Raw genomic sequence first — 72,089 nt, 5'->3', positions numbered from 1 at the left:
TACTTATTAGGAGTGATCAATGTGGCATATCATATTCAATTGTTAAAGATCAAGTCATATATTCGATATTTTGAATTATGAAAAATTTTTCTTGTTCTAGTCCCGTTTAATCAGATATTAGTTTTCACCGTATCGCGTCAGATTATCCGGTTCAAAATTAATTATATTTTATTAGTTTAATTTGTAAATGATTAATTTAATTGTAGTTTGGATCATTTTATTTAACTGGTATGTTATATATTGATTGATGGCATATTAAAAATTATAGTTTTAAGACTTTAATATATATATATATATATATAACTTATTCCTCTGTGTTATTTTATTTAACCAAATAAAATTAATAACTCAAATCTTTTTAGTAGTTCTAGTAAACGCGTTTTATTATTATATGGTTGACTTTTGATTAACAATATAGAATTTCCTTAAATTCACCTTCATATCACAAGTTATAGTATTTCAAATACATATATCATCAAAATTACATCATTTAGATTATTTTCTGACACCAAATTTGATGTATGTCACTATTCTTATATCAATAATTTTTTTAAAAAAAGATTTAGTTACACATCAAATTCTGAATTCATAAGTTTAAAATATTCTAAATAGGAATATTCTTTCAGTCACCTTATTTCGTGTTCTCCAAAATATTGTAATTTTTTTATAAATCGCCTTTTATAATAAAAGAAATTAATATGACATGGTCCATGTTCAAAGCCCATCAATTTTTCTTTTCAAAGCTGCTCGCTTAAACCTCAGTTTTTGTGCTTATTTCTCACATTCATAACTTAAAATTTCTATAAAATTGTATGGGTGCTCGTTTAAACTATTAAGTTAGATTTAAATTCGTTCATTCTTATTCGAATATGAATTAAATCTGAATCATGGCTCAAACCCGATTATTCATATTCTTTTTCTATTTTAAATTTATTTACGTAAATAATTAATATATAGATATTAATCTATCATGTAAACAATATATGAGACTTAACTGAAATAATAACTTATCTCAAATAAATAAGATATTGAAACGAATATAAATACAAAAATTTTAAAGTATGTGGTTAATGCTTTTGAATAACAAACTAATTGTTTGTGTAGTTCAAGTTGTTTGAGTGATGTATTTGTATTGGAGAGGTCCTGAGTTCGAATCTTATGATTAACATTTTTTATATATATATGAGATGAGGTTAGGTTCGGAGTTAGGCTCAGGTTTGGAGCTAGGTAATTTATTTGCTCAGGAGGGAGGCTTGACACGAACGTGTTGGGCTATTAAATCTTATGATTAACACTTATGATTAACATTTTTTATATATATATAAGATGAAGTTAGGTTCGGAGTTAGGCTCAGGTTTGAAGCTAGGTAATTTATTTGCTCAGGAGGGAGGCTTGACACGAACGTGTTGGGCTATTATATATATAAGTAGATTACATGTAGAAATTTATATTCGATTTTTCACTCATGAATTATGTCTAATTTTTCAATTTTATATATTAATATTGGTATTGCATCGAGATGTATATAATATAAAATTTATTTTATTTTAATCATTAATATAATTTTTATAGGCCGTCTCAATTTTATTTTATCCTATAAATATTAATATCGAATCATTAATATAATTTTTATAAGCGTTAAGTGAAAAGTAGTCAGATTTGACGAAATTACCAGCTCCTTGAATTTCCCGGATTTAGACATTTAGTGCTCAATTAATTTATTTCCAAGAGAAAAGTATGTAAACAGGACCCAAAATTTTTCAAGACACCCCCAACTAATTTAGACTCGGATATATATGTTATATATTTTGGACACGTGATGTAATTGGTTGGTGTAAAGGAATGATATAAGAATGACCAGATTAGAGTCGTATGAGATTAAAGTATTATTTCTAATATCATAAATTTGGGTGTTAAAATGAATTTGTTTAATATTATTATTATATTTTAGTTCAACTACATGCAGACTATCGGGACATTTGGATGAATTTAAAATAATGAAAGAATGACTTATAATTTTTGATCAAAAATTTGTCAATTTGACCAACTAAAATAAAAATATGACAACTAAAAAAGAGACGGAGAGAGTATATAATAATTACTTATTCTTAATTAAGTTCTCATATTTCCGATAACAAACATTGCTACAGTTCGGGTCAAACCTTCTGGACGTTGGCAAAAATTTTAAAAATGATGATAGACTTGCCAAGAAAAAGAAGATGCCAATAGCTGCCTGTGGCCAAATGTAAACAGTTCTGTGCAGAAGCAATAACAACCTTCAGTTTTGTAATATGTAGAACGTGATGTTGTAATATTTTGACTAATACATGGCTAATGTGTGAAGCTTGTTTTGATTATTCAGTAAAAGACATGAGACTGGTTGTTGTGGAGAATTAACAATTGAAACTTGATAAGAAAAGTCTAATCTCCAACATTATCACAGAATAATTTTTGAGAAATCCAGCTCGATCTGATTATTTCAAAAGACAATGAATTAAATATACGAACCACTTGCTTATGCGTTTTGTTATATATGTAGCTAAGCCTGGCTGAGCATCCAAATTATCAAAGCCTTCTAATTGTTAGCCTCAAAGTTACATTATAATCATAAATCCCCGTTTGTTTTTTTACTCAACAAAAAAGAATGGTTGATGCAGTAGTATCATCTGCAATTACAATGTTGGGTGAGTTTATTGTCCAAGAAGTTAATATTAGGTTAGCAGTGAAAGATAATGTAAGGTGGCTCAGAGACGAACTAGGCTTCCTCCAATCTTCGGTAAGACAAGCAGAATCAAGGCAAGAAGAAGACTTAGTCCGAGACTGGGTGAACAATGTTAGAGATGTCGCTAATGATGCAATAGCTATACTGCGAAAGTTCAGCGATCTCCAACAAGAACATGCAGCTCCAAAACGAGGTGTTTTGGATTGTTTTCGGGGCATGTGCAAGAAAGAAGCTACACTTTATGATATTGGAAATGACATCGAGTCACTTAAGGAAAGGATTGTCGAGATAAAAAACAGGCGAACTGATTATCGTATTGACAACATCTTGGCCACTCCAAGCAAGCAGCAAAAAGAGAGAAGTCTACTAAGAACAACCGCCATCGATATCGAGGTTGAAGTGGTGGGATTCGAGGAAGATATCAACATTTTGACAGCTGAAATTGATAGCACCGATCCATTCCTAAAAGTAATTTACATTCATGGAATGGGAGGGCTGGGAAAGACTTCACTTGCCACAAAGCTGCACAACTCTCACGAGTTGAGACATTTTGATACTCGTGCTAAGGTTTGCATCTCCAGCGAGTATGACATTAAAGATGTTCTTAAGAGGATAATAAAGTCTTTCATGGGTCCTGAGCATGAACAACATTTGTCAAACCTGACTGAGCATGACCTGTTGCAGTACCTGTCAAAGCTACTACAAGATCGAGGCCGCTATTTTGCGCTGATTGATGATATATGGGACATGAAGGTCTGGGAACAGATTAAAATTGCATTTCCAGACGTCAAGAATGGCAGCAGGATTATCATAACCACCCGGAATAAAGACGTTACAAGGATGGCAGATGACAAATGTTTTGTCCATCCACTCCGTTTTCTGATGGAAGAGGAAAGCTGGCAACTCTTTTGTAAGAAAGCAGAACCAACAACCAAGAGCATGGACAAGTTGGGAAGAGAGATGGTTGGTAAATGTGGAGGTTTGCCCCTTGCAATTGTGGTACTAAGCGGCCTATTATCTGAGAAGCCGAAGTATGAGTATTGGTCTAATGTGAAAGAACATATTTGGAGACACTTGAAAGACGGTGGTTCTTTTAGGATTGAAGATATACTATCTTTGAGTTACAATGGCTTGACTTCTAAGAAGAAAAGAGATTGTTTTCTTTACCTTGCAAGGTTCGCGGAAGACCAAATCATTAACGTTGACAGGTTAAAGCTTCTATGGATTGCAGAGAAATTCATATCAGAAGCTGACGAACTAGATGGAGTGGCTATGGAGGATCTGGCCGAGGATTATCTGAATGAGCTAATTAATCGCAATTTAATTCAGATAGCAACATTGCTTTGGAATGGAAAAGTATCCCATTGCCGGGTTCATGATCTTGTACATGAGCTTGCCATAAATAAAGCAAAGGAGCTAAAATTATTGGGAACTTTCGACTCAAGTCAACATCCAAAAACCATCGCTTTGTTGGAAGGACAACCGCGTCATGCCATTTATAATGGAATTGGTGAGTACTTCAATTTACTTGAGGGTAGATCTGATATTTCTTTGAATTTGTGTTCATTAGCACTGCTAAATAATTTAAGTGTTAGGGTCGAAATTGAAGAAATGAAGTTGGACACCAAATTCAAAAACCTTAAAGTGCTCGATCTCACCAGTCTAGATTTAGATAGGATACCAGAAGAAATAGGGCACTTAGTTCTCCTAGAGTTTTTAGGTTTAACGAGTTGTTCAGGACTAGAGTTAACAATACCTACGAGTATAGGCAAGCTAAAAAAGCTACAAACTATTTGTGGTGGTTCATCTGATTGCTACTACAAAATGCCTAGAGATATATGGGAGCTAAAAGAGTTGAGACACCTAACTCAGGGACGCTACAAGACATTACCAAAATTTGATAGTAGGAATATGAAGATAGTCAGCCACCATACGAATCTTCGGACTCTAGATACTGTACTTTATGGGGAATGGATGCAGATTCATACCATCATGAACATCACCAACCTACATACACTATCCGTGTTGACAATTAAAGCACCTACAGGAAATGATTACACATTGCAGTCTGTAGGTGATCTAAAAAATCTCCAAACGTTCACCCTATCCTCTATTTTAACTGAGATCCCAACACTTGAACCACTTCTGTCTTGCAATCGTCTTAAGCTCGTTGACTTATGGGGTACTATAAAAGGTCCATCAGAGTTAAGTTTTCTGCCCGATTCAGTCACGGATTTAAGACTAAGAAACAGCGAGTTTACAGAGGATCCAATGCCAAGTTTGGGGAGTTTACCTAATCTCACTGCTCTTGAGTTAAAAAAGGTGTACGACGGACGTCAGATATTTTCCGGTCATAATGCATTTCCAAGTCTTCAAATTTTGAAATTAACAGATTTTCCCAATCTGGAAGAATGGGAAATCGAGGACGGAGCTCTGCCTTGTCTCAGAAGTTATGATCAATTGGGCTGTGTAGGATTGAAAACTCCCTCGCAACTACAACGTTTATGGAAGGAGCAACTACAACAAATGTTTATGCCAATGTACGGAGGTGATGTTGAGTTAACAAATTATGTTGTAGATGGACTGATGGGAATTCATAACTAGGGAATGTGGTAATATCTAGAACGGTTTATAGATTCTTTTCCTTGTAAAGAATTTTACAACTGTATTGTTCTAAAATAGTTAGTTGAGAAGTGTTGTTAGTTTTATCATCAGAAGGAAAAATAATCATAACATTCTACTCCAAGTTATCCAACAAACATCTGACAGAAAAAAAGTTATCCTACTAGCTGAAATAATTAACAATTTTGATAATTTGAGAACAATTCCAGTGAGTCTGTGACACTAGTACAGGGCTTAAGGTCCACCACAGCTGATTTTTGCCAACATAAATGAAGGGATCATTGAGGTATTCTCCACGAAAAATCATTGTAAGAGAGGTTTAAACAGCTTAAAAAGTTCAAATGCGACAGATTATGTGGAATAGGACCATAAAATTCATTTATAATACGTCAAACGACTATGATATTATTTTAGAATATTAATATTTTAAAATAAATATTATATATATATATATATATATATATATATATATATATATATATATATATACATATATTCGAGTTTCGAATCGGGTCCAGGTTCGATTCGGGCAAAACCCAAACCCGGTCCGGAATTAATTAGGGTCTAAAAATAGAACCCAAACCCGAACTCGGATCCAAAATTCTTGGTTTAATTAGACTCAATCAAATAGGAACAGGTCGGGTACACGTCGGATTATTAGCAATAGAATTTTTATAATTTACATGAGAAATAAGTTTACGAAATTATTTGAAATAAATATAAAATAATTTAAAGAAAGTAGATACAAAGTCTGGAGATGGGAAGGCACAAGTTTCAGCTGTTCATCAATCTCATTACCATCATCATAGCCACCTCTCGCTATCTACTTCTATACTAAACCTAATCCTATCTTCAACTTCCAGCAAGACCTCATTTTCCAGATTCCCATCAGGATTAAAGGGAAAATCCATACTGTCACTAAGAACAGGGTCTGTTGAACGTCTGACAACCGATCCGTCACGATCAAATGCAAGAAGTCCATGACACTTACCACGAAACTTACCACGAAGTATAAGATCTATAAACTTACCTGCATATGAGTCCTCATCAAAAGGATGATGCATCAACCATAGGTAATCTGTTGCGGCCTGCTTTGACGTCTGATCTGATCATAATTCATGTGGATCACTTCAAACTCATCATATGTACCATTCATCATTAGATACCTTGCTTTAAGCTCCCTTAACGTAGAGTCCAAGTCAGACTCGTAATTCTCAAAGAATACTATGATTTTCTTGCCAACAAGTTGGGAAAATCGAACCTGTACCAATATTGTAATAGAAAAGTTAGAAAGCTTAAAAGAGTTTGAAATAAAGCAACAGAATCACCATCTCAATAGAAAAAAGTGCTGGAGCTTAAATAAGTATAGAAAATAGAAAAAAGAACTAAACTTGTCTCTGCAACAGTTTGAAATTTAATTATTTTTTTGTTTCACTTCTTCAGCGGAGTAAAGAAAAATTGGAGGACTTTCAAAGACAATAGGATAGAGAATAACACACACAAAGGAACTCACCTGGGACCCATTTTTTTGTTTGAAGATGGCATCTAGATCCCACAGCATCTCTAGCTTCAAATCCTTTATCCTTTCAAGCTCTAAATTGGCAGCACTACATGTATTAAAGGGATATGCTGGAACACCGTACAGCAGCGATATGTTCCCGCCCCACGGTTCCATGAAATTTCCATGAGGTCCAATAATCATCAGCCTATAATCTGGCTTGGACCCTAGTTCTTGAGGATATTGGAACAGCCTCTGCAACCCCTTAATAAAGTTTGTGTCATCAAATGGAACTGCCAACCAAGGCATGGTCCGAAATGCATGCAAAAATGAAGCTTCACCTGTGCGGCCATAATAATCCTCAAACCAACCATGCACATAAATGAGCACAATCTCAAAATTTTCCATATTACCAGATAACTCTTCATAAATCATCTTAAGTTTCCTTGTGAAGTTTTGAAGTTTCAGACATGGAGAAAAATATAAGCCTACCACCTTTTTGTCAAGATCATGAAGAGGTACCTACAAAAGAAAAAGGTAGCATTAACAATGGAACACTAGGATGATAATCAAAAATATTACAATGAGCAAATGAAAAGAAACATGATGGGAGAGGAGACAAAATGTAATGATGAAAATGTTGTTAAAACAGCCACAATTGCAATAGAATGTATACCTGCTCTCCTTTGTTGTTGATGAGAAAATCACGTTCTGAAGAAGCCAAGAGTTCTTTCACGGAAGGAGGCTGCTTTTTTATTACATCATCTTCAGAATCAAGAAATTGTATTCTATCGCTGGTAAAAGGAAAAGCAGCAGCTCCATACCTAAGAAACAAAGGGGTGGCATCACAATGCAAAACCACGCCTGTTGGGTCAATGATGATTGAGCGAGGGCTTGTGCGCACATCCCCGGAGATAGCAAAAAAAGTTTCCAGGCGTTTACGGGTTTTTCGATCTGACAAGGGTATGGCAGGCCATGGCATGGAGGGAAATGTTTGTAGAAAATGTTTATGTGCAGTAGTGGGAATTTGTTTGAAATATTGAGAAAAATCAGCATCTCTAACGATAACAAAGACGATCTCAAAAGCACCTGTGAGGTGTAACTTAGTGTATATATCCAACAAGTTTGTTATAACTATTTTCCCAGAGCCAAAACCGTTGATTAGTGACATAAACAATAAAACAACAACCTTGCCTTGTAGATCTTTGGCCTTGACCTACAACAACCAATTAAAATTATCAATAAGCACGATGCTAATTCAAAACGGAAAAGCTATAAACAAAATTGAAACTTTAAAATAGCAGATACCATACATGTTGATTATTGTTTTGGCTGTAATTGACAAGAAAGTCTCTTTGTCTAGTGAACAAGAGGTCCGATAATTTAATTGCATCCCCAATTTGAATGATATTTGAACAACTCTTCTTTTTCTTCTCTCATAACTTAAACAGCGTCTGATTCCTATTGCTACTTAGCATCCCTCGCGTTTCCACCATCCTCTCTCTTCCAAAACTGATTTCTTGAACTGAATATTACATCAAGAAACCAAACCCTAAGCCACATATGTACACAAACCAAAACCCTCACATTACTGAATAATGCAACCATCATATATAACTAATACACGCAATATTACATACATATGTAATGAACTTACCTCCGAGAAGGAAACTAATGATATTTCGCCAGAGAGAACGCGGTGTGGAGAGGGAGATCGCGGAGATTGGGGGAAAATTAGTTGTACGTGTGTGAGCGGGAAAGACTACTTCGTATTTGTTCAATTTGTTTTATAGTTGTATCTCCGTTTTTTCCCCTTTTAATAATAATAATACTATTTTTGATTATTTAGACTTCAATTTTGTAAATTATTTATTATATTAATGTAGGGCTGTCAAAAAATCCGAAAAATTCAATATCCGACCAAAAAATCCGCTACCGTATCCGGAAAAAAGCGGATATAATCCGTATCCGAAATAAAACGAATATTATTCGCATTCGAATCCGGAGATTGCGGATACGGATATGGATATAGGCGTATCCGTATATGAAAATATCCGTATCCGAAATAGTTTATTTATATATATAATAATAATATATAAATTTATTATATACTATATATTTTTTGTTTTATCATATTAATTTTAAACAAAAATATAATTTAAAATAAAAAGAAACATTAACTTAACACAAGTATGACAAGTATGACAATGATAATTATGTTTCTTTGTAAAACAAACTATCACCGCAAGAATGTAAAAATAATTCAACCATCTCTCACTTTTGACCTGTACGTCAAACCACTTACCCTTTACAATCCTTGCCCACCAACACTTTACCTACGCACCCTCGATCTACACCTTTTCTAGGTTTCTCAATCTCTCTCCCTCATTTCCATCTCGATTCACCTCCGGATAACTCCAATACACCACTGGCGGCGATGCGAAACGTAAGTATAACGGCAATCCACCGCCTCCTATCGTCGGCTGCCACACCCCCGGCTTCTCATCTCAATCTCCCGACGCCGACAATCCGATGACGCCTGATGGCGAGATCCAAGCTGCCAAGTAGAGGACACCAATCTCCGGCCGCCGCACTTCTCATCACAATCTCTGAATCTCAGAATGTATATTTGGTTTTGATCGATGTTTGGAAAACAGATCCGGATAATATTCGACGGATACAGATATTTTTATTCTAAAATTTACGGATCTGGATTCGGATTCGGATACGGTTTTAAGTTGGCGGATACGGATACGGGCAATTACGTATCCGTTTTATCCGTTTGACACCCCTATATTAATGAAATGTTTTAGAAGATGTCGCACTTATTGTAATTTTTTTAATTAAATATATGCTCATTTATTTTAAATAAAATCATTGACATTGATATTGATGTATTTAAATATGTTAATAAATTAAATAAATAAAAAATATGCATACCATATTTTATTTGTCGGATAAAACTAAATAATAAATTACGAAAAATATTAGAATAGACAAGAAAAATCGAGAGAATCTTAATCATCAACCACATTTTCATATAATCTAGAATAAGATTTGAATTCGTCGATCAAAAAATTATGGATCATCAACCACATCAATAAACAAAAAAAAAGATTTGAATTTGTCGATCAAGAGAATCTCGATTATCGGCCACATTTTCATAAAAAAAAATCAAATTTATCGTTCTTACAGCGTCTCTACATCCCTCGCGTTGCCACCATCCTCTCTTTGACTAAGTAGGGTGGACAGATTAAATCAATTAAAACAAAGTTGCTATATAATCCAAAACTTCTGCAAAGTGATTTAAACTTCTATAAAAAGATATACATTATTATCTTAATCACCCAATTATACCAGGAAAGGGTAAAATTAAATTTAATTAATTCACCATACAAGCCAATTCAAACCCAAATTACGAGAATTGTAAACCATCATTACATATGAGAACATCTATCCATAATTTTTTGATCGACGAATTCAAATATTTTCCTGATTATATGAAAATGTGGTTGATGATTAAGATTCTCTCGATTTTTTTATAAATTCTAATATTTTTCCTAATTTATTATTTAGTTTTATCCGACAAATAAAATATGGTTTGCATATTTTTTTATTTATTTAATTTATTAACATATTTAAACACATCAATGTCAATGATTTTATTTAGAAATAAATGAGCATATATTTAATTAGAAAAATTATAATAAGTGTGACATCTTCCAAAACATTTCATTAATATAGTAAATGATTTACAAAATTGAAGTCTAAATAGTCAAAAATAGTATTATTATTGAAAGGGGAAAAACAGAGATAGAACTATAAAGCAAATCAAACAAATACAAGTGGTCTTTTCCGCTCACACACGCACACACTAATTTCTCCCCAATTTCCGCGATCTCCCCCTCCACACCGCGCTCTCTCCGGCGAAATATCATTACTTTCCCTTCTCGGAGGTAAGTTCATGTAATATTGCGTGTATTAGTTATATATGATTGCATTATTCAGTAATGTGAGGGTTTTGGTTTGTGTACATAGTGTAGACATTTTGGTTTTGTAATTTTGTATCGTGGTTGAAATATGTGTGTGTATATATTGCTGATTGTTTTAACTTTACATTTTGATGTTTTTTACTTTACATTTTGATGTTAGGGAGGGCCTGATTTGATTCTTATGGATAATAAGAGATTAAGAGAAAGATACATTCGAAATGGTATAATTTTCTCTCCCGTAATGTTTTTGAGTTAAGTTTAAGTTATGTATTGTAATCTTGTTTTAATTGTTATGTTGCATAAATAGTCGATCCTACGGGGTTGGAATGATTTTCAAGCGACCATTTTGAAAAAACCTCGAGGGTCGGTAGCTTCGGTTGTTGTTTCTCCCATCCCAAAAGGGTTCATATTCCTGAATTTTACAAGCTTGTGCTCACTTTTAAAGGGAGCTTTCCACTGGGCAAAATGGAATTACCTTGCACTATATTGGACACTCCAATATTTGCAATACATGGACTCTTTGCTCTCCGTGTTTCAAAGGAAAAGAATTCTTATAGAGAATTATGTTGTGTTTGGTTGGGGAGAATGGAATGGAATGAAATGCAATAAGTAAAAAAACTTGAAACTAATAAAAATAGAAAGAAAATTTTGGAAAAAATTTGAGAGACTGCAAAATTGCTATGATGAGATTTGACAAGAAATTGAGGATAGGAGAGAATGGAGCATTCCATCTTAAATTGAAGGTGTGATATCTACTACATGATGTAAGGAATGGAATGGAGGAAAGAATGAAATTACTTAAAAATTGTTCATAAGATAGTTCATTTTTCATTCAATTCCTTCCAATATCATTCACAACAACCAAACACAACATTAGGGTACAAAATCAATAAAGGAAAGTTCGTGTTTGGCTAGCCTGCCCAACAGGTGATGCGTTTTTTTTTGGTTTGTGCATGTGTTTGCGCTTGAAATTGTTTTGTTTGCGTCTTAACATCTGCTTTATTATATAGGTCAAAAACGAAGAACTGATGGATTATTGGTGGCCATGCTTAGGAACTTTGAGATTTGGAAGTCATGAAGAGTACCGGCGTTACGAGGAAGAAAATCATAATTTTGGCCAGCGTCTTACTAAAGATGACTACTTGGAGAAAGGCCAACAACTTGGTGAAACGTTTATCTCGAGGATATTAGAAATTATGGCAAGTCATAATTATATTTTCGGAGGACAATATAATTGTCAGTGCTTTAAGGATTGTATTCGGGCAGGGCTTGGTGTTAAGGTGGAAATAAAATATGTGACCCTTATTCACAAGGCAAACATGCTCGGCTTGAAAAAGATTGGAGTCCTATTTAGTGATTCCGATTGGAAACCTGTGAGTATAAAAGTCCAAGAGAAAAAGAAGGATCAAATAATTATTTCTTTGTAACAAAGTAAATCAATCGTGTTAAAACACAAATGACTAATGTTTGTTAACATGTCGATCAATTTAGTTACGAGTAAATGTTGAATGCGAAAAAAATAGATGTGTGTGCGTGTATATATACATATACGAATAAATATATGTCTATATAAATATATACGTATATAGATATGCTTCGGATTAAAAGCGGGTTAGATTAACGTCAAATTAAAACCAACCCATAATATGCGGCTTTTTAAAGTAATTGAATTGAGATTGTAAACCGGGTTTCAATTTCAGTTCAGATTAATATCGGTTCGATTTATACGGATTATGCGATTTGACCTGAATTGTAATCATCCATATTAGGGATGAGACGGTATGATTCCTGATTTCATTTCTTTACCGCTGCACGAATTAAATGATACTAAGAATTCTCTTATGCTAGTGAACTATTGTTGGGTTTCGGGGCAACAAACGCAGCGGATAATCGACGTAAAATCAAAAATTCCGAAACCCTAACCCGAGGATCCATCTATAAAGTACGGCTGATCATGGAGATACGAAGTAATACCTTGTTGAAGCTTTACGTTAGCGAAAGATGGAGGTCCGAAACAAGCAATCACCACGCAGCCCTCGGTCTAAGGATCGCGTCTCTAAGCAGTCCACACGAACGTCTGATCGCCAAAGATCACCGGAGCCGGTACTAGCCGAATGCAGCCCCTCTCTCTCTCTCTCTCTAGCCTCTCTCTGATGTAGAGCTGCTAGGGTTTTAGTAAAACGAATTTTTATCACTTAACCCTAAAACAATACATCATTATGTATTTATAGGGAAGAGAGAGATAGATGGGCCAAACCCTAATCGGATTTGGGCTTCTCCAAACCTAATCCGATTTCGGTTTTAATATTAAATTCGAAATTCTAATTACTTAATTAAGACCGGCTCAATTAAATAATTTATTTCGAACTTAATCATTTAATTTAAATTCAGAATTTGAATTAAAACTCCTTTAAACGTTCAAAGTGTGTGACCCTTTAGGTTATTATTACGTTGGCAATAATTTTAATATCCAATAATAAAATTATAAACAATGAGCGGTATCTGGTAATACATCATTGCTACCCAAGTAATAATAATAATTGGTGATTCAATTAAACCTTTTGTGAATAATGTACAATGTAATATAATCTCTTTAACCTTATATTATAGATCAGACTCAAGGCATGTATTGTGTCATCCTCTTCATCGTCTAATCCGAATTTCCTTAATCAATGAGTAGACTATTAAACAAATCAATATTTGAGCACGGCCATGCATTTTATAGTCTCACTCAATCAAGAGGCCAATAATATCACTCCTAAAATAGGAGGGTTAAATCCTTTCTAGATCATTCATATTTCTCATACGATTCATAATATACCCAATGTACATTTCATCATCACCCGGTCAAAGGTAACTTTTAGTGCAACCAAAGTATATTAATTCTCATATAGAAATATAATGATATCAAGTCAGAGGATCATTACATCATTATCACAGTGAGAATTTCCAATGACACTTATTAACATGTAAAATCTCACGGTGGGTCATTCCAGTGCCATGTGTCGATACATGCACTTATGTTCTTGACTTTAGCATCACTATACCTATGATCAATGAGATGTGATCATCAGTCAACAAACATACTAGTCTTAATGCATCATTATTGTCCCTTAACAATAATACTCGACTAGGGACATTTAGGAATATTGATATTATTCTCATAATCTCATTTCTAAGTCACGTACTTAGAGATATAGAATTACATATAATGTTCCAAGGACATTTATTATGCTTTCAATTTATTACGCAGTAAATAAAGACATAATAAATATTTATTCAATAATCAATATAACATAATTCATAAATGTCTACGATAGAGCACAATAGTATTGTCTCTAGGACACCAATACTAACAACTATGTCATTCATGATTATTCAAAAAATAATAACAATAATACGAGCTAATTTAACATATTTTCCCGGGGTGCAGTTTTCAACATGTTACTTTCAAATGTATTCACCAAAGTTTTTTTTTTTTGACAGATATTCACCAAAGTTGTTAATTGCATCATTTCTTAGGAAAATGTCTGGTGCAAAATCTATTTTTCGATTAAAATAAGTAATTATTTAATGTAATTAACAACATCACGTTTTCTCTAATACCAAATTTCGTAGCTGAAAAAGCTGGATGACCAAAAAAATTACAATTTTTTTCTCATGTAAGACAAGTTTTTGACAACCTTTTTTTATAATAACACGAGACTTGTATAATTTGACCATATTATTTGGAAAAAATTTGGAAGACTCAGCTGCTCTGTCTCCTCCTTGGTCATTAGTGCTTGCTATAAGCATGTAAGCAAATCTAGGAAATATTCATCTAACAATAATGGAAACAACACTCATCCTCCTCGAAATTGATGTGTTATTTTATAACTAACCGCAAGCGCACGGTGTCTATTGTAGTGTAGACTAGCAAATGCGGGTCGTATCCTCAAGGAAATAGAAGTTATCAATTTTATTCAGCTATATTTAATTGTTTCCAGATCAAAATGATTTTAAAAGAAATATTTTAACTAACTAATTATCACTAGATTAATACTAACTAAAAAGAAACTAAAATAATATATTAAACGTCCAGGGCAATCAGGTCCACCATGCTTACACAATGACTGACTCTAAGCTAAAACAATTAAAGTGATCACCCAACTAGAGTTTGTCAATCTCTCTCAAGTATCAACACTCTCGAAACATGATTACACATATAATCATTTTTAGTAATTCAATTAATCGAGTAATTAAAGCAAGGCTAATCTCTCTCGAGTATTAACGCTTTCAGAAATCCGATGATGCTCTCACACTCAAATTCAATTCTACTAATTGTATGTGTGCCTCTAGTAGTATATCTCTCGATTATACTCCTATTCGCATAGAATCAATTCATGATATCGGCCGATTACACAAATCAATATTAAAACATATCAATTAGAATTACCACAACAAATCAAATCACTATGAAAATCATGCCAATATCATAGTGCATGCATGGCTTCCCCTTAAGCCCTAGAACACACTACTCAATAATAACTAAATAACTAAAACAAGTAGAATAGTAAAGACACATAAGTAAACTAATAAGAAAAGAGATGAAAACTATGGAAGAAAACCTTGAACCTTCATTCTTGTCACGTACATAAAAGCCATAGTTTCTCCATAAGCCTCCCTACCTAACCCTAATTCTAATCTAATAGTGTACCATGATAAAAATAATCCTCTCTCCAATGATATAAGTCTTTTTTATGTTTAAAACTAATATCTTCAAATAAATTCCAAAACAAGATAGGATTTGCCTTCAAAATTCGTAACTGACTTTGCACAGCAGTTTATGGGCCTTTTCAGTTGGATTTGCCTTCTTGGGCTGTATCTTAATTAAATAAAATTTCCCAAGCTTCGCGTGGGCTGTAAGAGCGTCCAAATCCGACATTCGGAACTCAAGATATGACTCAAACAGTGCAGAAATCGGGTAGAACCCAATAAATCCAAATTTCCTTAGAATTTAGCTACAAAATAGCTAATTTATCTTCAAATCCTTATCAACTTGGAATTCTTTATTTCCTACAATAAAACATGAAAATATATTAAATAAATATCCGAATCAGTGCAAAATATAATTAAACTAGTATGTGTGCCCGCTTCGCAAGGGCATGCAAAATGTTTTTAATATAAAAATGCTTTACAAAATGCTTTGATTACAAAATGCAAAATGTGGATATAACGATCAAGCAAGTTACGAACAACTTGAAAGCTTTACAAAATGCTTTGATTACAAAGTGAATGAACACTTGAAAATGAAGGATGCAATGCCATATTTATAGGCAAAGCATTTGTACATGTAAGACAATTGAAAGACAAGACAATTGTGAGTTGCAAAGACAAAGTAGCAAGGGCAAGACAATTTCAGATTGCCTTGCAAGCACAAGACACAGCAGAAAGACAATTTTAAGGCTAGCAAGACAATTCTAAACTCGGCCAGACAATTGACAAATGCCTTGGCAGGCTAGTTTCATTCGGTAAGACAAATTAATTGTCTAAAGGCATCCACTTGACATTGTCTTGCAGCAATACCAAGTAATCGGTAGGACAATTCACATTGTCTTGCAGACCTTGGTTTTTCTTCGGTAAGACAATCCATAAGGGATTGTCTTGCCAGTGTTTCAGGAACCCAGTAAGACAACTGAGATTGTCTTGTAAGTTTCATAACATTCGGTAAGACAATCTAAAGAGATTGTCTTGCCGAATCCTTTACAAATTAACAAGACAAATCAGATTGTCTTGTTGCTTAAGTGTAGGGGATTGAAATGTAATTTGTAGATTATATTTAAATAGAAAATTATCCACTTAATTAATTTAATCATATAAATTCATAAATTAAATTAATTCGTGAATGAATTAATTTAACAAATAAATTACATAATTAATTTAATTACTTGAGAAGTGAGATAATAATCAATTAAATATTAAATCACACCTTCTTCAGTAGATTTGCTTCCCGTCTTCTTTAAACATTAATAACTCCGTCTTGATCAGTCGGACGAACGAACCACCAACTCTGCTTAACTTCAAATATTCAATTTGAATAACTGATACACAAATGCACTGTCTGGTTCATCTGTATCTAGTTAACTCAAATATTCTTTGTCAAATAAACATTAAGAATTTGATTTGTTCGTCGAGTCATCGTCTTGTAAGTACTTCTTCATTAAATGGAATCTTCTGATAAAATAAAGTATAGAAACTTTATATCTTCTGAACTCCTGGACGTGCCACAAAAGATTATTTGTTCACTGAGGCTTGAACATATTAATGAACTTCTTTCAGTGGTGTGCAGCAGCATCCTGGAATTTATCTGACATATAATTCCCATAAATCATTTGACGTTCTTCGTACGGATTCCGTTGACTTGCTATTTACTGAGCTTTCTTATCTGAGTTGAGTTGTACCTTTTTAAATACAAATAGGCTGAACATATGCCTTTCAATCTCCCCCTATTTGTTTGTTAACATAACATGCAAATTTCCTAGAGGATAACTCAACTAACAGATAAGACAAAGATTTAAACAAAGGAATGTAAATAGCAAAAGTTTATGGCTTGCATTAAACATTAAACCATATTCATAATAGATTACAAAAGGATGTTCCTTGAACATATCTAACAAAATATCCTAATCAATCTATTCACTCAGAACGAGTGACTTCTCCTTCTTCAGCATCTGAACAGTGAATAATTGGAGTAGAAGGCTCATTCTGAGTAGGTTCTTCAGCTGCAGTGGATTCTCCACGCTTCTTTCTTTCACGAGCCAAAGAGAGATAATATTGAACCTCAATATCCACAGGGTCTTCGATGAAATCTGCTGGCTGAGATTGGTTGATATACTTCATCTTCCTGAAGTATTGATGAATGTTTCTCCTTGTGCAGTAGTTCACAATCTCAGTATCAGCATCAGCTTTGACCTTAGTAGCGAAGCCCTTGGTACGTAGAATTGTAGATACAAGAACCAACTGACTCACATCATACTTAAGAAGATGTTGGTGGTCCAGGTAGAAGGTTCCAAATTTTCTCTCGTGAATGAACTTGACACAGTAAGGCTTTCTGACAACTTGTGGACTGTTATGAATAGCACAATCCATAAGTTTGTCACGAAGGAGTTCATTCAGATTTGAACTGCGTCTGATCTTGTTACGAATCACCCAGATTTCAGTTAGAGATAGAAACTTGAATAAATCAATTGAAACCCTGAATGTTCCGTTTCTCTGAGTAGAAATAATGATCTCCCATTCATTGAGAAGATTCTTGACACCAATAGTTATATATTCTAACTCGAGAGCAAGAGCACGCATAAACATATCTTCATTAGGGTTAGCCTCTCTCAGGTCATAAATGAAGGATTTGAATTTACCATCATTGAAAGGTTCCCTTTGAGGTCCAGAGAGGATTTGCCTTGCAATATCCCAGCTTTCACCAACTTTTCTGGAGATATCCTCTCTCTTTTCCTTGCACTTAGCATCCCACAGTTTCTGTTTCTCCAGCTTAACCAACTCATCAGTTGTCCTCTTTTCATCTACCAGTTTCTGCAGTTCCTGAAGCTTTGCTTTGCTAGCTTCATGTTGAGCTTTGAACATCTTGACCTTTTCCATGTGCTCAGGATCTACAGACTGATCTTCATTGAAAAGAAAGCCTTCCTCGAAACGACCTTCTTCCTCAGCTTCAAAATAAGCAGAGTCAAAAGCATCATCATCATCAACATCCTCAGGAATGTTGTCATAATCCTGATTAGTGAAGATGTTCTCAGTTTCAGGCATTTTGCCTTTAGACTTGCTGGCTTCAGAAGAGTCCTTTTCACTTGCTCCTTCTCCACCCTTATCACTCCTATCAGTATCTCCACCCTTGTCACCACCATTGCCACCACCACCAGCATTGCTGTCATCCTTATCTTTGTCATCCTTATCCTTCTCCCCCTTAGTTGAGGGATCCTCTGGAGTAGACTGAGATGTTGACGGATTGATCTTTAAGTGTTGAACAACTTGAGCCAAAGTTTGCTCCAAGTTGTCTAGCTTCGTCAGACAGAGCTCCTGAGTTGTATCAAATTTGTCCATCCGAGAGTGAATACCCTTGACATGAGCATCTAATTCCTGTTTGAGGGAAGAAAATGAAGGATCAACAACCTTTTCTTGTAGAGTCACCAACTCTCCACTTCTGAATCTGGCATTCTCAGCATTCAACCTTTCTATCTCAGCCCTGAGAGCAGCCATTTGTTCCTGTAACAGATCTGTGTTGGTGTGTGCACTCACCTCACGAACACTCAAAGATTTTTCACTATCCTCTCGTGCATGTGTTTCGCTCGGTGTTTGCCTGATTTCACTCGTGTTTGTCACACCGTCACCAGTACCTGTATATACAACCATAGTTCCCTGAGATGGAACTGTAGGTTGTGAAGGAACAAATTGTCCTCCGAATGCCTGTGAAGGCGGATGTACTTGCAGGTTGCCAAGTAGATCCTGATCCAAAAAGAAAGAGTGATCAGAAAGATTTTCATATAACATGTTTTGAAATTCTGTGCTCTCTCTAAGTGAAGAATCAAAAGACACAGGTTCAGTGTTTACTAGCGTGAGTGCTAGTTGTGTGCTTGACTCTTTACAGGATACCGCGGTCGGACGGCCAATTTCAATAAATGCATTCTGTGGAGAGAATGAATCTAGAGACTGTATATTTACCGTTTCAGAGTCCAAATCCTTTTGGGAGGAAATGGATGCAGCTGCAGTTGTCTCTGGTTCTGCCACCCTTTGCTTCTTATGAGACAGAGCTGCGGGATCTCGTAAAAGTGCACTCCCACTCCGTTTCCGGGCTACCTTTCTAACAACAGGGGTTAAAGTAGTGCTGTTTGAAGTGTTTGAAGAAGAATCAGTAGTTGAAGCGGAAACATCAGCTTGGATATGAACCTGGGTGTTTTCAGGTTCAATGTTGGGAGTCTGGAAATCAAATCCAATATCACAATCAAAATCTGCAATATCAATATTAAAGGTATCAGTGAGATTAGAAAGTACCTGAGCTACCTGTAAATCTGTCCTGAAGTCCTGTAGCTCTGGATTGATAGCAGAATCAGCAGGCAGAGGCTGAGAAGTGGATTGTGGTTGAGGAATGGCATGTATATGTGTAGGTGAAGGTATTGGTTCAGATTGAGAGGGAAGAATGGAGGCTTGTTGGTCTGGGAAGAAGTTGTATTGTGGAGGGGATTGATGTTGAGATTGGTGAGGAGAATTGTAATCTGATTGGTGAGGTGATTGTTGTGGTGAATTGTAAGGAGGTTGTAGGGAGAGTAATGTGAGGATTGGCTGGATGATTGGTAGTCTTGGAGGAGTTGAAGTGGTTGATTGATACGTGGAGGTGATTGTTGTTGTTCTGGATTAGCTGCTTGTTGTTGTTGTTGTTGTTGTTGATATTGTTGCTGTTGTAGTGGTTCTGGAACTTGTACAGGCTGAAAAGGAACGCTGAATTGCTCGAGCATGAATGGAGTCACCACAAGTGGTACATTATCATGCTTTTTCTTGTTGACCAGCCTAGTTTGGATCTTGGCACATGTCCTCTGAATAGGAACAACAGGAGAATCGACGTACATGTGCCTATCATCAGCATTCATCTTATCATTCATAAACAACATCAGGAATCTGGGGTAGAAGCATTCAACTTTGTCATTCCTCTGAATTGATCTCTGTGAAACAGACCCCATCTTCCTTATGATCTCTCTCAGCAATATCTTCCCAAAATTGATTCGACGGTTATAAGCTATGCTGAATCCAAAGATTTGCAGCATTGAAGATATATTCCCAAAGTTCTTTCGATTAGTGGGAGCAAACACCTTGGCAAGGGTGTCGAAGAACACATCCCATTCAGCTTTCAGATTTCCCTTTGACATCTTCGGGAGAAAAATCTGACCTTGATAGTGAATATCTTGAAAGAACTGTCTCAATTCATCCTCCGAGGGATCTGGCTCAAAATTGTCCCTTGGAAGTCCTAAGATCCGGTTCACATCATCTACAGTTATTACAATCCTCTTCCGGTTAGGTAGATCCCCTACTATCTTGTAGTTTTCCAGGGTTGTAGAATTGACAGCATTTGAGTAGAAGTCAAAAAGAGGTTGCAGCTTAATCGGAATATCTGCAGTCATTGCCGTACTGACTAAACTCTGTCTCGAAAGGAATCTGACCCAAGTCCGGAATCTATCAGAGCAATCATCAGGGTTGAGACTGGCACAGTAGTTAGTCTCAGCAACCACGAATTCTCCGGCCATTTTTAATAATTAAAAATTGAATTAAGCGAGAATTTTTCAAATTAAATGTGAATTCTCAAATGTCTCGCAAATTTCAACTATTAATTAAAGCTTAATTAATTAATTAATAATTCGAAATGTTAGAGTAAAATCGAATTAAAAGTTAATTAACTTAAATGGCACTTAATCAATTAATCCAAGAACTAGTAGTCCAAACAAAAAACAAACCCCCAAAATCAAATATCTTCAATCCAAACGCAGCCTTAGCCAAAGAACCCTAATTAGATTTCAAACCCAAAATCCAAGCAAACAAACTCGGTAACGAGTCACAAACAGCCACAACAAGCGAAGTTAAGAAGTTCCAAGCAAGTACAGTCGAGGTGCGAAAATTCCGATCAAAAACTGGCAGAGTTCCGGCTTAAATCGAGTGATTTGGAGTAACACAGCAAGCGTTTAAGCTTGAAAACGTGATCAAAGCAAGTTTTTATCGATTAAACTTGAAAAACGAAGGCAACCGAGAGTGTATATATGCGAGCGTGTATGTATATATGCAGTGAAGAAGATGAAGTGAAGAGGCAAGACAAACTGAAATTGTCTTGTGGGTTTGAAGTGGGTTTAAAAGAAAAGACAATCGGGAATTGTCTTGCAAGAGTATTAAAGTCTCGGTAAGACAATTTTGAATTGTCTTGCCGAGATTTGATACCAGGTAGATAAACCAGGTGTCAGTAAGACAATGTCAATTGTCTTACTGATACAAGAGGCGGTTACAATGCATGCTCGGTAAGACAATCTAATTGTCTTGCCGAGTTGTTTGAAACTAATACGGAAAAACCGGTTCAGCAAGACAATTTAATTGTCTTGCCGAGCCAATCAGTAGACAATGTAATTGTCCAATCAGAAAAACAAATAATAATAACATGATTTTTTTTTTAATTAATTTAAAAGATAAAACGTTTTGCAATTAAAATCAAAAATCTATAATAAAAACAATACTATAAATTACACCAATATTTTGTAAATTTCAACTTTAATTAAATATAAATACTTATGACTTTATCTTTAATTCAAGAAGATGAATTAACTTAAAATCAAATATTTATGCTTAATTAATTTTGAAAAATACAAAATAATTACAAATAATTATCTAAATGCTTAGGGAATATTACAGGGGAGTGTATGAGCACTTAGAAAATTACAGACTAATATACAAACATGCATAATTACTCAGAATATTATCAGATAACATACAGAAAATCATATAAAATCTAATAAAATAGATATAATTATACAGAAAATTCACAAAAATATACAAAAACATATAATGCATATGAAAAATATATACAAGAGAACTATGTCATATTTAACATCCCTAACTCACAAACCAGCTTAGAGAAAGTGGATTCATCCAGTGGTTTAGTGAAGATGTCAGCAATTTGCTCAGTCGTGGGTACAAAATGTAACACCACTGTACCATTCATGACATGTTCTCGAATGAAATGATACCTGATATCAATGTGCTTGGTTCTAGAATGTTGAACCGGATTGTTGGAAATGGCTATGGCACTTGTATTATCACAAAATATGGGAATTTTGTTTACTACAACACCATAATCATTCAGTTGGTTCTTGATCCACAAGATCTGAGCACAGCAGCTACCAGCAGCTATATACTCAGCTTCAGCAGTAGAGGTAGATACTGAGTGCTGCTTCTTGCTATACCAGGAAACCAACCGACGTCCTAGAAATTGACAGCTTCCAGACGTACTCTTCCTATCAATCCTGCATCCTGCATAATCAGAATCTGTATAGCCGGTTAAGTCAAAACCAGTATTCTTAGGGTACCAAATACCTAAGCCAGGTGTACCCTTAAGATATCTAAAGATTCTTTTGACGGCTATAAGATGTGATTCCTTAGGATCAGCTTGGAACCTAGCACACAAACATGTTGCAAACATGATATCTGGTCTACTTGCAGTAAGATAAAGTAGAGAGCCAATCATACCTCGATAGCTTGTGATATCAACTTTCTTACCAGATTTATCCTGGTCAAGCTTTGTGGCAGTGGCCATGGGTGTCTTTGCCGGTGAAGAGTCTTCTAGATTGAACTTTCGAAGGAGATCTCTGACATACTTGGATTGGCAAATAAATATTCCATCATCCTTTTGGCTTACTTGAAGACCAAGGAAGTAGGACAGTTCACCCATCATACTCATCTCATAATTACTCTGCATTAACTTAGCAAATCTCTTGCACAAGTTATCGTTAGTAGAACCAAATATAATGTCATCAACATATATTTGTACAAATATCATATCCTTATCATGCAATTTGTAAAAGAGAGTTTTGTCTATGACACCTCTAGTAAAATTGTTTTCAATTAAAAACTCAGAGAGAGTGTCATACCATGTCCTTGGTGACTGCTTGAGTCCATAGACAGCTTTGAATAGGAAGTATACAAAATCAGCAAACTCTGGATTTTCAAAGCCAGGGGGCTGCTCCAGATATACTTCTTCTTCTAGCTTTCCATTCAGAAATGCACTTTTCACATCCATTTGATATACCTTGAAGTTGGAGTGTGCAGCAAATGCAAGAAATATTCTGATGGCTTCAAGACGAGCAACTGGAGCATAGGTTTCATCGTAGTCAATTCCTTCTTCCTGAGAATAACCTTTTGCAACCAGTCTGGCTTTGTTTCTTACAACAATGCCATCACCATCTAACTTGTTACGGAAGACCCATCTAGATCCAATTGTAGATTTTCCTTTTGGTCTTGGAACCAGGGCCCAGACTTCTTGTCTCTCAAATTGATTGAGTTCTTCTTGCATGGCAAGAACCCAATCAGGATCAGCAAGTGCTTCATCTATTTTCTTTGGTTCTAATTGTGAAAGAAAACCAGAGAATAGACATTCATTTGTCGTAGCACTTCTAGTCCTTACACCAACATCAGGATCACCAATAATTAGATCAAAGGGATGATCTCTGCTCCAAATCCTTTCCCTTGGAAGTTGTGTCCTTGATGATTCAGCAGTATCATCATTAGGCTGATGTGTGTGACTAGTTGATCCAACAGCTCCCCCTGAGCTGTTGCCAGGTTGACTTGATGATCCACCACTAGTATTAGAGGAATCTCCAGCATTATTGCCATTTCCTCCACCATTGCCTGGATCATTATCATTGTTGTCATCTCCTGTAGCAACCTCAGGTGGAATATCATCATCTGAATCAGAGTCTGGATAGTTGTCAAACTTCAGAGACTCAGATGGATCAGCAGATTGTATACTTGGAAGTTTAGTGTCATCAAATGTAACATTGACACTAACTTTTACTGACAGAGTATCAATTATAAAAACTCTATAAGCATTATTTGTATAACCAACAAAAATTGCTTCAGAAGCCTTTGGCTCAAACTTGTTCAAGTTCTCTTCACCATCCTTGAGAACATAACACTTGGCTCCAAAGACATGAAGATGTTTGACATAAGGTTTCTTGTTGTTATACAGATGAAATGGAGTTTTCATATGATCCTTGTTGATCAAAGTTCTATTCTGGGTATAGCAGGCAGTAGACACAGCTTCAGCCCAAAAGTACAGAGGAAGCTTTGCTTCAGCAATCATAGTCCTTGCAGCTTCGATCAGTGTACGATTCTTTCTTTCGACGACTCCATTCTGCTGAGGAGTCCTTGGTGCTGAATACTGCCTTCTAATTCCCTTTTCAGAGTAAAAATTGATTAGAGTTTGATTTTTGAACTCAGTTCCATTGTCTGATCTTACAGCTCTTACAGGAACACCTTTTTCCAACTCAACCAACTTGATATGATCAATTACTGTCAGAGGAGTTTCATCCTTAGAAGCCAGGAAGTAAACCCAAGTAAATTTAGAGAAGTCATCCACAATGACTAAGGCATATCTTCCTCCATCAATAGATGCAACATTCACGGGGCCAAACAAATCCATATGCAACAAATGAAGTGGATCTGTAATGGTATTGATGGTTTTTCCTTTGTGAGATGCTCTCTTCGCTTTTCCTTTCTGACAAGCTTCACAAAGATCATCAGTTGAGAATTCCAGGGAAGGCAAACCTCTCACTAGATCTCTCTTGACAAGAGAGTTCATGGTTTTGAAGTTGAGGTGTGAGAGCTTCTTATGCCATAACCAACTATCTTCAGCTGACGCTTTGGCGTAGAAACAGTGAACTTCGTTTCCTGGGCCTGAAGACAAATCAGCTACGAATATATTGCCTTTCCTTATGCCACATAGTGAAGGACGCTTATCCTTGATATGTTTAATGATACATATCTCTTTTTCAAAATGAACATAATAACCTTTGTCACAGAATTGACTGACACTCAGGAGATTATGTTGAAGTCCTTCAACTATTGCAATATCTTCTATGATGATCCTTCCAATTTTGTACTTGCCATATCCCACAGTACGACCTTTGCTATTATCAGCAAAACTGACTGTAGGGCCAGCTCCTTCTCTTATGTCCTCCAGCAGGGATCTATTGCCAGTCATGTGCATTGACGCTCCACTGTCAAGCACCCAGGTAACACGAACAACTCCACTGGCACCCTGCAAAAGACAACTTGATTAGACAGTCTTTGGGACCCACATTTGATTGGGTCCTGCAGTCTTAAAGAACTGATTTCTATTAGGTAATACAACAGAGCCTCTTGGACTGATACTTGGTTCAGACTTGACTGAACTTACTTCCTTAACAACAGCCTTATAAACCTTAGTTTTAGGCTTTGGAACATAAGTCTCCTTCCTGACATGAGTAGGACTAGCAGTCTTTGATCTAGCATGCTTGTTGTTTGTGTGTTGTCTAGGTGATGTGTTTTCATTTTTGGCATGCAAATTTTTAAAATAAGCAGACATCAAATTGAAAGCACAAGTCATACAATTATCAACACTACAAGATTTATGACATGCATCAAAAGCAGGAACAACAGAAGTATCAGTCATAGTAGTAGGAACATCAATAGATTCTACTCTATCCTTGTTATCAGATTTAAAGTTCTCAGTAGAATGACACCTATTGTTCTTGTTCTTGCTATTAACAAAATTATTGGGCTTGTTGAATTTAGTTCTCTCAGAGTTGACACCTAAACCAGCTTTAGGCAACCTAACATTGCCTTTCACTTTAATTGGTTTCAGGTTTGTCAGAATCTCATCTCTCATCTCATTACTCTCTTTTAATTTAAGGTCTTCCTGTTTTAGTTCATATCTAATGACAACAGGAGTCTCTAAAAGAGGTTCAGCTTCTGAGGTTTTAAACAAAGGTTTAAGGGAATCTTTCAAAACAAAAGGAATCCCTCTCTCTTCAGCACTCTTCTTAAAAGGAGTAATGTTACTAGCCTTACCTACAGATTTGTTATAGTCAAAGCCTATTCCAACAGTTCTCTTGATCTCTTGTTTATCATTAAGTTCTTTGACTATCAAGGAGGCATCCTTAAAGGCTTTACATTTCACTTTCTCTTCGTCTAGCTGAAGTCTTAAGGCAATCTCACCTTTCTCTAGAACTTTGACTTTAGCACATTGTAATCCTAAGTCCATAGTCAATTGTTCTATTTTAGGTTTTAATACTTTCATCTCATTCATTTTAAAAGCATGAATTTCTAAGACTAAAGTATCAATTTTAAGATTAGCAGCTTTCATCCTTTTAATAGCATCATCTCTTTCAAGTCCTAATTGCATAAACAGTTTAGGGCATGTAGGATCTACCTGAAAGCTTCCAGCAGGAGGAGGTGAAGATGATCCAGTAGTAGCCATGAAAGCAACATTCCCTAGCTGCTCCTCTTCATCACTATCTGTATCATCCCAGCTTTTGCCTTCTGCCAGATAAGACTTGCTTTTGAAACTTTGACTTCCAGAAGTACCATGATGCTTTCTAACCAGTGCATCATACTTCTGCTTCAGCTCATCATACGAATCTTTTCTTTTTCCTTGAACCTTGGGCTGTTTGCATTCAGTTGCAAAGTGTCCAGGTTCACCACAATTGAAGCATTTGAACTTGCTTCTGTCCACCATCCCAGTCTTGTATCCTCCTTTGCTTGTAGAAGATGAATAGCCTCCCTTCTGAAACTTACTAACAGTAGGTTTGTATTTATAGGAAGGGTTCTTCCGGAATCTCATGTTTCCAAACTTCTTGGCAAACAGTGATAGAGATTGATCTTCTAACTGTTCAAGCTCTTCCATTGTATAGAACTCTTCGTCACCACTGGTAGAAGCAGTCTGACCCATCTCAGGTACAACAAATTCCTGAGTAGTCTTAGAAGGAACAACAACATCCTTCTTCTTTTCCTCCAGTACAGGTGACTCAACAACTAGAGCTCTTGACTGGTTCTGTGTTTTTCCCCAGCCATATCTCTGTTTACTTTGAACTTGCTCCAGTTCATAAGTTTTCAAAACTCCGTAGAGTCTTTCCAGAGAAATCTCATTCAGGTCTCTGCTTTCCCTGATGGCAGTGATTCTGTGTTCCAGATGTTCAGGAAGGGTTAAGAGAAACTTCATGTTGACCTCTTTCTTGTCGTAGAATTTCCCATTCAGATTTAAATTATTTATCAAATTATTAAGTCTGATAAATACTTCTGAAATCCCTTCACCAGGATGGGAACCAAACTGTTCATACTGAGCCATCAGTATCTCTTTCTTGTTTTCCCTAACTTCCTCTGAGCCTTCATTGATAATCTCTAATGTATCCCAGATTTGCTTGGCGTTCGTACAATTTACAACAGCATTGTACATCACTGGATTTAGAGATTCAACCAAGATTAGTTGAAGAGCATCATCTAAGTTCATCTGATCACTCTCTTCGTCTGTGTACTCAGAAAGTTCTTTCGGAATGACCTGATGAGGTATCAACACACCATCCTCTTCGTGTGCTAATATGACCTTCATCGGAGTAGTAACACCTTTGTCCAAAATCCCGATGTATTTTCTGTTCGCAGTGCGGAGGAATAGGAACATGTGCCTCTTCCACAGGCCAAAGTGTTCCTGGCTGAACGGTGGGATTTTGATGCTACTGATCTTTTGTGTACTCATGTTTAAGGATTTGAAATGAATAGTGTTTGGAGAGATTTAGATTTTTGAAAGAAAAATATTTTTAATCAAAATTAATTTTTGGAATAAAATTAATTCGAATAAAAAATATTTGGACGTTACAGAGTGTGTATAGGATCTGATACGGAAAAATGGTATCAACCTCGCTCTGATACCAATTGTTAGGTCCAGATATGATTGTAGAAGGGGGGGGGTTGAATACAATCAGTACCAAATCGACGCGGAAGTTAATCTGATTGAATATGATTTGTTAATCAGATTAAAATTAATTAATATAACAATGTTTGAAGTCGTTATATAATTAAAATGGTTCAGTTTTAATGTCCACTAAAGTTCGTAGAATAAATTTGACAGGGTATATTCTAGATTTAGTGATTAAAACAACCGGGTTATCAAAGCACAGAAAACTGTGGATATAACGATCAAGCAAGTTACGAACAACTTGAAAGCTTTACAAAATGCTTTGATTACAAAGTGAATGAACACTTGAAAATGAAGGATGCAATGCCATATTTATAGGCAAAGCATTTGTACATGTAAGACAATTGAAAGACAAGACAATTGTGAGTTGCAAAGACAAAGTAGCAAGGGCAAGACAATTTCAGATTGCCTTGCAAGCACAAGACACAGCAGAAAGACAATTTTAAGGCTAGCAAGACAATTCTAAACTCGGCCAGACAATTGACAATTGCCTTGGCAGGCTAGTTTCATTCGGTAAGACAAATTAATTGTCTAAAGGCATCCACTTGACATTTTCTTGCAGCAATACCAAGTAATCGGTAGGACAATTCACATTGTCTTGCAGACCTTGGTTTTTCTTCGGTAAGACAATCCATAAGGGATTGTCTTGCCAGTGTTTCAGGAACCCAGTAAGACAACTGAGATTGTCTTGTAAGTTTCATAACATTCGGTAAGACAATCTAAAGAGATTGTCTTGCCGAATCCTTTACAAATTAACAAGACAAATCAGATTGTCTTGTTGCTTAAGTGTAGGGGATTGAAATGTAATTTGTAGATTATATTTAAATAGAAAATTATCCACTTAATTAATTTGATCATATAAATTCATAAATTAAATTAATTCGTGAATGAATTAATTTAACAAATAAATTACATAATTAATTTAATTACTTGAGAAGTGAGATAATAATCAATTAAATATTAAATCACACCTTCTTCAGTAGATTTGCTTCCCGTCTTCTTTAAACATTAATAACTCCGTCTTGATCAGTCGGACGAACGAACCACCAACTCTGCTTGACTTCAAATATTCAATTTGAATAACTGATACACAAATGCACTGTCTGGTTCATCTGTATCTAGTTAACTCAAATATTCTTTGTCAAATAAACATTAAGAATTTGATTTGTTCGTCGAGTCATCGTCTTGTAAGTACTTCTTCATTAAATGGAATCTTCTGATAAAATAAAGTATAGAAACTTTATATCTTCTGAACTCCTGGACGTGCCACAAAAGATTATTTGTTCACTGAGGCTTGAACATATTAATGAACTTCTTTCAGTGGTGTGCAGCAGCATCCTGGAATTTATCTGACATATAATTCCCATAAATCATTTGACGTTCTTCGTACGGATTCCGTTGACTTGCTATTTACTGAGCTTTCTTATCTGAGTTGAGTTGTACCTTTTTAAATACAAATAGGCTGAACATATGCCTTTCAGTCTATATCTCTTTCTCTCTCAATTTCTTGTTTGCATGCAAGTAAGATTTCACGATTATTTCAGTTGTTGTATGCAGTCATGGAATGCTCAGGTTTGATTGTTGAGAAATTAATGAAATTTCTTACGGCTGAATATGACACTAAAAAGGATGAAATGGTGAAGACGTTATTTGCATATGGTGATTTTAATAAGTTCGTGCCTTTGATTTGTATTTTTTTAACAGAAAATTCCTACAAAGATTCTGACAAAATATGGGTCAAGCCCGTCAAGGATTCAATCATCTTTCCTAATTTCGTAACGGGAATGAAATACCCATTTTTGTTAACGAAGACACAGGGATTGTTTAGGGTGAGTGCCTTTTATAACCACTTTTCACAAAACACTGCCCAAAATGACCATGTGCAGGAACAATGCCCAAAATAACCACTGAAACACGCATTCACCATATGCGTGTGTAGTGAACAAAAAAAAAGCAAAGAATACGCATTCTCCATATGCGTATATGTTGTTGACTCAGCACATTCACGTATGTGGAGAATGCGTATACCACCACTGTGCATAGTGCATGCGCATTCTCCACATGCGTGTTCTTTATATTATTTTTTTAAAAGCGCACACGCATATGTGAGATGCGTGTTTGAGTGAGTAAAATGGGCACCTTTCCCGCAGACGGTCATTTTGGGCACTTGACCCCTGAAAAAGTGTTATTTTTGGCATTTTCTCGATTGTTTATGGGCTTTTCTCAATATTCTATGATTTCAAATCGAAAGGAGGCGAGATGCTGCTTTTCGACGGAAAGCAAAAAATATTTTGTATCGGTTAAAACAAATTTGAATTTTATATAATTTTCGAAGGAAAGCAAAAACTATTTTGTAACGTTTACTAAACATTTAAAAATAGTTATAGATTTTTTTGCATACTAAACCGGTAGGCTTGGGCAGGCATCAATTTTTTTTAACTTCATTTTGAATATAATATTCATAAATGTTTTTTTATATTTTTAATATAAAATTATAGAGGAAAGTTCTATGGAGACCGCTGTTTCATCGGAGACTTCGGAGACCACTTATGTTCTGCAATCAAAACACTATAAAATACATTATTTTGTAAAATATGTTCTACAAATATCATGTATTCATTAAAATTGTTGAAGATCATCTCTATTTAATAAGTAGATAATGTATGTTCTGCAAGTTGAACAAATGTTCTGCAAACTAAACATATTTCATAGAACAAAACATTTTGTAATGTTCCACATGTAAATCTTATATGATATTCAAGATTTTAAATGAAATAATGATTTCGTAGAACATGATTTGTAAAACTATACGTTTTGCAATGGTTTTATGAAATATTTTACTTGCAGAACATATGTGGTCTTCAGGTCTCCAGAAAAAATGTATACAATGGAAGAAAAACACCCCCAAATTGTAAGTTTTAGAGCTTTCACTAACTCTTTATTTAATGTATGAATTTCCTTTTGTTTGCTTTACAATTTTTGACATGTCTATTCTTTCATAAATTATAAATCACCCCTCTTAACATTTCAACCATTCTCCGTTAATATATATTCATTTTGTGTTTGTTAAATACATAGTTACATAACACTATAAAACTCTTGATAACATAATTGAAGGTTTTTTAGATATAAGAAACTCAATGTTTTATTTTTTCTTAGATAGAAACCGTACACTTGAATCTATAGCTAACATTAGATCATTTTAGATATATAATTAATGACATCTGCAGACCACATTAACTGCACTTAACTTATCACGTAGACTTCTAAACTTCCAGACTCTTGACATTTCCTCAAATCTAGAAGCTTCAAGATTTAACAGATTACTTTTCAATACTCCCCTTAATCTGGTAAAATCTTTACTCCAAGCTTTTCTCGAAAGAAGTTGAACTTATCAGCCGGCAACGCCTTAGTGAAGACATCCGCTAGTTGTTCACCAGTTTTGTAAAATATGTTCTACAAATATCATGTATTCATTAAAATTGTTGAAGATCATCTCTATTTAATAAGTAGATAATGTATGTTCTGCAAGTTGAACAAATGTTCTGCAAACTAAACATATTTCATAGAACAAAACATTTTGTAATGTTCCACATGTAAATCTTATATGATATTCAAGATTTTAAATGAAATAATGATTTCGTAGAACATGATTTGTAAAACTATACGTTTTGCAATGGTTTTATGAAATATTTTACTTGCAGAACATATGTGGTCTTCAGGTCTCCAGAAAAAATGTGGTCTCCATTGAACTTAACTCTTAAAAAACTTAAGTTCCTGTTACAGACAACTGAACTTGGATGCATGAGTATCACACTTATAGAGCACATCTTCCTCGGTAGATCTAGAGAAGTATGACTGTTCTTGTAGAATGATATATAATTTTTAATAAGCTTCTCAACTGGATGGCTTTGCGCGACCAATACAGGTCCTCTTCCTTGAGAGTACAATAGTAACCCACACAATGGTTGGGTTACACCTGCACGGGGCACAGAAATATCATACCAAAAAGTCAGAAAATACACCACTTAATAAACCTTAATCAAATTCTAGGATACAGCTAGCAATATCTTACTATGGGATGGACAATTATAAGGTGAAGAGAAAACAATGAGGTAAGAATCAATATCTTACTCAAATTATCTGATAAAGAACAGTCTTGTTTTTTAGCATTTGTTAGTCAAATCTATACCAACTGATCTATGAATGAGATATAAGTAAAAACAAATGACACCAAGTAAACTTGCACGAGGAACTTACAGTTACAATTTTCTTAAAACATATAATACTGAAGAAAGACGGAAATGAAGATGTGTGATTATAATAAAACCACCATTGTATTCCAATTGAATATCTCAAAACTTAAACATAATTTAATAATCTTTTCAAAAACATAAAGACAACTAAAACATGAATCTCACTACTCCCTCTCGTCCTTTTTATAAGTCACTTGGATTTTTTGCACACAATTCTATGTGCTTTGACCACCCACTTAAAATTATTTTTCCTAAAATTTTCTTTTTCTGAATAAAAATATATGTCTCATATTTTAATTCAGAAAAAGAAAATTTCAGAAAAAATTATTTTAAATAGGTGGTCAAAGCACATAGAATTGTGTGCAAAAAGTCTAAGTGACTTATAAAAAGGACCGGAGGGAGTACTAAATTTAACGTTGAACTTTCAAAATCCATATATTAAAACTTTATTAGTTTAAATAACTTATCAACAAAATTTTAAATAAAGCTTTATATAGGACTACTTAATATTGATGCTCTCCCATTTCACTAAATACACATATACATTAGTCAAAATGAGCAAGTAACCAAATATGTAACATTGTAGTCCTGTAAAATGATTATGCAGCAAGTAAAGGATTAACTCAATAATATATGTCTATGAGGTGCAATCAGGTCTTTATAATTTTTTTTAGTTATCGGTATTTCACCAACTCTAAAACTGCAACCTCATGATAATATACTAACAGGGGTGTATTGTATTGAGATTTTAAAGCATTCATGAAATCCGAGGGTATTCGATTGGGATTGTTTGAAATCCATTAAAATCTTGAGGTATTCAACTGGGATTTTAAACTATGCTACAAAATCTAGTAGTATTCAATTGGGATTTTAAATTATGCTTTAAAATCCGATGGTATTCAATTGGGATTGTTTAAAATCCATTAAAATCTGATGGTATTCAAATGCTGATGGATTTTTTTTCATTTCATAAAATGATGGATTTTGTGGCATTCTTCAATGTATTTTAAGTTTTATTAAATACCACCAAATTCAATGGGATTTTGAAGCATTGTACCTAAATCCTATCAACTCTGCGACATTTCATCAAGAATCCGCAAAAAATCAAAATCCCATACAATCTATTAAAATCCATAGACTAAAAACAATGCATTAAAATCCAATCGAATACACCCCCGTAAAATAATCCTAAACCATATAGTATTATAAACTGGTAACTATAAAGACCCGCAGTTAAAGTCTGAATATTTTAAACTTGTAATAAAACAAAAAGAAACCGTAAAAGATATAATAAAAATATTTTTTTCAAACTCGATATAATAAATTTGCTAACTCCAAATATAAAATAAATTTATTTGAATAATAGATATAAAAAATTATTTTTTATATGGATTTTAATTGTGCAATAGAAAATAATATTACATGTAAAATATAATTTTTAATATAATATTAATTTACTTTACTACAATAACTCACATTTATCGTACCACAGTTTTTAGTTGATCATTATAATATATATTAAAATATTAAAAATACTCATGCTAAATCTTCTATAAAATTTTAGAAATCACCAAGAAAAATTTATAAGGGATAGTTTAATTTCTTACCTGTAATTAAAGTTACTAAAATAATGTTTATTTTATTTTAAATGTATTATATATATATATATATATTATTTTATTCATATTTAATACAATATACTTATTTTACAATTAAAATTTTAATTTCAATTAATAATTCTTTTATCAAAATTTCAATTAATAGATTAATGAACTAGTAGTATAAAAATTTCTATTCAAAATATTTTTATATGTTTATGGCCACATTCAGATCATCAAAATATTAATACATGAAAGAAATTCTTTTAATGAAAGATGTTATGAATAAAGAAGGTTTTTTTTTAAATTTTTTTTTTTAGAAAAGTAAGCTTAATTTGAATAACTAATTTTTTTTCCGGTTATTAAAAGAGATCTCTTCTCAAGGAAAAGAGATACTGTTATGAAAAGAATCATTTATTTAAAAAAAGAGGTTTCTTTTTTTTAGAGACCCTTATGAAGGAAAAGTGGTACCTCATAAAAATGAATCATTTATTTTAAAAAAGTGATTTCTTTTCCTAGCATTATAAGAGACCTTTTCTAAAAGAAAAGAGGTACCTTATAAAAATGAATCATCTATTTAAAAAAAATGGTTTCTTTCTCTTCAATGATAAGAGACCTCTTCTTAAGGGAAAGAGGTACCTTATGAAAAGGAACTATTTATTTAAAAAAATAGGTTCTTTCACTTTCATCATAAGTGATCATTCTTAAAAAAAATAAGCTTCCTTTAATTAAGAAACCACTTATTCAAATCAGAAGATTTCTTAGCAGTGGTTTCTTTTCCTATATTTGTAGTAGTGCCTATAATTCAAGTCTGGAGATAAGAGTATCAATTAAGTAAAACCCATCACTTAAGTTAACGAAGGTCCTGAGATCAATATATAACCAAAAGCTGTGACTATATGGTGTCCTGCTTCTCTTGCAGGTTGCAATACATTCCTGAATATACAACATATTAAGCTTTATAACTTGCAGACTACGTGTAACTTTTAGTTTTTAGTACCATGGAGTCAAATCCCAATGTAGTATGGCATCGGTTTATGTTCCTAACCCTGAACTTAAACAAATGTATGTAGTAAGAAGGTTGCCTAAAACAATATAAAGTTCAAAGCACATTAAATCATCACAATAGTCATGTTCATATTTTGAATTTGTTTGTTCTTGGAATAAAGTTTAATCTATCTGTAAAATTTATAAGAAAGTTGAAATTCAGACCAATCTCAGACATTATTAATAACTATAAAAAGAATATCTAACCATCAAAAGCATACTAAAATATTTTAGTGATAATAAATTGTTACTTAACATATATTCCTAAACTAATTACGTCTTTCCCTTCCAGATGGTTTCATGTATATAAAGTAGACATTTGAAAAGAAACAAACTTACAATAATCAATTTTTATGTACTTTCTGGCCTCTTTTAAGATTTTAATAGGAGTTGCACCACCAAAAGATATTCCCACCTATAAAAATTTCTTAAAGATGATGCCAGAAAAACTGAATAAAATGTCATTAGATTTGTCCTAAAACGAACTCATAAATCTGGAATAAGATCATGGTCGGCAACTATGGATAACACCAAGTTTTCGTAATAAATGAATACTGTTTTTAAAATAGATAAATATGTAATTATAATAATTTTGCGAGGGGTAAAAGATTGAACAAACATACTGACAGTTTTTTACAACTTGCTTTCACATAGTCTGTAATTGCATATCGAGGCTCCCCTTTGATCATTCTTCAGATACTGGAGTGCACTTGTTGTACAAACCATCACCTGCAAATCGAAAAAAATTACAAAGATTTACATGTCAAAATTATAGAATGACTTCATATCCAATCATTTCGTATGCTTTAATATATAATTCTTCACTTAATAAAGTAACTCAAAATAAATATTTAATCACCAGAGATGAATGACTAAAATCTGTCAACGTAAACCTAAGGACAGGACAATTAAAGATATAATGCTGACAACACACAAAAGGATAAATAAAACTACAATTTGAATGCAGTCGTACCATACCTTCTTTCTTTTTAGGATTTTGTTTTGAGCTTTCACACGCATCTTCCTCCTCATTTGACCATTATATTACAAAAATTGATCCTAAACCATATAGTATTATAAACTGGTAACTATAAAGACCTGCAATTAAAGTCTGAATATTTAAAACTTGTAATTATAAAACCTATAATTAAAGTCTGGAGATAGGAGTATCAATTAAGTAAAACCCATCACTTAAGTTAACGAAGGTCCTGAGGTCAATTTATCACCAAAAGCTGTGACTATATGGTGTCCTGCTTCTCTTGCAGGTTGCAACACATTCATTTCCAAGCCTCCATCTTTAGCTTTTTGTATAAGATCAAAGATCAGGCCACATCTACAATTACAAAAATCAAGAAAATCAAAAATCCTCATCTTCAGGACTTGTGCAGATACATTGTAAAACTTTTTCTGTTACATAATGCAAATAAAAACATCAGGCCCACACAAAAATCTCTATAGTCTAATCTCGATCAAATGAGATGCATTACAATATGTCAAAAAACTTGCCTTCAAGAATCTCTCCACTTATCACTTATTGTGGCTCCATTACTACAACCTGGAAAACAGCAATGCAGTGTAATTTAAAATAACAATCATAACTAATCTACTACATAAATCTACATATACTTGGACAATATTCTCATATGAAGACTGAATCGTTAATACAAATTTCAAAATCATACAAAAACATACTAATATAATGAAAAATCATATCAAATCATTTCACAATTATACATAACTAAAATAAATCTAAAGATCAATATCATAACTAACCTCGCAAAACATTAAATCTGCAAAAAGACAGAAACTTGTGTTTGGACTTCTATCAAACAATTCCCGTGCTAATAAAATGAAGAGATTCACCTAAAAATTCCACAAATATAGAAATGGGGAAAGACATTGAGGAGAAGAATATACCTTCTCATGATTGCAAAAGATGCTGACAATCACAAAATTAATCCATAGAAGTAGCGGTAATCTCTTCTTTCTTGATGAAGTAGCGGAAACTCCATGACTAAATGTCTAAACATAAATGCTATTTCTTCTTGTCATTTTTTTCTCCATTTGTTCTTGAGGTTGGTGTCTCATAAGTAGTGGTTGCTATAATGTGCTCATGTTATTCACATAGCTTGGAGGAAGGTGGATTTGTCAAATTCTGTATTTCAAGTTGTACTACAAATTTCAATTAAGATGCATTTTTGTATGATAATATTATCCGTTTTTACTTGTCATTTATTTCTTATATTCTGTCTGATTTAATTCTTTGTTGTCATTGTCAATCTGTCAACTTAGTGGTGCCGTGTTGCGTGTTATCCCTATACCTTTTTTTAATATAGAATCAAGATCATAATTAGTACACTTATTTCTGCAAATAAGTTCCTTAATACTGCGGTCCAACAATTTCTGTGATGAAATTCCCTCAAATTTTTGTCAAAATCCGATGATTCAAGTTTTAAACATGGCAAGAAATGACATCAGGAGGTCTATTTCTCTTTGCTTGGGCCATAATTACAAATTATAACACTGAAACTAATGATGCTCCACCATACTCCAGACTGAGTTGTACTGAAAGAATTGTGGATGATTAAAAAGGAACTAAACAAACATATATAGCAACATACAGATTTTTTGTACTAAATTGATTTATCAAGTAACAACATAGTGGAGTGATTCCAAAGGAGATGACTGATCTTCGTGGTTTCTTAAGTATACACTTAGCCGGTTACCATTTATCCAGGAGGATCCGTGACAAGATTGGGAAACAGGACCGACCGGAATTTCTTGATATCTCTAGACATGAATTTTATGGTCCCATATCATGGAGTCTATCAAGTTTGAACTATTAAAACCCTCTAAGCTAGGGCTGAGCAAAACCGAAGCGAACCTTATAAATTCGGCCCTGTCCGGTTTGAAATTTTTTACATTTCTTCATATCTGTCAATCCACAAGTGAATCATGCATTCTTTATATAAATAACATACAGTCCCATTATCAAACAACCTTCAATTAAAGATTACAACAACATGCAAGTCATCTGCAGTTTAAATATAACAGACAGTGAGGATAAATAGACTAACATTCAGTCTGCAGAATAACCACGAAAACACCACCTATAACTTTTTATATAATTCGGTTTTTCTTCAACCGAACCGGAAAAACCGAAGTATTTTCTGTTCGGTTTGAAAGACAAGTTTAGTTCGGCTTCAAAAATATAAAATTTCGCAGGAGGTTAATTCCACAAAGCAAAAGGTCTTTTCGGTTATTTTGGTTCGGTGCGGTTCGGTTTCGACCGAACCGACCGTTTGCTCAGCCCACCTCTAAACCCCCCCCTTAATGATTTTTCAGGGAGAACACCAACCAGAAACCAACTCTGAACCCTAACGATCATATCATTCACAAGTTGAAAGATGATGGGAGTGCCATATATGCTGTAGAGATCAATTAAGCGCTAATAATAAGTATAGATCTGCTCGTAAATATGAATGAGATTAACATTTCCAGTGTAGTTGTGACATTCATAAAGTGTACAGATTATATACTAAATACTTAAGTATTTCAGCTTTAATATCATTTTTAAGAATTTCTTTCTCAATTAATCAAGACCCTGCAGCACTTAGTAGATTAAGTAGAAATCTAAATTTAATGTAGTTAAAAAGACGAGTTTAAATGAAATTTTTGCAGGTCATCACGAGGAGAGGACCGCATGGCCTCAGTGGTCTATCCAACACCCACAAAAGATCAAACTTACCACTCTCGATGGAATTTTTAAAATTCCATTCAACCACTGATATTTCTTCAAGTAATGATGGTGATCATCTTCATATAACATATATTCCATAAGCAATTACGGACCGGGAGGGAAGAATTAGAAAAATCATCTAAAAAAGTAAGCTATCAAGTAACTGGCAAGTGCTCGCTGAGTGGGAGACTTCATGATGTTGAGAATTGAGAGTGCTGGCAACGGCTGACTAGGAGACTAATTCCATTGTGAATGATAGATTCGACTTTTGAATTCTTCTACGCGCTTATATTTTATCCCATCAGGCTACATAAATATGTCCATATACATGCAGATCACATTAAGTAGATTCTGCAACTATCTTTTAGTTCTAGTTATGGAAATACAAAAATATATGAGTTCACTTCTACTTGTATATGCTACATGTTTAACATTTTGTTGCGGTAGCATAGTCGGAGGCCACCTGAATGGAAGCTGCATTCACAGCGAGAAACAAGCTTTGCTGCTTCTGAGGAAAAGCCTTCATGCTAGAAATGACTCCTGGTTGTTACCGTGGGATGGAGATGATTGTTGTTCATGGTCCGGAGTTTATTGCAACAACATAACAGGCCAGGTCATCAAACTTGATCTCCGAAATTGCTGTGATAAAGGTGATTAAATCTCAAATACCTTCTTCTTAAATTAGAAAGATTTCTGTTTCAATTATTTTAAATAAGAAATAATTAATACTATTATAATATTTATAAAATCAAGCAGGATTAACCCGCAAGTTGAACATGTTTACTGTTGGTTTTTTGGCCTTGTAATGTAATTTAATTTTTGTCCAAATGCAGTCTCATTATGGTACTCACTCTCTAAGTTTACTGAATGGCCAAACTATTTTATGTGATTATTCCAGGTTCGATTTCTCAATCCATCGGGAACTTGACTGCTCTTACTCAAGTATATCTATCCGATAGTTCCATTGAAGGCATTATACCAGAATCCATAGGAGCTCTAAAATCTCTTACTTATCTTGATCTTTCTTTCAATAATCACGGGGGTTTCATTCCTCAATCTATCGGAAATTTAACATCCCTAATTATTCTTGACCTATATAATAACCAAATTAGAGGTTTGATCCCGGAATCTATAGGGGCTTTGACATCTCTCACTAGACTTGATCTTTCTCTAAATTATTTACATGGTCTGATTCCTCCGTCTATTGGAAACTTGATATCACTTTTTGACCTTTATCTTAAATACAACAGATTTAGTGGTTCAATTCCGGCTGAGATTGGCAATCTTACCAAACTTTCAGACCTCACTGTGAGTGCGAATCGGTTTACTGGTTCTCTACCAGAATCACTTTGCCAACTAAACAATTTAAGCGCGCTGTTGGTTGATGATAATCAGCTGGGAGGAAGCATTCCTAAATGCATCGGAAAACTATCAAATCTAGAAATCATGGATCTTGTTTCCAATTCATGGGACGGTATTATATCTGAGCATCACTTTGTCAACCTCACCAACCTTTTTTCCTTTCGAATTTCTTCAAGATCTAACTTAATGGTTAATATCAGTTCTAGATGGGTTCCTCCATTTCAGCTTAATGATATATACATGGACTACATAAAAGTGCCCAAATTTCCCAAATGGCTTATAACACAGAGATCACTTGCTGACATCACGGTGAGAAACACGAGCATATCCGATACCATATTAGCAATTCCAAATAGTGTGAGATATTTAGACCTCTCAAATAACCACATGTTTGGTAATATCCCTGCTCTTTTATGCAATCTAACGTCCTTGAAGACTATGCTTGTCTCTGATAATAAATTTTCAGGAGCGCTACCCCCGTGCCTAGGAAATTTGACAGACTTGCATGACTTTTCTGTTATGAATAACAACCTCGGTGGGGATATTCCGATTTCTTTAGGTTTTTTAAGGTTTCTTTGGTATTTAAACTTGCACAATAATAATTTTCAAGGCAAACTTCCACTGTCCTTCCAAAATTTGTCATCTATAATCGGACTTGATGTGGGAAAGAACAATTTAAGCGATATTCTTCCTGGTTGGACTTCGAAGTTGCTGGATCTCAGGTATTTAATACTAAGGTCCAACAATTTTTACGGTGAAATTCCCACCGATATATGTCATCCATCAATTCAAGTTCTAAACCTGGCAAAAAATGACATAACGGGAAACATACCTCCTTGCTTCGGCAATTTTACTGCCATAATTACAAGTTATAACAGCGGAAAAGAAGAAGGTCCAATATATGGGGGACTGAGTTATGAAGATATAATCATTGATGATCCAAAAGGATATGAACTAACATATTCCTCTACACTTGATTTTCTTTATTCCATTGATTTATCAAATAACAATATCAGTGGGGAGATTCCAAAGGAGTTGACGAACCTCCATGGTTTGTTGAGTTTAAACATAGCTGGTAACCGTCTATCCGGAAGGATCCCTGACACGATTGGGAAATTGGATAAACTGGAATTTCTTGATCTGTCCAGAAATGAACTTGCTGGTCATATTCCACAGAGTCTGTCAAATCTGAGCTTTTTAAGCCATTTAAACCTCTCCTTTAATGATTTTTCGGGGAGAATACCAACGGGAAACCAACTCCGAACCCTAGACGATCCCTCCATTTATGTTGGAAACAATCAGCTCTGTGGTCCACCCATCCTGAAGCCCTGTCCTGGTGACACCGATTCACATGATTTTCACAACAACAATGAAAATGAATTTTATTCGGATGACGAGCACGTGTGGTTTTATGCAGGGATAGGACCTGGTCTCTTGGTCGGCTTTCTGGGATTCTGTGCTTCTTTTCATTTTATTCCAACATGGAGGTACTTCTACTTTCACTCTGTTGAACGATTCTCTGACAAGATAGCGCTTTCCATTGCTTTGTGGTGGAGAAGGTTCCAGAACTAATAGGTGAAATCATATCTATTACACACACTTTTGTTATTTTATTCTTCTCCTCTGTTTTTCTTAATGGTTTTGCCTTCTACCGCTGAGTTCTCGTATTTGTTAGATCACTAAATATGCGTTAACACTATTCCTAATTTTTTTTTAGTGGATTCAGGTTCTTCATCAAGCATAAGCGGTAGCCTTGGACAAAAAAGATGTTGGAATTTCTTGCATCATAATTCTATCTTAATTAGCAATATATATCCAGTTATATTATACATAATTTACGTAAGATATACATAGTCCCATGTTCCTATGTTCTGTTTCTGCTTCTTGTATTCTCTTCTGTACCTTGTTATTGCCAGTCATTTTAACAATAATACTGCTAAATTTTATCTTGGTAAAGAATGGCATTAACGCAAATGCAAAAGTTCCATGGAGTTTTATTATATGGATGACATTGTCTACATTTCTACTTATGTTGTGCAAATTGTGTAAGCAAAAAATGTTACAAGGCATATAATAACATAAAGGAGTCCCATTAATACTCTGTCAAGCATACTCTAATAATTTAAACACCATACCAAAATGTACATTTTGTAAAATGGGTGGAATAGAGTGTTTACATATAAATATACCATTTAGTTAAAGAATGAGGCTAGGCACAGTGGCGGATGCAGTGCAGTGCATGGTGTGTCACGTGACACACCATTATTTTAAAAAAAGAATTTTTTTTTTTTTTTTTGGTCAGCTTATACAAATGATGGTTGTGCACTTGTGCTCTTCATCTGTTTTCCAAAGTTGTCTCATTTGTTGCATTTTGCTAATGAATAAAATAAGTTTATTATACTTTTATATGTTTGTGAAATTGTCAAAGAGAGATTATTCTTTTATTTCGAGTTGCCTATTACTCCCTCCATCCCATTCATTTGTATACAGTTTTTTTAGGGACATCCCACCAATTGTATACATTCCAAAGGTAGTAAATTTTTATAATATAAAATACCATTACACAAACTAATTTCTTCCGCTATCATAATAACCTAATATTAATACAGAATTCAACTTTTTACTCGAGCGTGAACTATTTACTTCAGCGTTTATTCTGGCAAGAGTACTCTAATAATCAGCAAACTCACATCATAATAACTGATCAGCAAAATTAACAAAATTGTTCACAAAATATACCACATCTTTGCAAAACTCCACAAAATCCAAAATATTCTCAACACAAGAAATATACCTGAGGTGGAGGACGAAAATCATCGTGTAAACTGAACTTCGATTTTTCGATTTCATTGCTAAATTTAATTTCCTTAGTTTCAGCTTCTTTACTTTCGATTTCAAACACGAAGCAGAGGCAACCTGAAGGAGAACGGGAAGCAAAGCACCTTCTTGTCTGAACCATTGATCCTATACACAAAAAAACATATAACACGTCTATATTATTACCAGCAAACAGGGGACTAACAAAAATCATAGCCATTCTCAAAAAATCACATAAAAAGCTAGGTTTCATAACAACTAACGCGAAAATTAACATTCATATTCTAGAGTTTATGCATGCAACAACTAAGAAAATCGAATTAAAATAGAAGGAACTTATAATGAAACCAAACCCTGCTAATAATCAGTACAAAGAGATGTCAAAATCGAAAGAAAGAGTAAGCTAACCTTAACTCGGTAAAGAAGAAAGATAACGCGATGATCGAAGAGAATGAAGACGATGGTAGAGAAACCCTGAGCTGTGAGCACAACAAGTACAGTTTGTTTGCAAGCATTTAAATTAATTTTTTTAACATCACCGTATATTTGCAATAGAAGTAGAGAAACGGTTGGTTTGCGGTTAATAATAAAAGGAGTATTTTTTTGTCAAATTCCCCTTATTTTATTATGAAAACAATATTAATTTGAAGGTATATTATGACGTGGACCGTTTGGATTAACTCAAAAACGTATTATTATTTAAATATAAAATGTTAATTATAAGTAAAAAATAAAATTTTAATTTATGCGTGCGGATAATTTTTTCGACATTTATAATTTATCAGGTATAAAAATTATTATTATAATAAAATATTATAAATATCTTTTATAATGATTTTATACCTTTGTAAAATCAAATTTCAAAAATAAACATAAATCACTAGAAAAAGTTAGAATTAATCTATTATATATATTATATTAGGATTGTGCTTGCAGTCTTTTTTATTTATAAAGATTTCTTGTTATATATTGTCAACAGAGATACATGCTCTGTATTTTGTTTTTCTGTTTCTACTGTCATCATCTTATATGATATTTCCTAAATTCAGTGATAGAGAGCAAAAAAAGTAAAACACTAATTATAGTCTGAATACCAGTTTCAAGTACGGGGCGTTAGATATACTAGCTTTTTTGGCCCGTGCTACGCACACGGTATTGATTCTCTGATTTTTTATCAACTAAACCTATACTTTCTGTTGTGATTAATCTCAAATCTGACGGGTAATCAACGCAGTCAAACTATTTATTATGAGTTTAAAGTTATTAAATTTTACGTGTTTATCTACATTTTGGCTCGTGCTACGTACACAGGTATGATTTTTTTTATCTGATTAACCTACAAATATTTTATTAATAAACAGTATTATATGAAATATAAGTTATGGAAGACAGCGTGCGTAAGAGTCAGAATACTCGAGTTATGTTATTGGCGATCAGTACGTTCTAGATGTTAAAGATAATATATACGAATGTCGATTGAAAAAAATAAAATCATGCAACAGAAATTATAACGACGTGGACTATATAATTCTTTGTATTTGAAAACATAAATAATTATAAATTTAACCTGATTATGCAGATTATAAAACTTTTATCCATTCCTTAATTATAAAATTAAGGTGAATATGCTGATAATAGAGTTTCCTCCCGTCCTTAATAAATATTGATAAATAGGTTAAGAAATAATTAACCTTAAAGGAATACATCAATAAAGGAATACATATGTAGTCATAATTCAGTTACATTACTAAAATTATATATATGCTACAATTATTGCATATATTGAAAATTTATAATAAGAAGCTATACGTGACAAATATCTATAATAGAATAGATTTTGTATTGATTTATAACGAAATAGATTTTTCATTAGTATCATTAATATAACCAAATATTTAATATAATAATAATATTTCATGTTTGGAAAAAATTTGTAAGTTTATGGATCTATCATCAAATCATTATTTGTATAGTTAAAATAATAATAAAAAATTAGGTAATTATTTCTAAAATATTTATAAAAGACATGAAAATATTAATGACTATATAATTAAAATTTCTCGGCGTCGCCTAACGGCGACCCCTCGTATCTTAAATAAAATAACAAAAAATTATAAAAACTGTATGTAAAAAATTTATTGTAAAGATATTTATGGAAATATGTTCATTTATCAAAATTTTATTTAAATTAAAATATGTCCATAGCATTTTGACCCTTGCTACGCACATGGGTATATATGAATTTTTTGTTTTTTTCCTAGTTAACCTATACATTTTATATAAACAAACAGTACATGATATGAGATATAAGTTATGAAAGGCAACGTATGTAAGAGTCAAAATACTCGAGTTATGTTATTGGCGATCAGTATGTTGTAGATGTTAAAGATAATATATACAAATGTCGATTAAAAAATAAAATCACGCAACAGTAATTATAAGGACGCAGACTATATAAATATTTGTATTTAGAATCATAAATAATTATAAACTTAACCTGATTATGCCAGTGTTGTGGAAATCGGCCGTGCAGCCGATAAATCGGCCGATATATCGGCAAAACTCACGCTCACGATCTTAGTAGCCTGAATCCTTTCATTACACGGTTTATATAATATCTGGTCAAACCCGGTCAAAACCCGGGTCAAAGCGGGTTAAAAAGTCCAGCTATCCATGATATCTATACTATAATATAATAAGCCAACATAGGTATAATTGGTAGTCGTACAAACTATATTATAATAAATCGACATTAGTATAATTTGTAATCGTCCAAAAAATATAATCAGTTGGTCAATATAATTTGGTTAAAATCCAATCCATCGTTACTAAAATACTAATAAGATGATGTTAAAACTTAAATTATAATTAATAAATTACGATTCTATACCCGTCCGTGCTTCGCACGGGTTAAAGGCTAGTATATATTAAACAAACAACAAAAATCAATCTTGTTCCTTTCACTGCTCTGCTGCTCAAGCATCGAAGAGGGGACATTAGAGAACAAAATCACAAATCAATTCATCTACACAGGTTCGTTGCTAGCTACAATACAATTAGATTTGTCATCTTAATGATTTAGATTTCAGTTTCTTTTCTCATGGTTTGTTTTAGTTTTGGGTTGTAGCATTTGTATGATTTTGAATTATAATGGGTAGTTCATAGGTTAAATAACAATCGATGTTTATGATTGAGTGTTTGGAGTCTAAAGAGTATAACCCCCTTGCTTTGTATTTAACATAGTTATCCTGATGCTCCGATGAACAATTTTTTTACTTGTTTATTATACTTGTTTGGTGCTGCTACAGAATGCAAAATACATCATCTAATGATACCCAGTGCGCTTCAGAAGATATATTAAAGGCTAACTCTGATGATATTGGATGGGATTATTGTGAATTAGTAGATCCTAGAAATAATCGGAAGGTGAAATGTAAATTGTGTAACAAAATAGTTACTGGAGGAGTGTTTCGTCTAAAGCAGCATGTAGCTCGAATTAAAGGTAATGTGTCATCTTGTAAAAAGTCTACTCCGATAGATCAACTAAAGTGCAAACAGGCGCTGGAGGAGGTTAAACGAAGCAAAGATAAAAAGAGAAAGGCACTTGAAGAAAATAGAATGGAGGTTAATATCATTGAGAATAAAGAGGCTGATTGTGTTGAGATTGATGGTGTTAGCAGGAAAGCACGAACAGTTGGTCCGATTGATCAATTTGCAAGAGCAATATCTTCATCTGAAAAAAAGAGACAACAAAATATTAATGAAACATTGTTCAAGAGCAGGACAAATGAGGTGCATACTTATATGGCTCGTTGGGTACATGAATCTGGAGTTTCATTTAGTTCGATCAATAATGATAGTTTTCGTAGATTTGTTGAAGCTGTTGGCCAATTTGGTCCTGGATATAAACCTGCAACTCAGTACCAATTGAGAGAGCCTTTAGCTGGTATCAAAATCCAAAAGGGATTTTAATTATTTTTGCTAGTGCTCTGAATAGAAACAGAGAGCCTGATGTTAAAGTTAACATTGCTTCAGTTGTAACTTGTAATTATTTTGAATGTAGATTTACTGGGACAATGCCTTTTATTGTATGTCTAGGAATGCAAGTGTATTATGGAAGTTGATTAAGAGAATGGATTAAAATTTCCTCATTCTGATTTTCATATTTATTAAATAATTATATATAATAAAATATTAATATTAAATTCTTCCGATTTATGTACCGATTAATCCTTCCGATAAATCCCCGATTTGACGATTAATCCTTGCAAGGTCATGTGACCGATCTTGTCCGATTACCGATTTTCGTAACACTGGATTATGCAGATTACAAAACTTCCATCCATTCCTTAATCATTTAAAATTAAGGTGAATATGCTGATGATAGAGTTTCCTCCCGTCCTTAATAAAAAACTGATAATAGGCTAAGAAATAATTAACCTTAAAGGAATATATCAAAAAAAAATACATATATAGTCATAATTCAGTTAAATTAAGAAAATCTAAAAAACTGTATGTAAAAAAGTCTTTTTACATCAAGTCATCATAAATATCCCTCGTATCTTACATAAAATAACCAAAACTTATAATAAACTGTATGTAAAAAACTTATAATAAACTGTATTGGAGTAACCCCTCGTATCTTAAATAAAATAACCAAAACTTATAATAAACTGTATGTAAAAAAGTTTTTTGTTAAGTTATTTAAATGAAAATATACTCATAGCATTTTGGCTCGTGCTACGCCCACACATCACTTTTTGTTTTTTTATCTAGTTAACCTATATATTTTTTATTAACAAACAGTATATGATATGAGATATGAGTTATTAAAAACAGCGTATGTAAGAGTCAAAATACTTGAGTTATGTTATTGACGATCAGTATGTTGTAGATGTTAAGGATAATATAAACGAATGTCGATTGAAAAAAATAAAATCACGCAACAGTAATTATAACGACGCGGACTATATAAATCTTTGCATCTAGAAACATAAATAATTATAAACTTAACCTGATTATGCAGATTATAAAGTTTCCATCCATTCCTTAATTATAAGATTAAGGTGAATATGCTGATGATAGAGTGTCCTCCCGTCCTTAATAAAAATTGATAAATAGGCTAAGTAATAATTAACATTAAAGGAACACATCAAAAAAAAAAAGAATACATATATAGTCATAATTCAGTTACATTACTAAAATTGTATGCTACAATTATTGTCTATATTGAAAATTGATAATGAGAAGATATACGTGATAAATATCTATAATCGAATATATCCTGTATTGATTTTATAACTGAATAGATTTTTCATTAGTATCATTATTATAACCAAATATTTAATATAATAATAATATTTCATGTTTGGAATAAAAATTTATAAGTTGATGGATCTATTTCAAATCATTATTTGTATAGTTAAAATATTAAAAAAAATATTAGGTAATTATTTCTAAAATATTTATAAAAGACATGAAAATAGTAATGACTATATAATTAAAATTTTTTGGCGTCGTCTTACGGCGACCCCTGTATCTTAAATAAAATAACAAAAAAAAAATATAATACACTGTATGTAAAAAATTTATGGTTAAGTTATTTACGGAAATATGCTCATTTATCAAAGTTTTTTTTAAATTAAAATATGTTCATAGTATTTTGGCCCGTGCGACGCACACGAGTATGAATTTTTTGTTTTTTTTATCTAGTTAACCTATACATTTTTTATTAACAAACAGTATGATATGAGATATAAGTTATGAAAGACAACATATGTAAGAGTCAAAATATTCGAGTTATGTTATTGGCCATCAGTACGTTGTAAATGTTAAAGATATGATAAGGAAGGGCTTGGTGAAAAAAATTAATACATGTACGAATATTATATATGAGATATATTAACAAATAATTAAAAAATAGAGTGCGAATTGATTTTATACGTGCTATACTTTTGAAAGGGCATTGCACATTTAAAACATATAAATCGTTATCATATTTACCAACTTTGACAATGTAAAACATATAATTTTCATTGACTACCTTTCCATATTTACATATGGGTTATAGCATGCTAGACCTATTTATCTGAAAATTTAAAAAGTCAAATAAATAAAAACTTACTTATCAAGAGCTAAAATTGTGGAGTGACTATAAATAATGAAAGTATAACAAAAAGCATTGTAGTAATAAATGTCAAATCAGTGGAAATCAAATGAAGTTTGACTTCCCTATTCGCATATAAGCTATAACAGTCCAGATCCATGTATCGGAAATTTGAAAAATCTTGTATATCAAGAGCTGAAATTATGGAGTGAAAAAAGACTCCATTAATTTGAAATTATAACAAAAAGTCTTGATTTGCTTATTGAATATAGTGTATATGGAAGCCACTACGTTTTATACAAAAATGGATTGTAATAATAAATGTCAAAATCATTGAAAATCAAATAAACTTTGATTATGTTTCCTTATTTACATATAAGTTATAGCAGGCTAGATTCATGTATCGGAAAATTTAAAAATTCTGATATATAGAAACTTCGTTATCAAGATTTAAAATTGTGGAGTGAAAAAATACTCCATTAATCGGAAATTATAACAAAAAGTTGATTTGAAAATTGAATATAGTGAAAATAGAAACCGCACAAATTATACGAAAACATATTGAAGTTGAAATTAAATTATATTTTACTACGTATCCTTATTTGCTATGAGTTATAGCAGTCTATACCCATGTATTGGAAAGTATAAAAAAAATTGATATATAAAAACTTCATTATCAAGAGCTAAAATTTTGGTGTTAAAAAGTGTTTCATTGATTAGGAATCATAACAAAAAGTCTTGATTTGGAAATTGAATGTATCGAATATGGAAACCGGTATATATTACACAAAAAAGGATTGTAATAATAACGACCAAAATCAGTTAAATTAAATAAACTTTGACTATTTTTCCTTACTTACATATGGGTTATAGCAGGCTAGACCCATACATCCAAATATTAAAAAGTCGAATATATAAAAACTTCCTTATCAAGAGCTAAAATTATGGAGTGAAAAAGTACTCTATCAATTTGAAATTATGACCAAAAGTCTTGATTTGAAAATTGAATATAATGAACATGAAAACTGCAAAAAATAAATAAATAATCTTTTTAGTAATTAATGTCAAAATCAGTAGAAATCAAATAAAGTTTGACTTCCGATCCCTATTTGCATATGAGCTATAATAGTCTAGATCCATGTATCCGAATATTTAAAAATCTAATATATGTAAAACTTCTTATTAAGAGCTTAAATTAGGGAGTGAAAAAAGAATCCATTAATTTGAAATTATAACAAAAAGTCTAGATTTGAAAATTGAATATAGTGAATATGGAAACCACTACACATTATATAAAAAAGGATTGTAATAATAAATGCCAAAATCATTGAAAATCAAATATATTTTAACTACTTTTCCCTATTTACATATGAGTTATAGCAGGCTAGATTGATGTATCTGGACGGAAATTGCGTCATATTCATTATTACGCGTGGCTCTTGTCAAAAAACAATGGCACACCAATCCATGTTTCAGACAATTGAATAGGATGTTGTATCTCTAGCCGGGGACCCAGACGGCCAGACCTAACTAAGAACCGTCTTTCAATTTAAGAAAATAATTTCTTTAGATGTGTTTGTTGCCCTGATACAAGAGAATAGTTACATGGACAAGTATAAATGTATTATTAAGTAAAAAATATCATCCAATTCCAACATATGCATCATGATTAATATGCATTATCTTGTAGACGCGTTCTGTTATATCTTGATGTGCTACTTAAAGAACAGTTATGGATTAGAGCTAATCCCTATGGCGTATCTGTAATGTATTCAGTGTAGGAAATGACTTGCGACCACTTAGTGGTAGACCACTCAGTCAATGACGACGACAAGGAAGAGTTGAGCATGAAGCAAGCATAATACAAACACAAACAAACAAATGAGGATTAAAGAGTTGCATTAAATAAAGTTTAACAATGTCTTATCATCTCGATCTTCCAATATAAACTTCATGAATACTAATTTAGTACAGTAACTGAGCAAGTGCTCGGTGGGTGGGAGACTTTTGATGTTGAGAGTGCTGGAGACGACTGACTTTTGATACTTGTTCATGACTTTGAATTCTTGTACCCATTTATATCCATACCATCAGAATATGTTCATATACATTTGATCGGAGGCAAGTAGATTCTCCAATTACTTTTATTGTGTTCATTTCTAGCTATGAAATTAAATACGAAAACATATGAGTTTATTACTTGTTTATGTGTTCTCACATATTCAAAGTTTGGTTGCGGGAGCATAACTGGAGGCCGTAGCAATTTAAGCTGCATTGAGAATGAGAAACAAGCTTTGTTGCTGATTAAAAAAAGTTTTATAGATGACTGGAAACTCTTGTCATCGTGGGTCGGGGATGATTGTTGTTCATGGTATGGAATTGAGTGCGACAACCTTACTGGCCAGGTTACCAAACTTTATCATGGAGCTTCCGGTCTTAAAGGTGATCATTCCTGTAATTGTTTTTGGATGAAATTTTTGGTTATTAATCTTGGGCTAATTATGTATTTCACTTTCCAGGTTCAATTTCTGCATCCATTGGCAATTTGACTGCTCTTACTGTAGTTGATCTAAACTATAATTTTCTTGAAGGCATCATACCTGAATCCATAGGATCTTTGAAATCTCTTACTATCCTCGATCTCTCTGTCAATAATCTCCAAGGTTTCATTCCTCAGTCTATAGGAAGTTTGACATCATTAACCATTCTTGATCTATCTCAAAATAAGATTGGAGGTTTGATCCCGGAATCTATAGGGGCTTTGACATCTGTCACAGAACTTCATATGTCAAGCAATAATTTACGAGGACCAATTCCTCAATCTATTCGAAACTTGACATCACTTTCCCTGTTTCATCTTTCCTTTAATGAATTCAATAGTTCAATTCCACCTGAAATTGGCAATCTCAAGGAACTCAGGTTCCTATCTTTAAGCACAAATAAATTCAGCGGTTTACTAACCGAAGCAGTTTGCAACTTGTCAAAGTTAGAGGTGCTATCAGTTGTAGAAAACCAGCTGAGTGGAAGCATTCCTGTATGCATTGGGGAACTATCAAAACTAGTATCATTGGGTCTTTCCTTAAATTCATGGGAGGGCTTCGTATCAGAGCGTCATTTTGCTGAACTCGCCATGCTGACTGAGTTGAAACTTTCTTCAAAGTCTGGCTTAGTGATGAATGTTAGCGATAAATGGGTCCCCCCTTTTCAGCTCGAAGATATATGGATGGACTCCTTGAAACTGGGGCCTAAATTTCCTAGATGGCTCTGTACACAAAGGAATATCAAGGAACTTGTGATGACAAATACGAGCATATCAGATAAACTATTAGCACTTCCAAATAGTGTGATGTATTTAGACCTCTCAAATAATCACTTGTTTGGTAAATTTCCTGCATATTTATGCAATTTTGTTAGCAATTTAGGAGAGAGCTTGAAGGAGATACATCTGCCCGACAATAATCTTTCAGGAGAGCTGCCCCAGTGCTTAGGTAACTTGACGTTTCTGGAGGTTCTTGATGTGATGAATAACAATCTCTCCGGTAATATTCCTCCTTTAGGTTCTTTGGGGCTTCTCCGTAATTTGAACTTGCACAATAACAAGTTTCAAGGCAGACTTCCTTTGTCCTTTGAAAATTTGACAGGGCTAGTTGGACTTGATGTGGGGAAGAATAGTTTAAGTGATGTTCTTCCGTCTTGGAAGAGTAATTTTACATCGCGTCTCAGGTACTTAATACTACGGTCCAACAATTTCTTTGGTACAATCCCCACAGAACTTTGCCACCATGTTTCAATTCAAATTTTAAATTTCGCGGGAAATCACATTACAGGAAACATTCCTCATTGTTTGGGAAATCTGACCTCCATAATCACAAGTAACAACTACAGTGATGATCATTATCCATACACGGATATATATGATCCGATCATGGATGATGCAAAAGGATCCGAGTTAGCATATACATCTACACTCGGGCTTCTGTTTTCCATTGATTTATCAAATAACAACATCACCGGAGGGATTCCTGAAGAGTTGATGGATCTCCGTGGTTTGTTGAGTTTAAACTTAGCCGGTAACCGTCTATCCGGAAGGATCCCTGACAGAATTGGGCAACTGGATAAACTGGAATTTCTTGATCTCTCTAGAAATGAACTTTCTGGTCTTATTCCACAGAATCTGTCAAATTTGAACTTCTTAAGCCGTTTAAACCTCTCCTACAATGATTTTTCAGGGAGAATACCAACCGGAAACCAACTACAAACCCTCAATGATCCCTCCATTTATGTTGGCAACAGTCAGCTCTGTGGTGGACCTATCCTGAAGCCCTGTCCTAGTGACACAGATTCACATGATTTTCAAGACAACGATGAAGCTGATTCTTATTCGGATGATGAGCACATGTGGTTTTACGCAGGGATAGGACCTTGTCTCTTAGTTGGCTTTTTGGGATTCTGTGCTTGCCTGCATTTCATCAAGTCTTGGAGGTATTCTTATTTTCACTATGTCGAACAAGTCTTTGACAGGATAGTGGTTGCTGTTGCTTTGTTACAGAGGAAACTCCATGACTAAATGTCTAAACATAAATGCCATTTCTGCTTGTCAATTTTTTCTCCATTTGTTCTTGAGTTAGTTTCTCAAACTTGTAAAACGCTATAATGTGCTCATGTTATTCGCATAGCTTGGAGGAAGGTGGATTTGTCAAATTCCGCATTTCTAGTTGTACTACAAGTTTCGATTAAGAGCATCTTTGTATGTTAATATTATCTGTTTTTTGTACTATATTAATTTATCAAATAACAGCTTAGTGGAGAGGTTCCAAAGGAGATGATGGATCTCCGTGGTTTCTTAAGTATAAACTTAGCCGGTTACCATTTATCCGGGAGGATCTGTGACAGATTTACAAAGGAGATGATGGATCTCCGTGGTTTCTTAAGTATAAGTATAGATCTGCTCATAAATATAAGAGATTAAAACTTCCTATGGCATTGTGACAGTCATAATCTGTACAGATTATATACCAGGTACTTGAGTATTTCAGCTTTAATATCATTTTAAAGAATATTTGTTTCTTCATTAATCAAGACCCTGCGAGTAGTAGATAAAGTAGAAAAATAATTTTATGTAGTTAAAGAGACGAGTTTAAATGGAATTTTTGCAGGTCATCATGAGGAGAGGACCGCATGGCCTGAGTGGTCTATCCAACTCCCACAAAAGATCAAACTTTCCATTCAACCACTGATAATTCTTCAAGTAATGATGATGATCATGTTGATGTAACACGGCAAGCTTTCAAACCATGGAATTATAACATATATTCCTTAAGCAATTAAGGACCGGGAGGGAAGAATTTGAAAAATCATCTAAAAAGTAAGCTGTCAAGTAACTGGGCTAGTGCTTGTTGAGTGGGAGACTTTGCTGTTGTGAGTGCTGAAAACGGCCGACTGAGAGACTAATTCCATTGTACGCGCTTATATCAATCCATCAGGCTACATAAATATGTTCATATACATGCAGATCACATTAAGTAGATTCTGCAACTATCTTTTAGTTCTAGTTATGGAAATACAAAAATATATGAGTTCACTTCTACTTGTATATGCTATAAGTTTAACATTTAGTTGCGGTAGCATAGTCGGAGGCCACCTGAATGGAAGCTGCATTCACAGCGAGAAACAAGCTTTGCTGCTTCTCAGGAAAAGCCTTCTTGTTAGAAAAGACTCTTTCTTGTCAGTGTCACCCTGGGATGGAGATGATTGTTGTTCATGATCTCCAAAGTTGTTGTTATAAAGGTGATTAGAATATCACATACCTTCTTCCTAAATTTGAAAGATTTCTGTTTCGATTATTTTCTATAAGAAATAATTAATACTACTCCATTATAATATTTATAAAATCAAGCAGGACTAACAGCAAGTTGAATACTGTTGGTTTTTTGGCCTTGTAATGTAATTTAATTTGTGTCCAAATGCAGTCTCATTATGGTACTCATTCTCTCACTTTACTGAATGGCCAAACTATTTATTTGATTATTTCCAGGTTCGATATCTCAATCCATCGGGAACTTGACTGCTCTTACTGAAGTAGATCTAAACGATAATTCCATTGAAGGCATTATATACCAGAATCTATAGGAGCTTTGAAATCTCTTATTTTTCTCTATCTTTCTTCCAATAATCTCGGCGGTTTCATTCCTCAATCTTTCAGAAATTTGACATCCCTAATTATTCTCGAACTATCTAGGAACCAAATAAGCGGTTTGATCCCGGAGTCTATTGGCAATCTGACATCACTTTCTTACCTTAGTCTTGCCAACAACAGATTTAGTGGTTCAATTCCGGCTGAGATTGGCAATCTTACCAAACTTTCAGACCTCAGGTTGAGTGAGAATCGGTTTAGTGGTTCTCTACAGGGGTGTAAACGAGCCGAGCCGAGTCGAGTCGAACACTATGAGGCTCGGCTCGAACTCGACTGAAAAGTTCGGGGCTCGAGTTCGAGTTCGAGTTCGACCGAGCCTTGAATTTCAAGTTCGAAACTCGGCTCGTAAATAGTTCGATAGGCTCGAGTTCGGCTCTAAAGCTCGAATTGAGTCAACGAATATTGACAAAAACTTGAAATATGATCGTTTCGACTCGAGTTCGATTCGACTAAATATATATAATTATAAATAAAATATTAAATATATTTGTAAAAATATATTTATAATAAAAAATTAAATAATAATAGAGACTCGATAAGGCTCGCGAACCTTACGAGCCGAGTAATTTGAAGCTCGAGCTCGGCTCAGTAAAACATCCAAATAGCTCGAGCTCGATCTCGGCTTGATTATTACTGAATCAAATTCGAATATTCTCCGAGCCGAACTCGAGTAGCTCACGAATAGTTTGGTTAGTTTACACCCCTAGTTCTCTGCAAGAATCACTTTGCAAACTAAGGAATTTAACCACACTGTTCGTTGATGATAATCAACTAGGAGGAAGCATTCCTAAATGCATTGGAAAACTATCAAATATAGCATGGTTGGATCTTGCTTCCAATTCATGGGATGGTATTATATCTGAGCATCACTTTGTCAACCTCACCAACATTTATTCATTTTCAATTTCTTCAAAATCTAACTTAATGGTTAATATCAGTTCTAGATGGGTTCCTCCATTTCAGCTTCATGATATATACATGGACTCCATAAAAGTGCCCAAATTTCCCAAATGGCTTATAACACAGAGAACACTTGCCGACATCAGGATGACAAACACAGGCATATCAGATACCATATTAGCAATTCAAAATAGTGTGCGTTATTTAGACCTCTAAAATAACCACATGTTTGGTAATATCCCTGATCTTTTATGCAATCTAACGTCCTTGAAGACTATGCTTCTCTTTGATAATAAATTTTCAGGAGCGCTGCCCCCGTGCCTAGGAAATTTGACAGACTTGAATGATTTTTCCGTTATGAATAACAACCTCAGTGGGGATATTTCGATCTCTTTAGGTTTTCTAAGGTTTCTCTCGTATTTAAACTTGCACAAATAATTTTCAAGGCAAACTCCCGCGGTCCTTCCAAAATTTGACATCTATAACAGGACTTGACGTGGGAAAGAACAATTTGAGTGATATTCTTCCTGCTTGGACTTCAGAATTGCAGTTTCTCAGGTATTTAATACTACGGTCCAACAAGTTCTACGGTAAAATTCCCACGGATATGTGTCATCCATCAATTCAAGTTCTAAACCTGGCAAAAAATGACATAACAGGAAACATTCCTCTTTGCTTCGGCAATTTTACTGCCATAATTACAAGTTATAACAGCAGAAAAGAAGATGGTCCCCCATACTCGAGACTGAGTGATGAAGATATAATTATTGATGTTCCAAAAGGATATGAACTAACATATTCCTCTACACTCGATTTTCTTTATTTCAATGATTTATCAAATTACAACATCAGTGGAGAGATTCCAAAGGAGTTGATGAACCTCCATGGTTTGTTGAGTTTAAACATAGCCGGTAACCGTCTATCCGGAAGGATCCCTGACACGATTGGGAAATTGGATAAACTGGAATTTCTTGATCTGTCCAGAAATGAACTTGCTGGTCATATTCCACAGAGTCTGTCAAATCTGAGCTTTTTAAGCCGTTTAAACCTCTCCTTTAATGATTTTTCGGGGAGAATACCAACCGGAAACCAACTCCGAACCCTAGACGATCCCTCCATTTATGTTGGAAACAATCAGCTCTGTGGTCCACCCATCCTGAAGCCCTGTCCTAGTCACACAGATTCACATGATTGTCAGAACAACAATGAAGCTGAATTTTATTCGGATGACGAGCACCTGTGGTTTTACGCAGGATAGGACCATAAAATTCTGCGCTTCTCTGCATTTCATCAAGTCTTGGAGGTATTCTTATTTTCACTATGTCGAACAAGTCTTTGACAAGATAGTGGTTGCCGTTTGTTTGTTACAGAGGAAACTCCATGACTAAATGTCTAAACATAAATGCCATGCATTTCTGCTTGTCAATTTTTTCTTTGTTTTCTTGAGTGAGTTTCTCAAAGTTGTAAAACGCTATAATGTATTAATGTGCTGATGTTATTCGCATATAGCTTGGAGGAAGGTGGATTTCTCAAATTCTGTATTTCGAGTTGTACTACAAATTTCAATTCAGATGCATTTTTGTATGTTAATATTTTCTGTTTTATTTACTTGTCATTTGTTCCTTATGTTCTGTCTGATCTGATTCTTTGTTGTCGTTGTCAACCTGTCAACTCAGTGGTGCCATGTCGCGTGTTATTCCTATACTTTCTTTTATATATAATCAAGATCATAATTAGTACACTTATTTCTGCAAATAAGTTCCTTAATACTGCGGTCCAACAATTTCTGTGATGAAATTCCCTCAAAGTTGTCAAAATCCGATGATTCAAGTTTTAAACATGGCAAGAAATGACATCAGGGGGTCTATTTCTCTTTGCTTGGGCAATTTTACCGCCATAATTACAAATTATAACAGTGAAACTAATGATGGTCCGCCATACTCCAGACTGAGTTGTACTTAAATAATTGTGGATGATCCAAAAGGAACTAAACAAACATATATCACAACATACAGATTTTTTGTACTAAATTGATTTAGCAAGTAACAACAGAGTGGAGAGATTCCAAAGGAGATGACTGATCTTCGTGGTTTCTTAAGTATAAACTTAGCCGCTTACCATTTATCCAGGAGGATCCGTGACAGGATTGGGAAACAGGACCGACCGGAATTTCTTGATATCTCTCGACATGAATTTTATGGTCCCATTTCATGGAGTCTATCAAGTTTGAACTATTAAAACCCTCTAAGCTAGGGCTGAGCAAAACCGAAGCGAACCTTATAAATTCAGTCCAGTCAGGTTTGAAATTTTTTGAAATTGCGGTTAGTTCGGTCATAACCGAACAAAATTTCGATTTAACCGAAATAATCGAAGTTTTTATTAATATATATTATTTTTTTAATTATATATATATAATAATAATAATACATTAAAATACATATGTGATATATAATACGTTAAAAATTTACATTTCTTCATATCTGTCAATCCACAAGTGAATCATGCATTCTGTATATAAATAACATACAGTCCCATTATCAAACAACCTTCAATTAAAGATTACAACATGCAAGTCATCTGCAGTTCAAATATAACAGACAGTGAGGATAAATAGACTAACATTCAGTCTGCAGAATAACCACGAAAACACCACCTATAACTTTTTATATAATTCGGTTTTTCTTCAACCAAACTGGAAAAACCGAAATATTTTCGGTTCGGTTCGGTTCGGTTTGAAAGACAAGTTCGGTTCAGTTTCAAAAATATAAAATTTCGGAGGAAGTTAATTCCACAAAGCAAAAAGTCTTTTCGGTTATTTTGGTTTGGTGCGGTTCGGTTTCGACCGAACCGACAGTTTGCTCAGCCCTCTTCTAAACCCCCCCCCCCCCCCCCAATGATTTTTCAGGGAGAATACCAACCAGTAACCAACTCTGAACCCTAACGATCATATCATTCACAAGTTGAAAGATGATGGGAGTGCCATATATGCTGTAGAGATCAATTGAGCGCTAATAATAAGTATAGATCTGCTCGTAAATATGACGAGATTAACAATTCCAGTGTAGTTGTGACATTCATAAAGTGTACAGATTATATACGGGTTAAATGGCGTTTTCGTCACTCAACTGACTACGAATTTTCACTTGGGTCATCAAACTCAAAAAGCTTTCAGTCAAATAATTGAACTAATAAAAACTTTCAATCACATCACTTGCCGTTACTGCTGTTAACTCTTGGATGGAAAAATGAGTTGGCAGGCTTACATGGCAGATTGGCAACCTATGTGGCTGCTCCACGTCATTGGATCGTTAGACCCGTTCCACATCTTATAACCCAACATCATTATCCATTTCCAGATCTCCTTCCTCATTTCTTATCCACCATTTTTCTTCAACAACTCTCTTTCATGTCCATTTTTTAAAAAGAGCTCATCATCTTGTTCTTTAAAACTCATAAAACCAAAAGTGTATACACAGACATATAAATCTCATTTTTCAAATCTCGTCTCTCTCTAGTCTCCACCAAACCCCATCTCTCTAATCGACGGTGACTTTATCGCGTCGGAGTTGGAATCTCCCGAAGCCTCTCCCCACGCCCATACACCTCTCATGTTCGTTCTTCACCGACTCAACGACATTCACTGTCGAGACCTCGATTCCATTCACCAATCACAATAGCGACCGCCGTCACGCTCCATCGAGACTTCCGCCGCCGAGCTGATGACGTTCTTTTATGATATGACGAAGATGAGGCGCATGGAGATTGCGGCGGACTCGTTGTATAAGTCGAAGCTATTGGGTTTATACAGATGGGTGAAATGAAAGAAATAGGAAAATATAATGAGTTGTGGGTGAGTTACCTGGGTCGGGTCCTAACTCAGCCGGGTGGTTTTATTGATGGGTGGACTAATAAGCTAATGTGGCAGCATATGTGGAAAGATTTAACGGAGCACCGTCTATAGTCAATGGGATTTAACGGCCGTGAAAGTTTCATCGTCTTCGATGATTAAGTTGTATATTTTTACTAGTTAAGTGACCTGATTGACAGTTTTTTGAGTACGATGATCCAAATGAAAGTTATAGGTCAGTTTAGTGATCAAAACGCCATTTAACCTGATTATATACCAAGTACTTGAGTATTTCAGCTTTAATATCATTTTTAAGAATTTCTTTCTCAATTAATGAAGACCCTGTACTTAGTAGATTAAGTAGAAATCCAAATTTAATGTAGTTAAAGAGACGAGTTGAAATGTGAATACGATAAATATATTAATCTTGTTTTTGTGAATCGGAACTTTTGATGACTTTATGTTTGTTAAAGTCTAGTTCACACATTCAACCTCCGAAGAAATTATCGTTGAGGGTTGAGCATATTGTTTCATTCCTAACATATACTCCGTGTAATTTTTGAGGCCGGCCATTGAGTATCATGATGAAAACATTTTATTATGTTATGTAGAAAAACACTTTTTGTTCTCTCTCTAATCCCTTGTGAATTGTGATGATTCTCTGCCCTCGAGTTGGTGATGGAATTCACGAACCTGAAATAGAGTGACCGAGATTTCAAATACAGGGAAGTGTCTTTTCCTTCTGTTTTCTTTTCTTCTCAACCCCGTCCCCAATACTCTTTCTTTACTCCATTAATAATAATGATGTACTATACAGTCTTTGTGTATTTGTCATGTTCCATTTGTTTTGTCCATAGATCTTCCCTCATATGAGCAGAGCAGCTACAACATGGTAACGGGAGCATAGGGGCCCTGTTTGCATGTGGGTTTGAGTTGACAGAAGAAAGAGATGGGCATGAAAGACAATGGGGAGGAAGACAGCAACAGTACCATAACGTATCATGTTTTCAAGTTTTGCAGCAAAAGCAAGATAGCGTAGCGGCGCTGACCGAGGGCGGCGGCGTCGATGGCGGTTCCAGGATCAATATGTGATGCGGTTTCAGATAGGAAGACGTTAATTGTGACTTAATTGAGGCGTTAACTGTGCCTCCTAATTGAGGGGGTTAATTGTGCCTCTTAATTAAGAGCGTGAATTGTGCCTCCTAATTGAGGACGTTAATTGTGCCTTAATTGTGTCTTAATTAAGTGTATTAATATTTTATTAATTGTGCCTTAATTAAGAGTTTAATTGTCTCAATTATGAGTTAGCATGATTGTGGGAATATTTTGATCACGTGTTTTTAATAATAATTATATATTGAATATATATTATCTATTACGTATATCGACTTATATTTTTCTTATTTTCTTTGTTTTATTTTCAGGATTCTCGGAAGAAGACCGGTTTTCTTTTCGGACATTAAAATTTTATTGTCTAAATTTCCCCGATCATCTTGCATGTCCGACGGTTAGATAATAAGCTTTCTTGAATGAAATAATTATCACGGTGAATTGCCGATCTATATTCGTTGAGATTTATTCTCATTTTCAAAAAAAAAAGAAAAAAAAAGAGACTGAGTTGAAATGAATTTTTTGCAGGTCATCACGACGAGTCGAGGAGAGGACCGCATGGCCTCAGTGGTCTATCCAACACCCACAAAAGATCAAACTTACAACTCTCGATGGACAGGGCCGGCTCAACAGTAAGGCCAACTAAGCGGTTGCTTAGGGCCCAAACCCTAAAAGGGCCTCAGAATTTTATAAAAATATATATTGAGATAATTATAATAATTAAATTTTTGTTTGTAAATATTTTTTACATAGGGAGGCCTCATGTTCAAGTCTGCTTAGGCCTCAAATTTAGTTGAGCCGGCCCCTGTCGATGGAATTTTTAAAATTCCATTCAACCACTGATATTTCTTCAAGTAATGATGGAGATCATCTTGATGTAACACGGCAAGCTTTCAAACCATGGAATTAGAACATATATTCCATAAGCAATTAAGGACCGGGAGGGAAGAATTAGAAAAATCATCTAAAAAAGTAAGCTATCAAGTAACTGGCAAGTGCTCGCTGAGTGGGAGACTTTTGATGTTGAGAACTGAGAGTGCTGGCAACGGCTGACTAGGAGACTAATTCCATTGTGAATGATAGTTTCGACTTTTGAATTCTTCTACGCGCTTATATTTTATCCCATCAGGCTACATAAATATGTTCATAAATCATATACATGCAGATCACATTTAAGTAGATTCTGCAACTATCTTTTAATTCTAGTTATGGAAATACAAAAATATATGAGTTCACTTCTACTTGTATATGCTATAAGCTTAACATTTAGTTGCGGTAGCATAGACGGAGGCCACCAGAACGGAAGCTGCATTCACAGCGAGAAACAAGCTTTGCTGCTTCTCAGAAAAAGCCTTCTTGTTAGAAACAACGACTCTTGGTTGTCACCGTGGGATGGAGATGATTGTTGTTCATGGTCCGGAGTTTATTGCAACAACATAACAGGCCAGGTCATCAAACTTGATCTCCAAAATTGTTGTGATAAAGGTGATTAAATCTCAAATACCTTCTTCTTAAATTAGAAAGATTTCTGTTTCATTTATTTTAAATAAGAAATAATTAATACTATTATAATATTTATAAAATCAAGCAGGATTAACCCGCAAGTTGAACACGTTTACTGTTGGTTTTTTGGCCTTGTAATGTAATCTAATTTTTGTCCAAATGCAGTCTCATTATGGTACTCACTCTCTAAGTTTACTGAATGGCCAAACTATTTTATGTGATTATTCCAGGTTCGATTTCCCAATCCATCGGGAACTTGACTGCTCTTACTCAAGTATATCTATCCGATAATTCCATTGAAGGCATTATACCAGAATCCATAGGAGCTCTAAAATCTCTTACTTATCTTGATCTTTCTTTCAATAATCACGGGGGTTTCATTCCTCAATCTATCGGAAATTTGACATCCCTAATTATTCTTGACCTATATAATAACCAAATTAGAGGTTTGATCCCGGAATCTATAGGGGCTTTGACATCTCTCACTAGACTTGATCTTTCTCTAAATTATTTACATGGTCTGATTCCTCCGTCTATTGGCAACTTGATATCACTTTTTGACCTTTATCTTAAATACAACAGATTTAGTGGTTCAATTCCGGCTGAGATTGGCAATCTTACCAAACTTTCAGACCTCACTGTGAGTGGGAATCGGTTTAGTGGTTCTCTACCAGAATCACTTTGTCAACTAAACAATTTAAGTGCACTGTTGGTTGATGATAATCAGCTGGGAGGAAGCATTCCTAAATGCATCGGAAAACTATCAAATCTAGTAATCATGGATCTGGCTTCCAATTCATGGGACGGTATTATATCTGAGCATCACTTTGTCAACCTCACCAACCTTTATTCCTTTCGAATTTCTTCAAAATCTAACTTAATGGTTAATATCAGTTCTAGATGGGTTCCTCCATTTCAGCAGCTTAATGATATATACATGGACTCCATAAAAGTGCCCAAATTTCCCAAATGGCTTATAACACAGAGATCACTTGCTGACATCAGGATGAGAAACACGAGCATATCAGATACCATATTAGCAATTCCAAATAGTGTGAGATATTTAGACCTCTCAAATAACCACATGTTTGGTAATATCCCTGCTCTTTTATGCAATCTAACGTCCTTGAGTACTATGCTCCTCTCTGATAATAAATTTTCAGGAGCGCTACCCCCGTGCCTAGGAAATTTGACAGACTTGAATGACTTTTCTGTTATGAATAACAACCTCGGTGGGGATATTCCGATTTCTTTAGGTTTTCTAAGGTTTCTTTGGTATTTAAACTTGCACAATAATAATTTTCAAGGCAAACTTCCACTGTCCTTCCAAAATTTGTCATCTATAATCGGACTTGATGTGGGAAAGAACAATTTAAGCGATATTCTTCCTGGTTGGACTTCGAAGTTGCTGGATCTCAGGTATTTGATACTACGGTCCAACAATTTTTACGGTAAAATTCCCACCGATATATGTCATCCATCAATTCAAGTTCTAAACCTGGCAAAAAATGACATAACGGGAAACATACCTCCTTGCTTCGGCAATTTTACTGCCATAATTACAAGTTATAACAGCGGAAAAGAAGAAGGTCCAATATACGGGGGACTGAGTTATGAAGATATAATCATTGATGATCCAAAAGGATATGAACTAACATATTCCTCTACACTTGATTTTCTTTATTCCATTGATTTATCAAATAACAATATCAGTGGGGAGATTCCAAAGGAGTTGATGAACCTCCATGGTTTGTTGAGTTTAAACATAGCTGGTAACCGTCTATCCGGAAGGATCCCTGACACGATTGGGAAATTGGATAAACTGGAATTTCTTGATCTGTCCAGAAATGAACTTGCTGGTCATATTCCACAGAGTCTGTCAAATCTGAGCTTTTTAAGCCATTTAAACCTCTCCTTTAATGATTTTTCGGGGAGAATACCAACGGGAAACCAACTCAGAACCCTAGACGATCCCTCCATTTATGTTGGAAACAATCAGCTCTGTGGTCCACCCATCCTAAAGCCCTGTCCTGGTGACACCGATTCACATGATTTTCACAACAACAATGAAGTTGAATTTTATTCGGATGACGAGCACGTGTGGTTTTATGCAGGGATAGGACCTGGTCTCTTGGTCGGCTTTCTGGGATTCTGTGCTTCTCTGCATTTCATTCCAACATGGAGGTACTTCTACTTTCACTCTGTTGAAAGATTCTCTGACAAGATAGCGCTTTCCATTGCTTTGTGGCGGAGAAGGTTCCAGAACTAATAGGTGAAATCATATCCATTACACACACTTTTGTTATTTTTTCTTCTCCTCTGTTTTTCTTAATGGTTTTGCCTTCTACAGCTGAGTTCTCGTATTTGTTAGACCTCTAAATATGCGTTGACACTATTCCTAATTTTTTAGTGGATTCAGGTTCTTCATCAAGCATAAGCTGTAGCCTTGGACAAAAAGATGTTGGAATTTCTTGCATCATGACTCCATCTTTAGCAATATATATCCAGTTATATTATACATAATTTACGTAAAATATACATACTTCCAAGTTCCTATGTTCTGTTTCTGCTTCTTGTATTCTCTTCTGCACCTTGTTATTATACGTTGTTATTGCTAGTCATTTTAACAATAATACTGCTGAATTTTATCTTGGTAAAGAATGGCATTAACGCAAATGCAAAAGTTCCATGGAGTTCCATTATATGGATGACATTATTCTACTTAATTTTTGAACATGTGAATAGCTTTCTTCTCTTGATAAATATTCTTTCATAGTACTGAGCTTTACTGGCTATGACATTACCTGGTCAAGAGCACAAGCAAAATCATCAAGAACATGCCCTTGATGTATGAGCTGCTTTGAAAATCCTTCATAGAACTTCACTGCTTTATGATAATAAGGGGCAGAATCTTTATCAAGGTCCTTATGGGTAATAAGGGTTTTGAAGTGGGTTTGTGTTTTAAATTTTCTAAAGTATGTATACTAAAGTGTGTTTGGGCTTAAATGTAGGGATGCAATTTGCAATTAAATCTTATATATATACCATTTTACTTAAAGAATAATGCTAGGCACATAAAATTGGCTACATAAATGTTTATGCATGGAATAACCTAATATTAATAAAGAATTCAACTTTTACTTGAGCGTGAACATATTACCTACCGTATCCTCTTACAGAAATCTTGTTTCATTTTCATTCAGTGAAGTTACGTTTCTTTCGTACTTAAAGAAACATAGATAGGACAGTACAGAAATCTTGCTTCATTTTCATTTAGTGAAGTTATGTTTCTTTCGTACTTGAAGAAACATATAGGACAGTGACATGCTTGTTTTTTTATATATTCCAAATGTGTTAATGATAATTTTAGGGTGAAGGCCTTAGAGATAATCAGGTAAAAGGAAATATTCAAGCAAAAGAAGGATCTACTAAACTAAGTAAAATTGGATATACAATAGAGATATCAAGCTGGCAAGATTGAGGGAAAAGATGAAGAAATTGACCGAAGAACACTAAGTACTTCCCATGATAAGAAATACTAGCACAATTTTGGAGCAAAATGTATCAGAAAATATTAATAAAAAACAAAGTTATTAGTCTTCACAATAATAACTTCAAAGAAAAGCTCTGGTGGAATGTCAGGGAGCTTGAATCGGTTTAATTAGTCCGTTATTGTATATTATGATCGGAGCTGAATCGACTTAACTGTAAATTAATCACCTCTTAGAAATATGTGTGAATAAGTGCATGTGTGTCTTTATAGTTAGATTTAAGTTTAAAAGAGTAAAATCTCAGAGAAAATGATAATGCAGTGCAAGTACTACTTGCAGAAAAGCAGTGTCAACCTGATTACCGGAACAATGAACTGCAGCCACTTGGTGGTAGTCCCCCTACCCTACTGATAAGAGCATGAAGGCTTCATATTTCAAATTTCAACACACACAAGAACAATCTCATTCACACGGGTGATGATGACCTCCTTGGATAACACGATATTTTCACATAGATTTAAAGAAAATACAGGATTACCAGAAAATTTCATACACGACTAGTGGCTGAAAGGGAATGAAACAGCAAAGTAAACTAAGAGTATTAACTATTACAGTAATATATACAAATTTCATTTATTCTACAAAAACTGCTAAATGCTTCAACAAAATTCCTAGTTTTTTTCTCCGAATTAATGTGACAAACTGAGATGAGCTTAATTCCCATCAGAGTGGTGGACTGGTGGATACTCCTATATGTACCCAACAAAATTTAGAAAGAAGAGTTTTATTTGAAAATGATTTGTTAAGTAAGCAAGCCTACTTGGGTGTATATATTTAAGGAACTTTATTCTTTCCTCTTCTGATAAAAGGATTATCATAAAAAAATTTGAAAATATAATACAATTCACCCAAGTTTGCTGCACTTCTGTACACCAAGTATTTGCCAGGAACGTACTTAAATTGTTTAAGGGGAAGCAACTAAGACGGAAGTTGAAAGAGATAGAAGATCTGACTTGTTTATCATGGATCTTTGGGACCAACTGAGAGTAGAAGTTGACAGCAAAGACCTGTTTGTCATGGATGATATTCCCTCCTTTCAAATTATATTCGCTTTGATTTTTTGCATGTAATTTGACTTGTTTTGCACCTCAAATTACGTGCAAAAAGTCAGAGCGACTATTATTTTGGAGGGGGGAGTATGAATCACTTTAATTTATGTACCTGCTCATATTTATACCAGCTACAGACACTCAATCAAATTATTAATGTTCATAAATATAGAACTGGCAAATAAGTCTCTTTGATATTTACTGGCGAATGCTAGCTATGGGAATGCAGAAACGTATGAGTTTACTAATTCTTGCTTATGCAATAGGTTTTCTGGTAAAGTTGAATTGCGGGAGCAGAGTTGGAAGCAATTGGAATCAGAGCTGCAACGAGAGGGACAAACAAGCTTTGCTAAGCTTTAAAGAAAGTCTCTCTGACGACACAAACTACTTGTCGTCATGGGTTGGAGATGATTGTTGTGCATGGCATGGAATTGGCTGCAACAAACAGACCGGCCATGTCATGAAACTTGATCTGCAAAGTGGTTATTTAAGAGGTGGCCACATAAACCATTCCTTGCGTAATTTGAGATATTTGACTTACTTGGACCTGAGCAACAACAGTTTTCATGGGATACGAATTCCAAAATTCTTGGGGTCCTTTAAGGATCTAACATATCTCAACCTCTCTCACTCCAACTTTATAGGTTTAGTTCCTCATCAATTAGGGAACCTTTCGAGCTTAAAGTACCTTGATTTAAATGGTAATTTCCTATTAAGCATCGATAGCATGGGGTGGTTTTCTAGGCTTTCTTTGTTGGAACACTTGGATCTCTCTGATATGAATCTTTCCAGGGCCACTGATTGGTTTCCGGCCATTAACATGCTTCCCAATTCAATATTAGTACTACGTTTGCACGATTCTTTCCTACCCAACAAAATGCCTCATCATCTCCCCGTTCTGAATTTAACATCTCTTGTTTTTCTGGATCTTAGTTCCAACCAACTTAACTCTTCTTTCCCTTTATGGGTTCTTAACAATAGTGGTCTTGCACATCTAAATCTTCGGTTTAATTTTTTCAGTGGTCTACTTCCTCAATCTATAGGAAGTTTAACATCTCTTCTTGAACTTGATCTCTCAGACAACGATTTTATAGGCCCAATTCCTCACTCTATCGGAAGTTTGACATCTTTAATCAATCTTGGTCTACTTAGAAATAGCTTAGAAGGTTTGATTCCTAAATCGATTGGAAGTTTGACTTCCCTATCTGAACTTGATCTATCTGGCCCTAGTTTTCAAGGTTTGATCCCCGAATCTATAGGGACAATGAGATCTCTAACTATTCTTGATCTTTCAAGCAATCATTTGCAGGGTAATATTCCTCGGTCTCTTGGAAATTTGACATCAGTTCTTGAGCTAAAGCTTTCATCCAATTCTTTGTACGGTTTGATCCCAGAATCTCTTGGAACTTTGACATCTCTTACTTATCTTGATCTTAGTGACAATAAGTTGCAGGGTATAATTCCCCGGTCTATTAGAAATTTGACGTCACTTTCTATACTTCTTCTTTCAAATAATAAACTAAGTGACTTTCCACTCGAGATGGGAAATTTTACGGAACTTCAATACCTCAGTATAAGCTCAAATGCATTTAGGGGTTCTCTGCCACAAACATTTTGTCAGTCGTTAGAGTTGACAGCGTTGGATGCCAGCGATAATCAACTGACTTCCATTCCTAAATGCATCGGCCAGCTATCAAATTTAACAGATTTGAGTCTTTTGTCTAATTTGTGGGAGGGTTTTGTATCTGAGCATCATTTTGTCAACCTCACGAGGCTGACCACCTTGGAAATATCTTCGGAATCTAACTTAGTGTTGAATATTAGTTGCAAGTGGATTCCTCCATTTCAGCTTCAATATTTATACATGAAGTCCTTGAAAGTTGGGCCTAAATTTCCCCATTGGCTCCAAACACAGAGACAAATAAGTGACATTACAATGGCAAATACGAGCATATCAGATATCATCCCAGCAGATTGGTTTGTGAATGTACTCTTATCTCAGGCCTCTACTGTTGATATATCTGACAACGACCTCAACGGGAAACAACTCTCATTAGTTTCAGCAGCTCGAACACATGGTTTGTCTGTCTTGGCACTATCCAATAACAGTTTGTCGGGTGATATACCTCAATTTTTATGCAGTCTAAAATATTTGACTGTTTTAGTTCTCTCCAGCAATAACTTTTCAGGACCACTCCCCCGCTGTTTAGGAAACTTAAAAAATTTGAAAGAACTTGATGTGATGAGTAATAGTCTCTCTGGGGATATTCCTTCTTCTTTGGGTTCTCTACAGTTGCTCCTTTACTTAAACTTGCACAACAACAAGTTTCAAGGAAAACTCCCTCTGTCCTTTCAAAATTTGACATTTATTGTCGCGCTTGATGTGGGAAATAACAATTTGAGCGATACCATACCTCCTTGGACCGCAGAAAAATTACCTGATCTTGAGTATTTGATTCTGCGGTCCAACTATTTTTATGGTGATATTCCTGTACAGCTTTGCAACAATTCATACATCAAAGTTTTAAACTTGGCACGAAATCAAATTACAGGAACCATTCCTCCATGTTTCAGTAATTTCAGTGCCATGATTACTGGTGAAAACAATGATGACTATTTTGACTTCGGGCTGGGGAATGGTGAAGCGATATCAGATGATGCAAAAGGATATGAGCTGAAATTTACATCTACACTGCGTTTTATGTTTTCCATTGATATATCAAATAACAATATCAGTGGAGAGATTCCAGAACAGTTGATGGGACTCTATAGCTTATTAAATTTGAATTTAGCAGGGAATCATCTAACTGGAAGGATCCCAGACAGAATTGGAAATTAAACTGGAAAAACTGGAATTTCTTGATCTTTCAAGGAACAAATTTAGTGGTCCTATTCCACAAAGTCTAGCGGATTTAATTTTTTTAAGCCGCTTGAACCTCTCCTTCAATGATTTATCAGGGAAAATACCAACTGGAAGCCAACTCCAGACCCTTGGAGTCATTGATCCCTCTATCTATGCTGGCAACAATCAGCTCTGTGGGGAACCTATCCTGAAACCCTGTATTGGCGACACAGAATCAAATAAATTCCATGACCACAACGGATCTGATACTGATTCAGATGAAGAGCGCATGTGGTTTAAAGCTGGGATAGGACCTGGTCTCTTGGTTGGCTTTTTGGGATTCTGCGCTTCTTTGCATTTTATCAAGTCTTGGAGGTATTTTTACTTTCATTATGTCGAACAAGCGTTTGACAAGATTGCAGTTTCCATGATTTTGTTGTGGAGAAGATTCCTTAACTAACAGGTAAACTCTGTTTTACTGTAAAACCTTGTCAAAATGTCATCTTGAACTAAACAGATATATTTTTATCCGTTTGCTTTCATGATAGTTCAAATGTAATATGCATTAACGCATAACACATTTGAACTATTTCTACATAAACCTTAACCATTCTGTCATCAACATCAGGTTTTTATAGTATGCTTACTAAAATAATTTATAATTTGTTTCAACAGAAGATGGTGCAAATCTATATGTTGGTGCTCAGTCCCAATTGCTCGAGGTTCCATTCCAGTCTTTGCAGAAGCATCTTTGCTGTGATGCACATTTGGAGTTTAGTCACAAAGTTATTATTATCGTTATTTCAATAAACTTCAGTTTGATGTTTGTGTTTAAACTTCTAAAAATATTTTAGAGTTTGTAATTCAAAGTTCTGGTGTTTAAAGTTCAGACATTGTTTTTGTGTTAGCATTTCCATGCATTATATAATTGTTTAGTATTGTGTAGGCCGTTAAACTGAGCCAAGTTTGTTTTTTTTAGTAGTTATCTTGGATCCATTCATGCTTGATCTTGGCCGATGTGATGTGAATTCGTTTCACTTAAATTGATTCGAATATAAATTTCATATTATTTATGAATAAAACTCAACTTGATTGATAAGCAATATTAAATAGATGATAAAGTGTGGGCAGGGTGACATAGCCCTTGTATTCGCATAAAAAATTTAAAGGTTAGAAGCCTTACAACGATAAAGAACCATTTAATTGATGGTTGCATCAGTCGTTGTCAAGGACCTCCGGACTCTCAACTGTATATATCATTTTTTAAATTATCAATTGTTAAATCTGAGATCTGAATGAATGGCATAATCTGGATGGTGAACTAGAATTGTTGTTTGTTATCTACTTTATCTGAATAACAAACTTCATGAGTTTTGTTATTTTCTTGTGAGATAAATTTGATTTATTAATGATTACATAAAACATTTATCATTTAATATAAATATTTTGTCTATATAGAGTACGTTGTAGGCTTATAAATAACAATAATTTTTTATGAATATTAATGAATTTCTACTTTAAAAATAAAATATAATTATATCAGGATTTAATAATAATATAATGTTAAAAATTTTGTTTTTGAAATCTACAAAAAAAAATCATTTATATATTATTTTTGATTTAATTAATTATATACATACACATTAATTATTATAGATAAGAAAATACAATTTTTGAATATGAATATTAATTAAATAAAACTTAAAATTATACAACACATTTTTTATGTAGATAAATTATTTATTATTTGATGAATTTTTTATGTTATTATTCCCCAAGTATACACATAAATTCGTGTTAACGATTCA

At 34.2% G+C, this 72,089-nt stretch overlaps 8 protein-coding genes across 10 annotated transcripts; 7 read left to right on the top strand and 1 right to left on the bottom strand.

Moving 5' to 3' along the window:
* Positions 1-2,548: 2,548 nt before the first annotated feature.
* On the top strand, positions 2,549-7,222 carry LOC108202021 (putative disease resistance RPP13-like protein 3). Of its 2 annotated transcripts, XM_017370382.2 has the most exons (2): positions 2,549-4,232; positions 6,788-7,222. In XM_017370382.2, the coding sequence occupies exons 1-2, from the start codon at positions 2,645-2,647 to the stop codon at positions 6,793-6,795; spliced, it is 1,596 nt and encodes a 531-aa protein (XP_017225871.1). In that variant the 5' UTR covers positions 2,549-2,644; the 3' UTR covers positions 6,796-7,222. The 2 variants fall into 2 exon arrangements, with proteins under 2 accessions (XP_017225871.1, XP_017225870.1); XM_017370381.2 differs by lacking the exon at positions 6,788-7,222 and having other exon boundaries at positions 2,549-5,415.
* Positions 6,854-8,450, bottom strand: LOC108201483 (probable nucleoredoxin 1). Its single transcript, XM_017369762.1, has 4 exons — positions 8,418-8,450; positions 7,519-8,058; positions 6,901-7,364; positions 6,854-6,857 (listed from the first exon to the last, which is right to left on the bottom strand). Exons 1-4 carry the CDS (start codon positions 8,448-8,450, stop codon positions 6,854-6,856), a joined length of 1,041 nt encoding a protein of 346 aa, XP_017225251.1.
* A 31,418-nt stretch (positions 8,451-39,868) lies between these two features.
* On the top strand, positions 39,869-41,935 carry LOC108202384 (receptor-like protein EIX2). The gene has a single exon (XM_017370762.2). It carries the CDS (start codon positions 39,869-39,871, stop codon positions 41,933-41,935), a length of 2,067 nt encoding a protein of 688 aa, XP_017226251.2.
* A 4,172-nt stretch (positions 41,936-46,107) lies between these two features.
* On the top strand, positions 46,108-47,313 carry LOC108201986 (uncharacterized). Its single transcript, XM_017370337.2, has 2 exons — positions 46,108-46,213; positions 46,489-47,313. Exon 2 carries the CDS (start codon positions 46,490-46,492, stop codon positions 47,150-47,152), a length of 663 nt encoding a protein of 220 aa, XP_017225826.1. The 5' UTR covers positions 46,108-46,213; position 46,489; the 3' UTR covers positions 47,153-47,313.
* A 3,660-nt stretch (positions 47,314-50,973) lies between these two features.
* LOC108200943 (LRR receptor-like serine/threonine-protein kinase GSO1) lies at positions 50,974-54,107 on the top strand. 2 transcript variants are annotated; one of them, XM_064084007.1, is made up of 3 exons: positions 50,974-51,728; positions 51,806-53,009; positions 53,114-53,305. In XM_064084007.1, the coding sequence occupies exons 1-3, from the start codon at positions 51,452-51,454 to the stop codon at positions 53,160-53,162; spliced, it is 1,530 nt and encodes a 509-aa protein (XP_063940077.1). In that variant the 5' UTR covers positions 50,974-51,451; the 3' UTR covers positions 53,163-53,305. The 2 variants fall into 2 exon arrangements, with proteins under 2 accessions (XP_063940077.1, XP_017224704.1); XM_017369215.2 differs by having other exon boundaries at positions 50,978-51,728; positions 51,806-54,107.
* Positions 54,108-56,986: 2,879 nt separating this feature from the next.
* On the top strand, positions 56,987-57,637 carry LOC108202289 (receptor-like protein EIX2). The gene has a single exon (XM_017370676.2). It carries the CDS (start codon positions 56,987-56,989, stop codon positions 57,635-57,637), a length of 651 nt encoding a protein of 216 aa, XP_017226165.1.
* A 4,784-nt stretch (positions 57,638-62,421) lies between these two features.
* LOC108202362 (receptor-like protein EIX2) lies at positions 62,422-65,516 on the top strand. The gene is made up of 3 exons (XM_017370742.2): positions 62,422-62,821; positions 63,070-65,111; positions 65,250-65,516. Exons 1-2 carry the CDS (start codon positions 62,545-62,547, stop codon positions 65,106-65,108), a joined length of 2,316 nt encoding a protein of 771 aa, XP_017226231.2. The 5' UTR covers positions 62,422-62,544; the 3' UTR covers positions 65,109-65,111; positions 65,250-65,516.
* A 2,093-nt stretch (positions 65,517-67,609) lies between these two features.
* LOC108201482 (receptor-like protein EIX2) lies at positions 67,610-71,229 on the top strand. Its single transcript, XM_064084918.1, has 2 exons — positions 67,610-70,744; positions 70,957-71,229. The coding sequence occupies exon 1, from the start codon at positions 67,648-67,650 to the stop codon at positions 70,276-70,278; it is 2,631 nt and encodes an 876-aa protein (XP_063940988.1). The 5' UTR covers positions 67,610-67,647; the 3' UTR covers positions 70,279-70,744; positions 70,957-71,229.
* Positions 71,230-72,089: the final 860 nt, after the last annotated feature.

Source organism: Daucus carota, chromosome 9 (assembly GCF_001625215.2).
Source record: "Daucus carota subsp. sativus chromosome 9, DH1 v3.0, whole genome shotgun sequence".
Lineage (NCBI taxonomy): Eukaryota > Viridiplantae > Streptophyta > Magnoliopsida > Apiales > Apiaceae > Daucus > Daucus carota.
This window is presented reverse-complemented; position numbering and strand designations above follow the sequence as displayed.

Excerpts from the sequence above, each read along its gene's own strand:
- LOC108202021 (XM_017370381.2), top strand. The coding sequence starts at position 2,645 with ATGGTTGATGCAGTAGTATCATCTGCAATTACAATGTTGGGTGAGTTT.
- LOC108201482 (XM_064084918.1), top strand. The coding sequence starts at position 67,648 with ATGCTAGCTATGGGAATGCAGAAACGTATGAGTTTACTAATTCTTGCT.
- LOC108200943 (XM_017369215.2), top strand. The coding sequence starts at position 51,452 with ATGAAATTAAATACGAAAACATATGAGTTTATTACTTGTTTATGTGTT. Across the intron at positions 51,729-51,805 it reads TGGAGCTTCCGGTCTTAAAG|GTTCAATTTCTGCATCCATT; the intron begins GTGATCATTCCT and ends TTCACTTTCCAG.
- LOC108201986 (XM_017370337.2), top strand. The coding sequence starts at position 46,490 with ATGCAAAATACATCATCTAATGATACCCAGTGCGCTTCAGAAGATATA.
- LOC108201483 (XM_017369762.1), bottom strand. The coding sequence starts at position 8,450 with ATGGTTGCATTATTCAGTAATGTGAGGGTTTTG. Across the intron at positions 8,059-8,417 it reads TCAGTAATGTGAGGGTTTTG|GTCAAGGCCAAAGATCTACA; the intron begins GTTTGTGTACAT and ends TGGTTGTTGTAG. Across the intron at positions 7,365-7,518 it reads TCAACAACAAAGGAGAGCAG|GTACCTCTTCATGATCTTGA; the intron begins GTATACATTCTA and ends TTTCTTTTGTAG.
- LOC108202289 (XM_017370676.2), top strand. The coding sequence starts at position 56,987 with ATGTGTCATCCATCAATTCAAGTTCTAAACCTGGCAAAAAATGACATA.
- LOC108202362 (XM_017370742.2), top strand. The coding sequence starts at position 62,545 with ATGGAAATACAAAAATATATGAGTTCACTTCTACTTGTATATGCTATA. Across the intron at positions 62,822-63,069 it reads CCAAAATTGTTGTGATAAAG|GTTCGATTTCCCAATCCATC; the intron begins GTGATTAAATCT and ends TGATTATTCCAG.
- LOC108202384 (XM_017370762.2), top strand. The coding sequence starts at position 39,869 with ATGGCCAAACTATTTTATGTGATTATTCCAGGTTCGATTTCTCAATCC.